The following is a 72,089-nucleotide window of genomic DNA, read 5'->3' as shown; positions in this document are numbered from 1 at the left end:
ATATATATTTCTAAGACCAAGAATATCAGTTCTGCAAGAGATTTCAATGATTGCGAAGATTTAGAAGCCCGATCCTTCACAGAACAAGAAATTAAAGCCATGCAGATGAGTCGAATTCCGCCAAACACGAGGAAAAATACCAATTGCATAGGAATATGGTGACATTTCGAGATCAGTACAAAAAGTTGGATTTTAACTTTTTTGATAAGCAAGGTACATTTGCTAATTTCCGCACAGATCAATTCATAAATTCGCGACATCCACTGACAGACAAAAACAAGAACAGCCATTAAATGAAGACGAGTTGGAATTGTAGAGTTCTCGAGTTTGTAGTGTAGAAAATGCCAATGGATTAATTTATACTAGTAATATATTTGGATTACGTGCTGCGGATGAGCATAAACCGCGACAAAATGTGAAAGTTTGACTAGAAATGTAAAGAAATGTGAGACAAAATGTAAGAATATGACTGAGAATGACGCACATTCGAAAAGTGCTGAGACAGTTGAAAATGATGACTCTTTTACCATAACATGTTCAAAACGGGTTGTAGATGTTCAAATAAATATGTAAATCATGATTTTGTTATTTTTGTCCCTTTTCAACTGATACACGGCCACTTTTCAACTGATACACGGCCACTTTTCAAAAGTGGCCGTGAAAAGTGGCCGTGTATCGGTGTATTCCCTCCCATTTTCTTCAAAGAGTCGAGAAAAAGTATGGGTATAAACTTAAAATACCGCGAATCATGGATAACGGATAATCAATACCGAACTCTTCTAGTCATTAATTATTGAGAAATGACTTGACCGTAATTTAAGAAAACCTTGCCTTCTATAACAACAAAATGTTTCTAAAAATGAATCATGAGCAAAATGAATTTTAAAAAAAAAACTATTTGTATACCTCTATTATAATTTCACAAGCTGACATATAATACAATGAAGACTCTGTGTCACGTTGAAAGCATATCAAATTCAAGTTTTTTCATCATTTTAACTTGAAAAATGTCTTTATAACACTTGAGAATGGGATGTAACTATTTAGCCCCTTTCTGTCTGCTTTTATGTTTAATCAATACCTTATTATTTAGACTGTATATTGGCACTTACACCATAAAAGCACCGGCTTGTTAAACTGTTTGTTTACCAGAATACCCAAATAACACTAAAATGTGTAGGCTTTCACATTTGTTTACATACTACACTTTTGGCAAGTGTATTTACCCAGCTTAACATCTGCGAGTAATAATTGTTGTTTAAATGGTACCAAAACACGATTTAAATTTGGATATGGATATTTTGAAAAGTAGTGCTAAGACGGAAGGGTGTGATGGGGGGTGGGTGGATTGGGGTTGGGGGCTTCGGAACATTCAAATATTACAGTGGACATATAGTAACCTAGCCGACAATATGAACGCCCTGTTTAACTGCCAGTAGAATGAATTGATACCAGAACCCTAATAATGCGTCAGAAATAAGTTAGTTAACTATAGTCTGTTTGAAGAAGGTCACGTTTGCGAATCAAATTAACTTATATTCGTTTTCAAATTATTTCTTTTTTTAAGTGTTCATTAATCAGGTCTGAGGGTGTGTGTCTTGCATAATTCTCACAAATGCAAACAAATTTTAACTTAATAAATTAATAAACATCTATAAGAAGACACTGAGTGTATCGCGTAATAAAACGTGGATTAATATTGCTATAGATAGTCCGAATAAAGAACGATGTGCGCGAATGCACATAGAAATATCCCTTTCAATTATTTTTATTATAAGAGAAATCTGACAAAATAATATTGATTTTTATACTTACTATCAAAATCAGAAGCCTCAAAGGCTGCTTGAACATTTTCTGAGGCTCCTGTAACATCTGCTAGTTCTTTGATTTCAATAAATCCATCTTTATTTAAGTCATAACTCTCAAAATGAGTTGGCATTCGGATTGGTTCGAAGACAAACTCGTCAGCTGGTACCACATCGGATGGTGTTTCCGACTGACCGTTCATTTTGTTTTTATCGCTATCATTATCTATTGTATCAATCACCGATTTGGGAGATTCGTATTTCTCCGATTGGAAATCGTCCAGAAGTTCTAACCCGTCCCTCGTTTGCACATCATCAATTATATCAAAGCTTTCATCATTTCCTTGATTTAATTTTCGGTCATTGAATATGTCCGAAATGTCGCTATCGGATATGTCCACAGCTCTGATGGATGTTACATCTTCACTACCCTCAGTGCCACCCCGTTGTCCTTTTAATTGGAATCGTGTTTCTGTTTCTTTTACATCTTGTCTATTTTCTCTGCTAATTTCCTTTGAATATCCAAAGTTTATAGTGAAGCCTAACACAAATGTTAAGAGTAAAACCCTCCGCTTCATCTTATGATTACTGTTGTGAATCCATCGGTGCTGTGTACAACTAGTATATAGGAATCACGTAAAGTATACTATTCACAAAGCAACCGCATAATATACGGCTTAGAGAATAGAGAAGTATTCTAATATTTTAGGGCGGTTGACCTCGATCAGCTAGTACATCTATTTATAATAAACAACGATATAATCTTTCGGCTGCAGTTTTTTGAAAGCATAATCCTCTTTTTTGAAACGAAATAACTCGAATTTGAACATATTACATTATTCGCTCTATGAATGAATATCAACACAAAACTATATACGTGCACTCATCACGTATGGTTGAGTTGTGAATGTGAAGTGCAAGGAACCAACTGGGCACACGCCATGAGTTTTTAATGTGATATGGCGATTATTTTCTTGAAACAAATTTGAAATTGGGGTGGGGCAGGATGGTATTCTAAGTGATATTTCAGAGCATTTTTGTGTACTCCCATAATATAACAATAAATAAATAAATGCATAATTTTATGGCCAAAAAATAAATGAAGTAACACAAAGATTGAAGGTAAAATTGTTTCCTTTCCGGACCAGCTAATACTTTTACGTTGAACCGCGGGCCTCATCTTGGGGGGTTCCCAGACGTAAACCAAACAACTTTTCTTAAAATGCAGGTTTTAAAAGATTATTGATATCCTTGTATAACCGTTACATTTTATTTGTAAATATCGCATTCTTGCACAAGGCTTTCTCTGTTTAGTGTTCTGCTTGGAATTGAACAACCTCGGCGCAGTCTAATTGTCTTTTTTGAAGGTTGAAAAGAGTGAATTTTAAAATACATAAACTATGGCGTTTAGCCGTAATCAGGACTAAATCCTTATTATCACTATCAACCATAAATATATATAATTGATCTTAAATAATTTCATATTCAAATTAACCTTATTAGGGACTTACCTTATTATCAAAGAGCTAAAGCACTAACAAGAACTGAAATGAAATTGGGTTTAACGGGATGTTCCCACTTAGCCGGCAGGCTTTGATGTCAAATTTTGCCGCTAATCCAGAGTTAATCCTAGAACAATGGTGTTATAAACTATAGTCCATATCTTTTTTAAGACTAAAACTGTATTGATTTTAACAAATTTAACTTTTATTAAATAACATTAAATAGCTTACACATATAAAAAAATATTGATTTTAACAAATTTAATATTTATTAAATAACATTAAATGATTTACACATATAAAAATGCATTACAATTTTCACATTTAACTTTTATTAAATAGCATTAAAAAATTTAATGAATAAATGCCTTACAACATAACAATCATTTTACAGCCCCACTAAATAGGAAATATTTGTTCCATACCGATTTACACTTAAAGAGCCATTTAATAACTGTGTTTTCAAATGTTCAATTCTTGTATCAAGTTGTCGATATTTCTTAACTCGAGGCCTTTTGGTACCACCAAATAATATCTGTGAAATGGTGATTTCGACATAGGATTGTTCTTGTTTTATCAAGTTAATGAACTTGTAAATATTAGAATGGCATGCTGTCATTTTATTCAACTTAGAATGCCAACCTTCTACGTGGTTCGTAGTACGGGGCCCTGTTGTATCAAAATGGTTCCACACATTACGGCCATTGTTATCAACCCACTGCTCCGTCATATAATCAGCGAACCGTTGGTTAATAAATTTTATTAAGAGGGATTAAGAGCTCATTAACGCTGAACACTAGTGAACAGTTCTTGAGTGACTACTTTTAAACAGACTATAGTTTTAAGATCAATCAAAGGATTAACAGTCTGCCGGCTAAGTGGGATCACACCGGTTTAACGTCCTATTTTGTCCGGACGGTCTACTCGTATTTCGAATTCCAACTGTCAAGGGATCTTTTATGTACAGACCAATGTTTATCCCATCCGAACGACTAGACGCTGCTCTCATGCCCTCCGTCCTTCATCTCTAACAAGAGGAAATAACAACGGAAAATCCCACGCAAATTTCTCGACCCACACCATTAGCGAATCCGAGACCCCCTGGTTAGCGAGCCAGCGTCTTACTCACTTGGCCACCGCGGCGCCTCGTTTAGAAACACTAATTTAAACATGCCACTAAGTAGCTATACCCCGTCATATCGAATACAATTTATATACCAACTGTCGAAAAAATCTAAAGCACCAATGTCCCTTTAACCAAAACAAAATATCCTACATAAGAAAACTTGAGTTAAAGATGCAGTATGTAAGAGCTAAATCTACCTTATGTAGATCTTTCGTTTGGTCTCAAATGTTATATAAATCATTAATTAAACATTTATTCAAATGCCAAGCCCATATTCAACGCTATAGACTGAAATTTTCAACATATCCCATTTTCATTATCTATTGTTTAACGATTATAGCTAGAACTGTCAACTATTTATCTTAATCTTACATAATGCATCTTAAAAGATGTGCAAGCAAATAATATAAAAAAGGGGTATTTTGCTGGTTGATATTATATAAATGTTGTTATTCCAAAAGATGTTCTGTTTATTTTGAATTACATACAAATGCTTTTTTACGGGTATTTTCATCGTTTTTTTTAAATAGCACTTATTTTTTTTATGTAGCCAATTTGAGTTGTTACACCAACGACTTTGTTATTTCAGATGCTAGTTCCGCAAAGATTTTTTTAGAAGCTAAATCTACGAAAGGAGGATATTTATATCAAATCAGACAATTTTTATGTTTATCTGTTTTAGAATGGCTTAATATTTTGGCATAGGTAGGCCTACAACACATTATTGAAATGCTAAAAGCTTTCACCAGAGATAACAGAGGCGTTTAAGCATCCCACGTTTCAACCTGTCAATAACACGCAAAATGCGATTTAGGTTTATCTATTCATATGAGTGAGGCTTTGTCCATTTGTTTTTCTTTTAAAAAACAAACACCATAAACTAGATAATTCGATGTTGAGGGGTTATTTATATTACCTCTGTCCTGATGTGCATGCGACTAAATACTAAACGGGAAATACGTCAGTAGGTTATGGAATCTGTCAAACATCACCTGATGTGCTTGAGCATGTTCACTTTAGGACGATTTTCGATCTACAGGTACACCCTTGACAAAAATGACACTGTTTCCAAACAACATTAATAGAGAACGGTAAACGACCTCTATCGTGTTCATAAGCTTTTCCGGAATGTAATATAGTGCTTAATACCAAATGTGAAAATCAATTTAGAGTTCTTCTTCCTACTGAAAAACAATACAGTCCATTATCTCACAGTCCCAATGCTGCAAACCAAACATGATAAAATCCTGTTCACAGTTTCTGAGGAAAGGGATCTTAACTGCAGTATCGGCGTATTCGTCATCTCATGGTCACAATGCGTCACAGCAAACTGAGACCTGGGACAAGTGATATCATATGAAGATTATATCCTGTCTCGTGTATGAAAGTCGACAATGCTGGCTATGAGGAAGGCACCGATGCTCTAATGAACTTAAGGATGCATAAACATTCTCACAAGGTATAATTTAAAAGATATACTATCTTCGTGAATCTCTCAACACATGGAGAACTGTTCGGGGGTTCTATGGAAGGGGTGTGAATAGCTCTAGCATCGCACAAGACATTTGTTATAGCTAGGTAAAGGTTAGAATAATGGTTTAAACTTTATTTACGTGAGGCTAAGCTGCTTGGTGACCTAAAGATGGATACCCACTAATAGAATCGAGTACCAGTGAAATTGTATTTTCAAACCATCAATATTAGACTAAACGCATGTTCTGGACATCACTGTTCATATGTTTTTCTTGCATGCTCCGGACAACAAAACTGAACTGTTACGCAAAACAAATTCTTCAGTACAGTTCGGGCAAACACAATATGTAAATTCATTTGAAAAAACAATTGTATGCTTAGAAAAGTTTGGTTTGAAATCCGAGCTTGAGGCGTAACCAAGCCATTACAAACGACAATGTGAACGTAAAGATTCTTTGTAAATTTTCTGCTTTACTGCATTTTATGCAATGTTTTCAATTAAATAAAACCATTACTAATATGATGATCATATACAGAGGATGCTCTTTTGGGCATTATTTTTTTAGTATTTTTTTTTAGACTAGACCCATTCAAGCTAAACAAATATATCTTTCACTGAGCTCATTGGAGTTAGGCTAAATTAAAGATAAAGCTTTCTCTGAGAACAGGGTTCACGTCCCTTGTGTGGTTTGTTATGGCTGAATCATCTCTATATTTCATCTAACAGTTACTTTGCTATTGCGGCTCGGATTGGAAAAAAACATTTAATGTCCGAAAGGTTAATTCGAGGGATTAAGCTTTGGGAAAGCAGCCGTATGAACTAAAAATCCAGTGATTGGTTTGTAACAGAACTGAGCAGACCAATAAAAGCTGTTGCCCATAGTTATTATTACGTTGTCATTATGGATGGAAAAACATGGGCTTAATAGATTCGGGTACATAGAAAAGCTTCTGTTAGCATTTTTATTTAACAATACTATTATTAAATCTAGCCTTAATAAACAACGATATTTTATTCACGGGATGCTGGGGTATTACGTTAGATAACGGACAATAAAGCTGTTGGGCTTCATTTGTGACCAGACCGAGAAAAGAGGTCAAAATAGAAAGTAGGAACGATGCCAATTTTTATCTAAATAGAAAGAGAATGAAAACAGTAATAGTATTTACAAAAAAAACTAACTTGTAACTTCTAATCTATCTTATCTTAGTTGATATATTTGTTATTAAACGCGGAATCGGATCGAAAAATTGTTATTCTTAAAGGGATGTTGCCAGATTGCGCTTAAGAGGATATTACAGCTGTGTTTAACAAAGCCATTCGCCATGTGTGCAAAAGGTGGCGTTGTGAATTGCTATTGCTACAGATTTTTATAGCATCAAAATAAATTAACATCTAGCATTCAAATATGAAGTCTAGCGGAATTTGAGTAATGACAGAAAGTTTTTTCGCGATAAACGTATAGGAATTATTTCGAAAAATGTTTTAACGGAGAAAACTGAAATCATGTTAATTATTCCCTGCCTCTGACTAAAGCGCCGACTCTTAAACATACATTATCCAAGAGCTAAATCTGCCAATTCCTAGTTTTTCTTTTGGCCTGAAATGTTATCTAAATTATTAATTAGACATTAATTAACGTATCCAGACCATAATCAACTCTGGATAGCCTGCGTTATATACTGGATTAGAATCCGGTCTGCTCCTTCTGATTAAATCAGACTATGTTATTTTATCGTACCGACTTTAGTAATGATGATCGAGGCTAGGCCGAAAATTCAATTGCTAAATACTCGGTTCAGGGTGGATCAATTTGACTGAAATTTTCAGGAAATTCCCTTTACAGTATCTAGTTTTTAACTATTATAGTGAGACTACCAGCTCTTTATCTAATCTCCCATAATGTATTTTTAATCAATATATACACACACCCAAAAAAAAAAGTTGATTATATCTGAAGAGCTTATCTGAGTAGTTATCTTTAACTTTTCATGTATATATATGTGTGGGTGTGTGTGTGTTGCAAATCATCATATAGTTAACTGAAATATGTCATCGGGCGTGAAGACAAAATCACGACTATCCATCCAGGTAATAATAGTGACAAACTTAAAATAGTAAATTCCGTTGCCGACAACATTTGAAAATCCCATTTCCTAAGAAGTTTAAACCTGTGACGTTGACAATGTCACAATAATAACAGAGGTAAAGAGAGAGAGAAACAGGGTTTAACGTCCACTCGACACAAACCAGGTCATTTCGGGACTAACATATAGTTCAATTTTATTTCAGTAATTCGCTTGCGCGTAGAGGTCTTTAGCAGTGGGAGGAAACCGGGGGATCCGGAGATAACCCACCAGGTTCCTTTTCACGCACAACCGGGGAATCAAAACCACGCCAGTTGACCAAATGACAGGCCTTATGATACAACGCGCACGCGCTAACCCCACCTCCCAACAAAGTAAAAGGTCGACGTGTAATGTAAATATCGAGTCATAATGATGGTTATTCGGGCCAATTTACTGTCCGGTGGTCATAAATATCTGTAACGATGGAATGGACAAAGCTGAGCTTAGACATCTATAGTCAAATATGTGATTTTGAAACCAAAATGCAATATCTTATTTACCATGTTTACGTGTTTAATGTGAGGGGGTGCTTTTCTGGTCGGTTCCACAATAAATGGTATTGCCTTGCTTGTCTAGGTTTCTTATGCATAAGATTTGGGTGAAACGGTTAGCTGGTTACGGTTATACGTAATTGATTTATGTTTAGTTGTCTTTGTGAATCTCTATGTTGAAGAACTTTTCAAAAACAAATATGGTTTAGTATTAGTATAATTCGGCGATTATTTAACTATATATTTCAATGACCACTGAGTATTGCATGTTTACTATTTTACTTGTAAATAATCAAGTTTTAGATCTCTTACTTTGTAACAAATAAGTGGGGAACGAAGTCGAACCGGGCACGAAGCAAAACTGCGACACGGGACCTGAAATACCACCAATGTAATTTCTTGGTCGAGTCGGATGTACGGGTGTGTGTGTAATGTAATAGCTTTATTTAACGTCCGCCTCCTTCGAATTGATATCACAGGGTATAAGTGATTCATGCGAAGTGTTTCTCTTTTCTTTAAAAAAAGTGATGGCAGGTAAACGTTGAAAATCGGTGATGTAGAACATAGATATATGTATTATATTCTCAATATAAATCTCTTTTTGCTTGACCTGCTTCAATAAATATGATACAGTTTGAATTTATCAAGGGTGAAAAAACAAATTTGAACCCCATAGAGAACGGTTGTATTATTATATGTTTTAATTCGCTATAATTTATCATATTTAATATCATTTACGTATAAGATATAATGGTTTTTTTTTCTGAAAATTGTATACTGAAATAATATATAACTGGGCAGGTGGGCTTTTAGGGGCGAATAACCTTTGATTAAAGAGCGCTTGTACTATGGGTAGACGTTTAGCGGATTTTTTCGTATCACGGTTTTGATTGAAAGGTTAATCTGGGGTAGACCAATTACATTTCCGGATTACCGAACAAAAGTCAAAGGATGGATATTGAAATGGGTTCCTTCATTCCCTGATTTTTTCCAGAGCATATCTCATAAGATATCCTTTCGAACTTTGTAAGCACACCAACATGCAGTAATAGTTATTATACCTTTTACTAATTAGCAGTAATAGTTATTATACCTTTTACTAATTAGCAAATTCTCAGTATGTAAAATTCCCTACAAAGGTCACAATTATATAGAATACATTTCGACTAGGCTTCTCTAGTCATTATCAAGCAATGATAAAATATGAAACTATAACAAGACAATATAAACACGTGCACAACAATACTTGGTTAATGCTGACCAACCGCAGATACCCTTCTAATACTATACCGGTATCCCGGCATCGCATTAAAGAAGTAAGATTGTTACATACAAGTACATAATAATGTTCCTTCCGTTCTTCGTATTTATTAAACATCAGTATATGGTGAGGTGGCAGTCAAGCTCATCGATCAAATACGAAGAACAAAAGGAAAAAGTAGCGTACCAAAGGGCTTATTATTAACTTAATACGCAACCCCTTTCCATTAACATAAGAATACGAGGGCAAGGTGTTAGCCATAAGGTAACACTTCCCTGAACAGAACAACACGGATATTTGGTCTAGACACTTTAATATGAATCACGTCAACACAAAGTGAAAGAAGAAACAAAACAGATATAAAGTTTATTAGCTAATAATATTAAGGTCTGCAAGCAGTTAGATGGAATTACAAAGTGTACTTCCGTCGGTACCCAAGCCACGGCGTACTAAATAATTGGTTATGGGATGGAAGAAACTTTGGAAAGTTTAACGAGTAGCTACGTCCTATCCTACCAGGCTCAAAGAACAGGTTGAAACCTTTAACTGCACTTACAGTCGTCAGTGATTGGACCAGTTTCTGGCAAAAGCTTGTGGTAGTCCTATTGTCAATTTGCAGGGATGGGAACTCTGCTGTAAAGACTACTCTGTCCAGCTTTCATTGACCAAGCAATTATACTAATCGTTCTCAAACGCACTTAATCAAGAAATAATAAATCTACCAGTGGAAGATCCAAACATACATTTATACATTTATGAAAATACATCTGATTAGCGTATGATAAATATTGAAACGATTTACCAATATTATAAATAATGGACATTAAATATATGGCGGTATATTAGATTCAAAATCCTAACGTGCTATCGTCTAATTTCTAACTTCCGTTCATGTAATTTTAAACTTCTATTCATGTAATTTCTAACTTCTATCCGTGTAACTTTTAAATTAAGACAATGTATAATCGAACTTCTTTATTTGTTCAGTGTAAAATTTAATTCTATTTCATCTTATTTCTATTATTTAGACGAAAAACGTCTTCTTCATTGATGCTTTACACATTTAGCATGAACATAACGAATTTAGAATTTTTACACTTCTGCCTAGCAACCATCATTATGAAGTCGTTTGGTGGTAATCACTGTGTGCTCATTTGGCGATTGCGCACCTGGTCGGGGCCATTGTGTTGAAATAAACGACTCGCTCTTCGTCTGATTGATGGTTGGCCGGAGTGCTGAAATTTAGAGAGAGAGAGAGAGAGAGAGAGAGGGTTTAATGACCACTCTACACAAACTAGGTCATTTCGGAACTAACATATGGTTCAATTTTATTTCAATAATTCACTTGCGCGTAGGGGTCTAGCAGTGGGGGGCAACCTTGGGACCCGGAGAAAACCCACGAGGTTGGACAAGCGTCTCTACCCATTTCACGTACAACCGGGGAATCGATGTTGAGATCGAACGTGATATGGTTGGCAAATACTATTTCAAATATAAGCTAAACAGCATTTGGTCAGCATTAACCAAGTATTGTTGTGCACATATATTGTCTTGTTATATTTTCATATTTTATCATTGCTTGATAATGACTAGAGAAGCCTAGTCGAAACGTCGATCAGTTATAAGCAGGAATTGCATTCCATAGAATATTGACCTGTATATTCCAGTTCAATTACTAAATGCCACAGAAACAATGTAAAATTCCAATGACTCTCAGAATCCCCACCACAACACATGCCACACTACAGTCATACCTATAATTATACTAACGTACGCCATATTATATCACAATATGACCTGGGCATGTGTCTACAGACTTGGAACCAGCATGTAAATGATAACTGGAAAAACATGTACTAATTTAATTTTATTCTATCGGCACCGAATTAACTTCCAACGGTTTAGAATCAAACTTTAATTTCATTTAGTGCATCGCAGTCAGTATCCAAAATATTTTAAATTCCAAATCAGCAAGAAATTGGAACCTAACTAATGTCTTATACTTTTAAATTGAACTACTTAGATCGAGAGTGTAATCATGTTCTGATATATATGAAATATGATGTAGAGAGACTGTCTATTAACATGATTTATATCACTGTTTGGTTTTGCTACTTATCTGTACAGAGTGCATTATCTTTTCTATGTGCGTAGAACCTGATTTTCAGAGAGAACTGTTTGAGGGTGTAATAGGTTTTGCTGAATAGAAGCGCCCCCCCCCCCCCAAAAAAAAAACAAAAAAAACAAACCCCACAAAACCAAATCTGTATTTAAAAAATAATCTAGCTCGAACAATATGGAACACCAAACAGCTCTTTATTCAGTGGTCTTACTTCTTAATTCATAGTCCTTAATTCTTATTTCTTCATTTGTTGTATTTCGACAATTTGTGTACTGAAATTATCATCTGTATCTTACTAATTTTACAACTCCAACATTAGTCATTTAGATTTGTAAATTGAAGCTTTGTGTAATTTAACATAATGATAAAGTTTCTTTTGGAAAATCAAAAAATTACATTTACATTTCATCAGAAACATACAACGAAAATCAGTAGCTGCGCTATATGGTTCTTTGATAATATACGTTCTTCCTTGTTATTCAATAGAACTCTTTCTATAATTATAATTTAAAAAAATGCACTTACATTTTTGTAAATAATTTCGTAGTGAAGATGAATTATACTTAAATTGTTTCTGATGACAGAGGAGTGGAAGAATGGTGACATAATGGAATCGAGCGCCGTAGACGTGAACAATATTCAGATACGTAAGCCAGGATATTGACTAAAATTTTGAAAATTTCGTCAATGGGAGACCCCTCCCCTCCAGGTTGCCCAGTGTAAAAGCCACTGACCATAAGATTGACAATAAATTGATAACAATCAAATGACATAACTTTATTTATAAACTTGTTACAAATGACTCTGAAAAGCATTATGGTACACGATTCGTGTACCAATGGTAAAATGTTTATTTTATCTTAAATGTTGGATATCAGAAACCCATCTTTTCCCGGTAAGATCACATCATCAATGTTGATTTAAATAGACAAATAATGTGTGCCTTCAATGTCGAAGAATTTGGATGATATTGAGTTAGAGACTTAGCTACTTCAAGACCATGGCTCGCTAACCTGGGGGTTACGTGTTTTTTCCTGGTGTTGGCTGAGAATGTTCATCAGGATATAATTCCTCCTTGTTAGTGATGCAGGATAGAGGGGGCCTGGCAAGAGACGATGTAGACTATCGCTGTAATTCGATATAAGAGTAAGCTGTAGTGCTTATGGCGTATGCTCGTCTTTATTAGACCAGTCGGAGCAGAACAGAAGGACGTTAAACCCCACTTTTTTGCCAGAGGTTATCAAACTGATAGGAAAGCTGATCATTTCAAAAACTTGAAGGGATACTTTTGATTATCTGAAAATACACACATACGATTAATAAAAAAGTGACAATTTTTATTGCAAAGACAATATATATATGAAAATGTAAGCTGTGAGACAACACTGTTGAAAACTAGAGATTTTATTTAATAGTTAAAAATAGTTTTGGCTGGTTTATATAATCACAATTCTAAATAATATCAATCACAAAAAAATGACCTTAATATTTTTCACAAAACAGATTGCATAAAAATTACGAAATAAGAATAACACTTTTTTTCTTGTATTGCAAATTGAATACTAAAATAGCTCCTAAGGCATGTTATGAAAGATTTGCTCAGCAAAATAATTTGATTGAAATAAAGAACACAGAAAATTACAGCTATTCTGTCCATCTTTAACCCACAATCTAATCAACTGCTTATTTCAATCTGTCCTGAATAAAATACAGATCTATATTTCGTTTTGTTTTTATTATACCTTTGATGGCCTCTACTATCTAGTATCTCAAGACAAGTAAAAGGAAATTTTGAATTATAAAAAGACCAAACGAAATAGGATCTTTATTATTAATCAAAATGCTGGACAATTTAGAAGATATTGCTGTTTGACTGTCAGTGGGCGTTTCCAAGTTTAACTCCGTATAAATCTGATTGGTTGAATTAAAAATAAAATTGTGTGAATTAAAATTGGAAAGACGTGTTGTCTGTATATTACAAATTAAGTTGCATTCTCAACCTTTGTCATTCTATTAAATTTCCTTAATTGTGTCCCATAAATGAAGATGTTCATCAATTTATAGTTGATTAGAAAATATAAACAATAGGTTGTATAGAGCAATGAAGCCATTAATATACCAGTTAAACTGATGGAAGAAAAAATAAAAACAATACAATCTACAGCCAACAATAGAATTAATATGTACACATGTATATAATACGACAATGAACCAAGGAGATCATAATCAGAAAGCTGCAAAACCTAAATTATGTACTCTATGTCAAAACACAAAACATTTATTAAATAATGAAATTACTTGTTCTAATGTAGGCAGTAGGTGAAAAATCTGGATTTTTTTTTTTTGCTCACTTTACTCTTAATGAAGTCATCAGTAACATATCTGAGTAGGATTTTGTGAAAAAATTTTTTTTGCGTAGGACCGGTTTTGTTAAAAATTATTAAACAAGTGACTTTGGCCAATTTCCAAATATATAATACAAACAAAAAACTATATATCAATTGTTCAGTTTTGATTCTGATAATTATAATTAAATTAATATGCAACTTTTAAACACTCTACATGAGAAATTTTTTCAACCAAATGAGGTTTGTGAATAAAATAAAACATATAATGAGAATGTGTATAAGATAATTAGTTCTATCAAATGAAATTTAAATTCATTAGCACATGTGTAAATAAAATCATCATAAAACGACAAAACTCTACTAACAATGAACTGGGAGTACCTTTTTGCACCTAACAACAAAATTTATCATTACTGGCCATTTTGTAGTGTTAAACTAAGGGTGATAACTCCATTTAAGAGAATCTGACATTTCATAAGAATAAACACAACCAAAATCAAATTGATTAAAATTAAGCAAGGGTTTTATATCTTTACTAGAATCAGTTAAAAATAACAAATGTTATTAAAGAGAATCTGGATATTACAATAATCTAAAACATAAAATGAGCTTAAAGTATAATTTCCAAAATGTGGTTGACAACCCATGTTAATTTGAAGTATATAATTATATAAATTATGAAGCTATCAGTGACAGCAAAGACTATGTACAAATGGTTATACAATTTGATTTACTTCAAGACCATTACAGAAATAATACATGAATATATAAATAAAAAGACAATTAATAATACTGACTAACTAGTTATGCCTTATTTTAATAAATTTCTCGTATGGTGCAAAAGCTGCCTTTGTGCCATTTTATATGTTAAACAGATTAGTTTAAAATACATGTACAAAAAATTCAATAATAAAGCACTAAAACTTGATGGTAACAAGTGCTAAAGTGTTAAGTAAATGGCCAATCTTGAAATAAAATTGTATTAATTAATGATAAAGCTCTATCAAGACAACCTAAGAGGTAGAACTCATTGATTGTAATCGTATTTGGACTAATGTTTTTTGTAGCATTACAGGCATTAATCTACTTTATTTTAAGACTCTAGTCTTGATCTTTTAATTCTCGTCATTGGGGCTTTTTGTATTTTATAAAAATAAAAGTAAAAGATTACATTTTTTAACACTGTTTTCCGAACTGAGCACTCTGATTATGAAATTATATGAGTAATAAAGATCTCTCAAGTAGCACCTAAGTTAATAGTAATATCATACAATAGCTACAATGTATATTAAGCTTAATAATTATGCATAATGAATAAGTTGTGGGAACTATGACATCAATGTAATAAATAATATCATTAAACATGTACTAAATGGACATTTTGATTATTTTCAAGTTATCACTTACAGTATGAAGAATATATAGATGAAGCTCTTTCTGTATAAAAACTAGCCTGCTAGAAAAATGCAAAAACATTCTAGATTGTAAGAGTTTTGCAATAACAATATTTTTATCAATATGGTCAAATATTTCACATCATGGGTTTTACAATGTTACCTTAACCTTGGTTAAGTTGGCGGTATCCTTTTTCTTTGTATTATAATTTTGGCATTTGATTGCCTATTGGGATCACAATTTCTTCAAAGATTGTTGTAAATAGGTTCTCTTAGGTTAAAAGAGAATGTTATAAATCTGTTTACAAGGTATTTAGCATCAATTATCTATGACAACTCAATCCTTGAAGAGGGTAGCTACATGTAACATTCTAGTAAACCCATATGGATATATTCAGAATCTCATTTAAATGTCTGCAAGGTATTATAAGACTAGTACTACTAGTGCTGCCTAATGGTTAATATACAATAAAAAGAGATTTTGTGACTTTTTTTCCGTGGTTATCCATTACACAATGAGTCTATAAATAGAAAGAAAATGATACAAAATGTCCTAAAAACTTACAAACAATTTACTTTATAAGCAATCTAATAATAACATAATGATTCATAGTAAACTAACTAACATATAATTGATGATAAAAAAATGAGATTATATAATTAAGTCAATCTTTTATTATGAATAGACAATTTAAAATTAAATTGTCACATTGCACTTATTAAAGTAAAATCATCTTATAATGTAAACAATAAATATTTAGACAGTAAACAATCTAAACAAAGGTATTGAAAACTGTTTGCATACAACACATTGACAACTCAATTCCTCTGATACAAACACGAAAAAGAATATATGAAGAGGCTTCCAAAACACAATTACCACCATTCAGATCTTCCCTTATTCAAAATCATTATTTATTCCTTGCAGTTATCTCAGATATATAAAACAGCATTTAAAGTAGCAGGTGAAAATATATTTTAATAAATAAAACCAGTTAATTCTGTTTTGTTTAAACACTCTGTATTCAGTAAAACTGTTATCAAAGTCCTGTGTAAATATTATAAAGCTCTCTTGAAGAAATACAAACTTTAAGATTGAATGCAGGGTTGGTTGAGCCCAAAATTTACACGCCATGCATGTGCCTGGACAACCCTGTCTATATATTTGCCAAAGTTATTGTGATAAGTAATCATCATAATTACCAAGTCACTCATACAACAGAGCAAAATCACTTAAACGAGTTACGTTGTAAAGGTAATTTGGCTTTTTCTGCATATTTTGGATTTGGGCATTTGATTTGCATACTAAAAAGCTGCCTTTATTTGTGGCTTTCTGTGAAATCCATGACAGTCCTTTAAACTTCATTATTTAGCTGTTTGTGTATTTAAACTTAAAGAAAATCATCTGATTTTTACCGAAAATCTGAAATGGACATATAGTGTTTTGTAAGAGAACTCTCCATATGTACAGTACATGGCACCATTTTAATTTTTGGCTAACAATAAACTAATCTTACAGTGTAATGTAGCCACATGTACATGCACATCTCTATGAAGGCACATTGTTTGATTCCCTGTTCTTTGGTACAAATATAATATCAGGGACTAATTAATTAACACACAGTATGAATTCAGCTAAACTATTTGAACTTGAACATAAACTTGAGCTCTGTATCTTCAAACCCAAAGATATTAAAGGATAATGCCTTTTATTAAATGATTTTGAGTAAACATATTTTAAGGACCATGTCTTTTCAATGGTTAAGATTTCAAATCTTTTCTAAAATTTTAGTCAATGATTAGGAAAAACCCATGAAATGTCAATTTTTAAGTTTGGCAGAAACCAAGGGCCACACTTCAGAAATATTACTATGATAAGGTAAAATACAACTGTATTAAAGATGTTTACTTGTGAATAAATGTAAGAAGGTCGCAAACAAACAAATATTTGAAACTGAAAGTTTGAATAGAAGCTTATCCATAAAAACTGAGCATCTTAAAAAAAAAGACTGTAGGACGATCTTGGTCTACCATAACCTTCTGAAAACTGTAACTTCTTGTTGATTATCTTAGAACTAGATATACTGACCACCTCCGTATACAGGCCCTCTTCCCATGCTCCACTGGGGAACCTGAATATACAAGTTTTACTGTGAATAAAGTCTGTCAAGAGTTTAAATTAGTGTGGATATAAATATTATAGAACATGCTCTATAACTTCATGCTTTGGTTAATAATTATTATATCATTTGTATAATCTTACCCAAATATAACATCAAGCAACTATTTGAGTATTTAATTTAAACAAGCCAACAGTGAGGCTAATGTTCCACACTGAAACCATGAAATAAATAGATGACACATATTAATTAATTGCACGTTTATCTTTTTCAAAAGTATCGAGCAATCAAATCGATTATCAGATATACACTAAGTTTCATCACTCACTATCAGATAGAATCACAGTTCAAGAAATTGCTTAGCTTTAAGCAGTGGACACACTAACCGAATGATTCGGCGTCGAAATACGCCTAGTGTGCCCACTTTGCCAAAGCATTCTGTCAAATGTAGAATTCATTAGCCAATCACCACTCATATCGAGAAGTCACATGATTGTTTGAAGACATAGATGGTGCCATGTTTAATCATGTGATGTGAAAGGTGATGCAATCGACTGGTGAATAGGGCGAAGCATTTGGCTAGTGTGTCTGCCCATTTGGCCAAATAAAATTTGACGCCGAACGCACTAAGTTTGAACATTCTACCTCATTTAAAAGCAGAGCTGTTATGTTCCAAAGTCTTGACCAATCAAATTGCTTATCGCTCCTTAGTCTAAGCAGAAAATTTTCATCAACCTTAGTCAAGGTAATAATATGATGAATCGATACTGGGAGTTATTGTGTTTCAAAGTCTCGACCAATCAAATTGCTTATCGCTCTGCTTACTCTCAGCAGAAAATGTTCATCATCGAACTTAGTCATGGTATTAATGTGATGAAACTATACACCAAGTTTCATCACTCTCTCTTAGAGAGAGAGAGAAATGGGGTTAAACCTCCTCGTCCACTCGACACAAACTAGGTCATTTGGGGACCAACATATGGTTTAATTTTATTTCAATCATTCGCTTGCACATAGGGGTCTTTAGCAGTGGGAGGAAACCGGAGGACCCGGAGAAAACCCAAGAGGTTGGACAGACGACCCTACTCCTTGTCACGTACAACCGGGGATTCGAAACCACGCCAGTTGACTCAATGACAGACTTTATGATACAGCGCGCGCTAACCATTCGGACCCCCCCCCCCCCCCCCCGTCTATCTTAGAACTAAGGTTATTGTGTCCAAAAGCATTAACCAATCAAATTGCTTATCTCTGCTTACGCTAAGCAGAAAATGCTTATCTTCGAAATCCATCAAGGCATCGACCAAATAAACACCAACACCAAGTTTGAACTATAAGAAGGAGGGTTATTGTTTCCCAAAAAGTGTGACAGGCGGACAGACAGGCGAATCCATTTTAATATTCCCCTGCTTTCTTCGAAAGGCGGGGGACAAAAAGTGGACCGACTAGAAAATGACAACCATTGCAAAATCAACGGAAATTTACTCATTTATAAAATAATCCCCAATTGGCGCTAAAATAAAAATACGGAATTCTTGATCCTGTATGTTCAAAATATCAACACGCTCACCATTCTTGTCAAGAATGGTTTCTTAATGCAAATATGATTAACTGAGCATTTACCATGAACAGAATTAATGAAATGCATCCATGAGATTAAAACAAATTTCACAAAATGTGACAAAAAAAAAAAGAACTTCACAGAATAAATGTATAAGCACATAAATCCAGTGTAAAATGAAAAGATGTACGAATAGCACACACTAAATTGATGCCAGTCAATTAATAATCACTCTGTTAAAAACATTGAAACAAGTAACAAAAGAACAGTTAAAATCTACTGTACATAAAAAAAAATTATTTTTAATAGATGTGACAAACTTTCTAACTACATTTTCAAAATCAATAATTTTTAATACGATTGAAAACCCCTAGACAAAATTAACTTTGTTAGGTCCAGGGTATAAGGCATCATATGCTGGGGGATAAAACTGGCCTACTGGTACCTGTCCTTGCGGTCCCAGAGTTCCTTGGTGAGATGCTGGGTAGTTCCTCTGTGACATAGCATCACTGTTGATAGCATACTGTTGAAATCCACCTGGTATTCTCATATTTGGTGCCGATACCTCAGATGGTGTATGTGATGGCAAAACATGCATGGGATGATATTCGGGTACTGGGTGATTGCCAGGTAGTGGAGTAACTGTGTCATTTCTTGGAACAGCTGTATATGCCACACCTGCAATACATAGACAGTACAAGTTTTATAAATGCTATGCCTGTAAAAAGATAGGTTGCCAGGCAACGAAGGAGCTAAACCGTCCAGGCAGTCAACAAGAGTTGTGACATATTTTTACTTTCTTCAGTTCTGAAACTTTTATAATACACTAAAATCTGAATTAGAGTAACAACTCATTAAGTAATTATCTGAAAATCATTAGAAATTGTTTGGTTTTTATAAAGTTCTGTCCCATGCTAACATTTAGTATACGAACATTTAACATCATGGATTTAGCTGTTCAAGTTATCAAAATTCATTCAAAATCAATATACTTGTTCGTCTCAAGACCTTAAACTCTGTATCAATCTGAAGTCAATCGGATGATAACATAAGCCTCTAGAGCGTCTACAAGATATTTTGAAGTAATCAAGGGCCATAACTCAGACAGTAATTATCGGAAATCGTTGAAAATCAATAGGCTTCTTCGCCTCATGACCTTAAGCACCGTGTATGAATTTAAAATCAACCGAATATTAGTTTTGGCCTCTAGAGTCCACAAATTTTTTTGAAGTGATCAAGGTCCATAACTCTGGCAGTACATGTAATTACCGGAAATCGCTGAAAATCAATAGTCTTTTTTTGTCTCATGACCTTAAACACTGTGTATAAATTTAAAGTCAATCAGATATTAACTTTAGCCTCTAGAGCGTCCACACGATTTTTCAAAGTGATCAAGGACCATAACTCTGGCAGTAATTATCAGAAATCGCTGAAAATCAATAGACTTTTTCGTCTCATGACCTTAAGCACAGTGTATAATTTTAAAATCAACCGGATATTAACTTTAGCCTCTACCGCAAATTATCTCTCTCTCTCATGGTCATTTTTGTTGAATTATTGGTCTAGAATCAGGAAGAGGGATAAAAATTGACATTTTCTGCCAGGTTCTGGTGAATATTTATGGTTTAGTGTTCAAGTAGTCACTTCGTCTGTGATGAAGAGCACTCAGCCCAACAAGATTATGGGGAATAAATTGGAATTGGGCAAAGATACAAGTTAGACTCGAGTCAATGAAAGAATACATGGAGGTCTGATTCTTATGTTTCAAAAGCTTCAGCTTCCTTTATAGAAATATTTCTTTTGACATTCAAAAGTACATAACGTTTGGAATATATTTGTTGCTAAAAGATTTACACCTTGTGCAAAATATGAATTATACAAATATTAACATAGGTGCCATTATGAATAACATGTTCTTCTAATCGTTAAGACAATGTTTGGACGAGTGCTCTAGTTTGAGTGTGCTTACTATGCAACATGTGATGATAGCACTTACTGATAATCAAATGGGCAAATTGTGGTTTAAAGTTTATAACAATTAACTTACTTTATTAATTTATTGTGGGCTTATTATTATGCATTTCCCCCCCCCCCCCGGCCATTAGAAATATTGTTTCAGATATAAATAAGTATTGTGGGACAAACAGATGATTTAATCAATGATGAAGAGTGAAACAATTCTTGTCTCTTGATTATTTCATAATGAAAAACATTTTACAGATAAAACTTGTAAAATCACTGTAAAATTGACTAATGAACAAAAAACTTTTATAAATGAAAACATATTGCACAAACAGAAAGACCAAAGTTGTCATTTTATATACATAATTTTTATCAGTTAAAACTGTTGGTAATCAGGCTGTAGTCATAAGGTGTTATGTCACTAAGGTGCTCAAACCGTAACTATTGAACGATATAAACCACTATGAGCCAGGTTTGTGTATTTAATAGTCAAGCTTCTACTCAAGTAGTAACATATTGTACAGCTAGTTTCACACCTGCTAATTAATGACTAAGTATAATTCTAACCACCTTCTATATTAAAGATTAGTTTTAAATAATGATCCCTTGTATGATTAGTAAATGCCCTAGGTTCATTAGTATCAGGTTAACAGTGAATGTCAGTTACATTTGTGTACCAATGAAAAGTAATAAAATTTTTTCAAACTTACACAACTTACCAGTACCAGGGGGAGCTGAAGGTATTGTGGCATTATCACCGCCATTTTGGTTCGTACTCGAATTACGGGCACGTGCCTGATTCTTCTGATACATTACACACACTGTAATCATAACAACCAGAAACATGGCACCAACGACCGCACCACACACAATAGATATTATAGTAGATGATTCTTGTCTTTCTTCCAGATCTTTCCATCGCTCTTCCTGCCATCCTGACCGAGCTAAAATACATAGAAAAACAAATATTAGAGTACACAACAAAATAGATAAATAGTAAAATGATAGACAGTAATGTACACTGGAAGCAAGAAATTAATGGCCTTTTCGATTTGGGTCAAAAATAAATATCAGATTGTGATTAGTTTTGTAGTGTGACAATCTTTCATCATTGAAAATGTTACATACAGATAAAGCTAGTGTTAGGATATAAGTACAATGAATTGTGTGTTCTATTGTCCACACAAACGCCAAATATTAAAACGACAACCTCCACTTTTGAAGGAACAACTATTTAGTGATTTACATGTACATTGTATATCTCAAATGTCAAGATTGTGCACGGACTTAAAGGGACAATAACACTCTTGCTGGCTTGACAGCTCCAGAAAATAAATAATAGCCTTATTTTAAGTACTAGATGTTTAAGTGTCCTACCTGTTGTGTAAATTATCTATTAAATCCTATTTTACTTGTCCAGAGGGTTCGAAATTTTTTTAAATCCAAGTAACAATTGGAAAGGTTTACGTTCGACTTTTCAAATCATTTAGTTGAATTTTTCCAATTTTTTGAATTAGGTGTGTTAAGATGAAATTTGTATCACCAATTAATTAAAATATTGTAAAATAGTACAATTTGTTGACCAGAATAAAGATTGGGACATACAAATGTATTATTCAGTTACAACAAGAGTGGTATTGAGACTTTAATATTGAAATTAATTAATCATTATTCTGGAATATTATAAAAATTGTTTTAGTAATTCACTTTTTACATGAGCAACTATAATTCCAAATAGCATTTCAGATGGCAATATCTTGTCAATAAATTAATTTATATCAATCTCAAACTTTCACAAATCACATGACACATCTACTAATTTGGAAGATCAATTTTACACTTACATTCGGGGAATTTATTGGTTGCTTTTAATGCAAACTGTACATCTGAAGCCTTCTGTGATCCTCTTGTGATTGTTATAACTAGTGTGTCACCCTTCGAACAAACTTCTTTTTCTGGTGGACTATCATCACATAGGAAATACATAGCATCATTAGTCTGTTTACTAGCTATACCCATTAATGACAGTGCTGAATCACATTTATCAGAGATTTTAAGAGAGTCAAAACGCACACATATCTTGCTAAACTCACTGGTCTTCGATGATTTAGCTAATGATAGAGTCACAGTGCAAATTCTTTCTAAATTTCCTGATGATTTGGTGGACGGTTGAGCTTCTATAACAACAGGCTGTACAAATTCTAAATCTAAAGATTTACCACAATTTGTTTCCATGTAATCTGTAAGAGATACAGACATGTACATTAAATTTTTATACAAATATATCACTTTTTCAAAAGCGAAGAGTGTGGAAATTCTGCTACTCTGTATTGTATTGTTATTATACTGTAACTAATACTATAAATATATTGTCAGCCAGTACTGCAGAACATGAAGCTTAATGTCCATTGGCTGCTTTGCTTTAAATGAACATGTGTCAACATCTAAATGCAATTAAAAGGGTACTGACCATCTAAGAAATTCAGCTTTACAAAATACATACATGTAGACAAATTTTTATTAATGTCCTGTTGCGCCATTTAGCACTATAGGGATTCCATGCCAACGGTGACCCCATATTCTTCTCTGGAGAGCATGCGCAATAAATACTATCCGTGTAGACTGGAATAACCAGACGATTTAGACTTCTGGCGTATTTCGCAGAACATAATTGTTTTGAAATTAGAGTAAAAACGGAAACGATTGAATGTAAATCAGTTTTCTTACATTCATATTACATTATTATACGTTGCGATCCATTTGTGTCAATTTGTAGGTCCCAAATATTAACGATTTAGCTCCTTTAAAGTAACAAGTCTAGCTGAAGTATTCTGTACTTTTTGTAATTTATCTATAAGCTTTAAAGGTAAACCAACTAAAGGTGAATCAAAGTTATCTAATCGAGAAGTGACCAGAGAATTAACAAGTGACTTCGTGACCGCTACACTACAGTTACAAATTTACATATTTTACCTATATTTCTGATATTAAATAAAATAGCACAATTTACAGATATTATTTTTTATTATTTACTTGAGCTCCCATAAGCATAAAACAACCAAAGAGTGCGCCAATATTACGAGCAGCATAAGATGGAAATAAAGTACAATTACCAATTACAACATAGGGGGTTATCATGTGCAAATTTACTTAATTGATGCCTTGAGCAATAACAAATATTCGGATTTATCATCATTCAATTTTAGTAAGTTCTTTGACATCGACATCCATTTTCTAATTTCACTAATACAGTTCTCAAGTTGCAATTTTGAAAGATGGACAATTAAGTGTAAATGTAATATATAATTGAGTATCATCGGCATACAAATCGAAGCTGGGACCATATTTTCTGACAATATCACCTAATGCTGACGTACAAAGGGTAAATAAAATTGGACCAAGAACGGAACCTTGAAGAACCCCAGATGACAAAACAGATTCAGACAATGATTTACAATTAACTAAAATACAGTTTTCTACCCACAAGACAGCTTTCTAAAAGATTTAAATGCAGAGTCACAAATAACGAATTTAAAATGAAGTCTACATAAAAGAATAGAATGATCCACTGTGTCGAAAGCCGCAGTAAATCCAACTGAATCCAAACCGGGACATTATCCAGTGTCGGTATTTAAGGTTTTTAATATTTGATACATAAATTTTGACATAGTCTGAGACAAGGTAAATAGCTACGGTTCTTTAGATTTTTGACGAATCTTCCCAGATATTATGTGCCAAATTTTGAAAATTAAAATTTTGACAAAAAACTTTTTTATTACCGGTAATGAAAATTTTTTTATGGCGTTTTACCCAGAATTAAAGGGTCATGTGATTTGTGGAAAAATATGAACAATTTTTGTCTCAATAATTTTCCTTGGGGCTATTGGCTATTAAGTTTATGGGTTTTAGGTTAATTATTTATTGCTCGATTTGTACGAAACAAAGTTCATATGGTCAATGGTGCAAATTCTCAACTTTTTTATTACCGATAAAGTTTACTGTCGATACTGGAAAAGACATAATTTTGACAAAAACTACAATTTTGGTGGTTAGGAATGTCTTTTCGCAAGCAAATATTAATTATTACAAATCTGATAGCGAAAAATGCCAATGGTGCAACATTACTTTAATTTAAATCACAACTTACAAAGTGAGCATTTACAAGATTAAAACTGTAAGACCCTATGAAATATGTTTTATTTGACTGATATTGAATAATGAACCATGGGCATGGTACCAAAAATCAAGTTTGATGAATGGCGTTGAAAACTATCCAAGACCAATGTTAAATAATGTGTGTGTCACTGTGTGATCATTTAATATTAACAATGGAATTCTTCATCTACTTACATGTCATAACATCTTTACATAAAGACATATTACATAACATAAATATAATAACACCGCTCAATACTGTTGATATAGTCTTCATCTTGATTTTTATATCAACTTGATATCTTCTTCCACCCCTTTTACATCTACAATAGATAGATCAAGGAATAAACCAAAATATTAAAACAAATAGCAAGTTTTTCAAAAACACGAGGTCAGTAACGAACAAAAGAGTGTGTTCAAAGCCAAGGACATAATTCAATGCATAGCACATCTGATTATACTTTCAGACGTTTGTTCAATTTTTTTTTTTAAATTTTACTTTGTTCGCTCGACTATGCTCGGAGTCTGAGTCAAATTGAAAATGTTGGAACCGTGTAAATCGGTATTTGCAACAAAATGGATAAAAACAGATACAATGCGAGCTTAAAATGCAAGAATGAGAAATCAAGCATTTGCAAAAGCTTTCAATGTATTAAAACACTACGTAATATCTGCATTTTAATACTAAAACCTCTACAAACCAAGCTGCCGTTGTTCTTCTCTGTTTTGTTAATTGGTCTGCACTTCCATTTTGAAACCTTTCCGCCACCTATAAAACAGGGGCAGGTAAATCGTGATGGATTTTAGTCATGTTCGTCTGGTCTCAGAATTTTCATTATTTTTATTCAGAAGAATGCTGGATAACCGAGTATTCGGCAGATGTTCCCGCAAACGGAATTCTGCATACTGTAGATCATGAAAATAATCTGAAATGTTTACCTAGCACCACTTCAAGCATGAAAACCGAAACCCATTTAGAACGGCCCATTAAAGCACTGACTTCAAGAAATGAAGATATCTATACTAAAGACAGATGTACTAAACAAATGTATAGTAGGCCTATATATTACCGTTTGACAAAATGAGAGAAAAAAAAGGCGCACTTTGAAGTTTTATTGTGTGCATAACGAAAAACTCGTATGCAAGATTCATTACGTAAAAGCCTGGGCTTAATTTTTACGCCACCCCGAGAAGAACATAAAACTTATTTTAAAAGAAAGAAATGACGACTGTCCCAGACTTTACTGGACAATAAAAGCATCATATCGATAATCATTCGAGACAGAGATTTCGAAAATAATTAGACCAGTTAAAAGAGAAGACAAGACAAAGCTAGACCCTTAGGAATAATATGGACTGATAAAAAAAAATGTCTCCAAAGTAGCCCACCACTGATTATCAAAAAAGGTACCCTGATTGTTGGGAATGGAATTTGGGAGGTGGGATGGGGGGGGGGGGGGACCTATGAAATAGGCTACCGTGCTAGCGCAATAAGGAAGATATATCACATGTTTACGTACTGAGTGACAATCATTGCTTTTAATAAGAACATTACATAACATTTTCATTATTTATTTTATTAACACAAAGTTCACAATGAAAGTGTGACAACAGGCAACTATAAATCTTTGACATAATATAAAGATCACAGATATACAAATAAACAATATGCATTTAATTCTTCTTTAGTTTGTATCCACACTTAAATTCCGATCACACAATCTTAACCTACACAGTCACTGATTTTAACATTCTTGTTTGAACATTTCCCTGGCCGCAAATTCTCAACCGGCATACAGTACCTCCTGATAAAAACAGTCTGGGTGCGTGAGTCCCAGCTGCAAAATAATTTGCACTACGTATAATATATATTGATAGAAGTAGTGTTATTATGAATATTGATAGACACATATTCATGGTTAATTATACAAATCAGGTAACGGTGTCACATTCCTTTGTGTGCCTTATACACAACTTGGACAGTTTTAAATAGCATATATTTATTCCCCTATGGAAGCAATTAGTGACTTGGAACCGCGGTGATTCAGTGAGTAATACCCTGACTTGCTAACCAGGATGTCTCTAGATTCCCCTTGTCAACGGTTGGGGACGGATGACCTGGCAAGGATACTGTCTAGTTGTTCGGATGGCACGAAAACCCGAGGTCCCGTATACACGTAAAAGAACCCCTGACAGTTAGAATTCGGCTGTCCGGGCTTAATTTCTCTCATATAGCACACTGCTTGGTGTATGTCCGTCTTCATTAGCCCAGTTGATACAGAAAAGTAGAATGTTAAACACCCCTTTATTGAATTTCATTTATATTAGAAATTTAATTGTAACTAGCGTAAAAGTCTCAATAACTCTTAATAAAATACTATACAAACAAGATAATTACTTCTCTTTCTGAGACCTTTCAATCACACAGATGTACCGCCATAATGAGCCTATTGTTATATACATTTATCAAATCGAATTTTGTTACGTTGGAATTAACCGAGGATACCAACAAGAGTAAATTAATACACACAGGAAATACTAACTACATGTATATGTTACGCATACGTAATCAAAGATATGCCGAGTGAGTGGCGTTCAATATTTAATTTTAAAACCTCAAAATAAGCGAGGTCTGCTATACCACGTGGGAGAAAGCCGCTGCAACACTATCTATACTGATCGTCATGTGCATTTTTTCGGACAATATCTGACTCTAAACCTCGCTAAAATGCCTATTTAATATTTAATTAAATATCTCTCAAATGATGATCAGATACTTTAAAACTCGTTATGTCGAATTGAAGCGAAATGCGATTATAGAACCACGCAACAATCAAGGTCTGACGAGGGCTATTCTTTCACACAAATGGCATGCAGAAGGAATTATAAGCGATAGCCGTCTAATTTCTTTATAAATGATTTACAGCTAGAACTGCCCATTAAAATATCACGATTTCTAACCCGATTAAAAGACATCCCTTGCTTTGAACGTTAACATTACAAAACACATTATATTACATTTTGCTCAGTGTCCACCTTCTCAGGGGGTGTTGCACCTTCATAGGCTGAAAAAAAAAGATTTGAATTATAGCGATTTCCGATATTGAGAAAACGAAAAATGTCAAGGAAATGCTAAACAAGTCAGACCTTTGACACAAAACTGACAGTTCAAAATAAGTACTCCATATATTTGAATGTAGAGGCTATTGTTATTATGTAATTAAGCAACCACAAGTATTAAAACATCTTTATGAAGAATGGACTGGCTGATGGTAACATAAAGTTAGAATTTGTGTGAAAGATGGCTATGTGAAATCAACAGAAACCCGTGTAAAATTGAAATGCCCAAAATGTGAGTTACAATTCTCGATTTGAATAATATTTTGACCAAATTAGAGTTTTTTGTTTTTAGTAAAAGTGCATTTTATAGTGTAAGGTCTTGAGTTCTGCTGGAACTTTAAATAAATGAATGAAGTGTTATTTTGTGACAAAGAAGATTAAATGTTCGTGACAGATGACAGAGACCCCAAAACCAATCCACCGAACTAAGGACCCACAGCTTGTTTCAATTTACACGACTTTTCTTTCATATATATATACTCTTCAAAAAAAGAATGAGGAATATTCAGAAACAATACAAAACTGCGGAAATGCACTGTTGTTTTTATTAGAGGGAACCAGTGTATGTTAATAACAGGCCAATTGCCTACACATGAACATAAACAGTTCATATGGGCGGCTTATCTGACGGCCCCATTTCACTCGCAAAAAGATACACTGTCAAAAGTGAAAATGGACGTTTTTGATTTTTGTCTTAATAATGAGTAATTGCTCCACCAATCCTCAGACATTCAGCAATTCGTCGTGGCATGCTCCTAATCAACCATCCAATCACGATTTGGGGCAATCTGACCCACTCCTCTTGCAGTGCCACGGCCAATTCTTGCAGTGTTATCGGTTGACGTTGAAATCGACGAACACGTCTCCCGATCATGTCTCAGACATGCTCTATAGGGGAAAGGTCAGGACTCATGGCTGGCCAAGGCATATGGACAATATGGTGACGCTGGAGGTTGTCATTCACGACACGAGATGTGTAGCGGAATTAAAACGTAATGTTTTTACCAAGCTCTAAGAAAGGCATCATCTAAATCGACGTCAACTCATTTCTCGCCAATTTTACCTCCCGCCCCCACCCCGCCCCTCAAAACATGTACACCTGCTATCCCCACCCCCACCGCCGCACAAATCAAAAAAGTTGTCCAGAGGCATCATATACACTTCCATAGAGATGGGCAATCTAGAAATTTATTTTTTATTAAATAATATGACCATCATTTATGTCAACATAATGACCCCCCCCCCCCTCCCCGCACAACCACCATCACCTCCACGGTCACCCACGCCGGCGCCTACCCCCACGCAATGGGAATGTTATAAACATATTTAGAGATGTTTCATCAAGCTCAAAGAAAATCATCATTTAAAACAAAACAACGTTCCGGGAAGAATATGTAAATTAATGTCATGTTATGCATTATATACTTTTAACCCTTGGTTGTACATTACGTTATATTATTTATAATCGATTGTCATGGAAATCTATTGTTCTAAGAATGTATATGGATATGTATGATATTTCCAACATTTTGTATAGATTATAAATATCCGAAGACGCCTACAGAGAGCACACAGCTAGCTTATAAGACTTAATGTATGTCAGAATGAAGTAAAGTGGAGAAATTTTTATCTGGACGTATTTATGCATTTATCTACCGTAAACAAAGAAGTACTACTTGTACTTTTCTACTACATATATTATAGTACACGTCTATTCTTAAGAAACGTACAATTTATTGGTTGGTTACAACGAAAAATATATCACTTTTACTTTAATACTTACTGTTTGGAATAGTTAGAACGGCACTCCTGCTAGGGATGTACAGAATACTATGTATGTCCCATTGACGTATGGATCTGATAGGATTGCGATGAAGAAAAGAAACCAATGCCATAGAAAGTGCAACAACAGTATTCACTACAGATACGATGACGATTAATCCACGTACAATAGATAATCCGACCAGCTCACTCTTAACCTGTTCTTCTCTTTCCCAATCTGTAAAATGACGAATATTTTTGTAAAGGACACGCTGGTATGTTCCCTTTGCAATTATATGCATGAATGAAATGGGGCAAAACGTCCCATTTTCTGCTGCAACCGGGTTAATAAGGACGGACTTACGTCATGTAGTGTGCACGACACGGTGGCACGAAACTTTTTTTTTGTCCCATACACTATTCCTTGCCAGATACTCCGCCCCACACAAGTGACAAGGGGAAACATCGGGCAATCCTGAGAAACGTACTCTGCCAACACTTGAGTAGAACCCAGGATTTCCAGGTAAGCGAGCCAGCGCCATTGTCTTGTTACTCACTGAGTCACCACGGTTCAGCATTCTTCAAAAAGTTATTTTCCGCGATGAGAATACAGAAAAAAGTATATTTTTAAAATAAAAAAGTACAAAATTAAACATGTTTTTTATAAAGAAAAAATTGATGTAACGTTATTATTGGACTTATTTGATATTCGCAAACAAACGTTGTTTTGGCGTTTGGCAATGGGGCCCCACAAATATTTTTGTCTATAACCTAGTCTTTTAATCTTGATATTTCCATATGGTTATGAGAATACTCTGCACGAGACATAAAAATATATGGTCAAGTGCAAGATCCTTGTATACGCCCAATGTCCAATGCATTTCCTGAGTTATACTATATTATTTTGTTTATTTTTCCAATAATATTCATATTGTTTACTTATTAAATAATATATTAAACCCTTTAGTGTATCCAGATGTTAAATATTTTAAATATTTATCATTCGATATCCCCATAAATAATCCAATGCCTTAAATATTAATAATGTTAACACCTTGTCATGAACACTATACATAAAGCATCTTGTTAATACAAATATTGCTTGAGGATGAATTATATCTGTAAATATTTGTTTACTGACAAAATATATTAAAGCATTTAACAAATTAAACATACACACAGTTAAAGATAATATATTTCTTAAAACTATATGGAATTGTAGCGTCTTCGTGCTAATATATATTTAGGTGTTCAGCATGGCTGTTTGGTACATAAAGATGGTTCATGAACCGCTCATCTCATTAATACTTACACGGCTGTCTTTTACTCTGCACTGTAATAGCAAAGTCGGCATTCGTAGCTGATTTACGGGTGAGCTGTATGGTAAGCTGTTTATCGAAAGAACAGAATTCCATCTTCTCATTTATCTGTGTCATACAGTTGAATGTCTACAATAAACATAGCAGAAATACCGATATTAATGGAGTTGAAAATGGTTTGTTAAAAGGCTTGCATCAAGCGGAAAGATAACTTATTTGTGGTCAGGCTTGTGCAGTCGGATAAAAATAGCTTAAAATAAAATTGCCTTTTCTTGACCTATTAAGAAGTCAGAATTTAAATAGAATTTGCCATTCGTTGTCCAAAAAGTCTGAACTTAAACTGAAATTGAAATTTATCGGCCTATTAAAATCTGTTATTCATGATTAACGTCCATCAATATTATGACTGAATAGCCGAGGATCGTATTCCAAAAGTAATGTTGATATATATGTAAAAACTAATCAATAATAACACTAATCAGCCTTCGAGAGTTTGGATGACTAAAAAGTTAACATTTTAACAGTATTATGTCTATGTTATAAGCATACGTCACAATTTAAAAAAAATCTTCCGTGTTGTTGTTATCAATTGCAACGCCCGTTTAATCATTAAAAGTTATATGTAGTCAAATTAAAGAGAGTGTCTATGGAAAACTTGTAGACTATGTCTGATATCATTGAAAATAATAAAATACAGCGAGAAGCTCTGCTACTTCCCTTTATTGAAAACTTTGGTAACACGATAGCGGCTGCATTTTTAACGAATTTATAACAACTTTGGAGCGATGTAATAGGGTAGTGAGAAGACGAATCCTATCGATATTCTGCATTCCATGACCTTCTGTTCCAGAGTAACCCCCGATTTTTCATGTGGAAGTTGTCGTCGCCCCTGTCCGTCCATCTGTCTGTCCGTCCACAATCAGGTTGTGGACACTCAACAGGTCACAATTTTTATCCGATTTTGACGAAACTTGAAATATAGATCTATCTCCCAAAGATCTTGGTTCCTTTCGATTTTGGCATGTATCGGACCATAACTTCATTGATAAATGGCCCCTGATTGTACGATAAATTACGTGTTTAGCTTGTGGAGACTCTAGTGGTCACAATTTTCATCTGATTTTGATGAAACTTAAAATAAATATTTATAACCCAACGATCTTGGTTACTTTCGATATTTGCGCATATCGGATCGTAACTTCCTGAATTGTGGTCCCTCTAGCGGCCACAATTATTATCCGATTTAACACAACGTTTGAATATTTCACCGTTACACTGTAATGAGGCTTGGGTTCGAATTCCGTGAAAATCGGACCAAAACTGCCAGACAAAATGGCCGCCCCTGGTACACAAATAGTGTAAAAATATGGTATATCAAGGTTGTGGACCCTATACGGGTCATAATTTTGATCCAATTTTGATGAAACTTGAAATTCATGTTTATAACTCAAAGATCATGGTTCATTTCGATATTCGCGCATATCAGATTTTAACTTCCTGAATTATGGCCCTTGATTGTACGAAAAATCGCGTTTTTAGATTGTGGTCCCACTAGAGGTCACAATTTTTATCCGATTTAAAAAATACGTTTGAATATATCACCGTTATACCCTAATGACTGCTGAGTGAGAATTTCGTCAAAATCGGAACAAAACTGTCAGACAAAATCGCCGCCCCTAGTATGCAAATAGTGTAAATATATGGTATATCAATGTTGTGGACCCTCTAGAAGTCACAATGTTGATCTGATTTTGATGAGACTTATTTACGTCCCGAGTTATCACCCTTTTTCAAAAACCTAGTGAACACGATAAAGGCTACAGTTTTCAAATTTGGTCAACATCCATGTTTTCCTTTCGGATAAGCTGCTGTCTATGACGATAATTATTGTTTTCGAGACAAATTTGCTGTGAAATCGCTCAGTAATAAACAGTAATCGTATTCCACAGAATTGTATGCTGTGTATCTCCATTTCAATTACTAAATATCATTCAACACAAACCAGTTATACGCTTCATATTACATACCTCATTTTGATTCCAGTATGGTACCATTAAATCAGTAGCGGTTATTTCTGTCTCACAATCATCTTCAGATATAAATTTATCAAATTTGAAACAAACTTGTTCATATTCTCCCACAGCTGTCGTTATTACAGTGATGTCACACATTTCTGGCATCTCTTTATTAACATGTGGTCGACGGTGTGACAGCAAACGAATGCTTTCACCTTGATCGAGGCTATGTTGAACTCCACAAGAAAGTTCGGAATCCATGTACAGGTAGGCTTGAAAAAATACATCAATAGGCATTATCACTTTCACAAATAAATTATATATGGAAGTATTTTTTCCTCACAAAGCAGGTTAATTAGATAGGAGAATTTAAGAAAAGAAGTGGGGTGATTGAAAAGAACATCTCTAGATGTTTGGTGCCATTGGTGATTAACCGATATGGAAAACTGGGTTACGTAACATATTTAAGGAATTTCATTCTTCAATTATGAGTGACTTGATAATTTCAACTTCGGCTAGTAAGTGGTATAATTATAGACATCGTTATCCAGGCACTTAAACAGCATTGTATTGGGAGACTTATAATCAACCCAACATATACACTGAAAGTTTGTATTTCTTTCAAAAAGAAATGGCATTATAGCGAGAAACACATTGGATTGTACACAATAGGGTCGGAGCATAAATTGTAAGAATTTCTAAAGTACCATGTGTTAAAGTTTGATTATTGAAGACAATTTATTCTGACTTGCACAGAATCAGTCATTCTTTAACATTCAGCGTGATCTTTGCAAAGGTGCATCTTTTTGTTTCTCATGCAATGTCCATGGAACTAAAATCTTTACAAATGAATTCTACTTACATACTTTCCTAATATGATGTAAGGGGACTGATTCAGCTTTGATCAGGAAATTAAATTTAGGTCCTGTAGACGGCAAGGCATTTCTTTGGGGATGTCGTGCTTTTACAGTTATTGTCATTACTCTTTCTTCCGTACACCACTCTGATGTTATATCCCGACCACATCGGAATTTCTACAATAAAACACATTCTATTATATCTCACATAATGAAAGGAGGTTTAACATCTCGTCGACGCTTAACTTTGGTCATTTTGAGACAGGCACAAAGATAAATTTACCAGGACAGTGGCGTTTCCGCTTACCCGTCACCGGATTCCAAAAGTGAATTAAACATCTACACTTGCGTCCAGTACCTAACGGGTCGAGTCCTAAGAATTATGAAACAACTTGTTAAAGGAAATATATGGTTTTCAACTGAAAGAAACAAAATGCAATACATTTTGTAGAACACATTTGATATAAACCGTATGATCTTTCTAGAATATAGCGTTTTGCAAGAGTGTGTGATAAGCGTGTGAATATGTCAATGTGCTCGAATCTTAATGAATCTTAACTCGTGTATATCTCAGCTATGGATTGGCACTCAATTTACTTTGAAACCGCCTATGTAACCGTATACCCATAGTCAAATCGCAAAAATGTTTTTTTCCGACCAGCAAAGATGTTCGAAGCGTTAAATTCCCCTCTTTAAGTTAAGGTGATCATTTGAATTGAATCCCAGGACTAATCAAGGTAATTGTTACATATGCAAATGTAGGGAATACGTTTGCATATGAAATATTAATTTAGGGACATCTGGCACAGTTCATACATGAACCTTTCTGCACCCTAAACAAAGAATAAACACCAGCAGTTTTTTTTACCTTGTCTGGTTCATACTGGTTGGTTGAAAAGAATATTTCCACATCACAGGATATGTTCATATGTAATACAGATAGACATAGACCATGCCCTAACAGTCCAGTCATAATAGAAACACGACATTCTTCATGACGTCCATTCATCTGAAAATTGGCATTATCTACAGGCAGTGAGTCGAGGTACAGGTTCTCGTAATGGTCTACATTGAGGAAAGCTGCTGGACATCGTTTTGTTATCCCAACAGACACTGAAAAATACACACACAATAACAATGCAGGTTTACCCTTTAGACCTGTCCATTGTCTCAAGCGATAAATTAGAAGAACCGGGTAATATAGAAACATCACAAATTGTACATGGGTGTATTACTAAAAATCTGTCAAATGTTTTTTATACCCGAGTTTTTGATTTGATGGTCTGCGGGCGGTTGGGTTGGGGTGGCGCCATCAAAACAATTTGACCGCAAATATAAATGTGCCCTTTTAAAATTTCGCTTGTCGTTTATATAATAATATTAAAGCGAATGAAACTAACTAACCTAGACTTTTACATTCAATGAAAGTAAGCAAAATAGAAGTAACATTTCAAATATAAAAACTTACGAGTTTTGTTTACAGCAGAAATTGGACAGATGAGACAGAGAGAAATGACCAAATTCAGTAATAATTCATCCATGGTTTAAAAGATTAATCCCGTAAAACCACACTATATATATAAATACTTTTACGATATTAATTTATCCAACACAAAATTTCTCCACAATTTCTCCAGTTTGGTGGTCTCAAATGATAAAAATGTTGTTTTATCAGGTTAACGTTGTGCGGGTCTCCAGTTGACTAATAGAACTGATCAAAAGCCTGGTTTTGATGTGAAATTTGCCTTGGAATATGGTTAGTGTAATTAGCTACTCTCTTGTTTTCATGTAACCATAATGAAGAATTGATAGATTTATTATCGTTTGGACAAGAGCAAATCAGTGTCACTTTTGATAAGGGAGTCGGAAAATCAATAATCTAATGCATAATAAACATTTGTTTAAATTGGCGGATCACTTCTGATTGACTTTTGGTCTGAAACTCAGAAACTGTGTCTGCTTGTGATCGACAGTCAGAATAAATAGATGAAATTCCTCGATAAACTTTTACAGTAGACGTTAAATTCGGTTGTTGATTATTCCTTCATCTGTCCATCTATGTCACCAGTAGAATAATATCGATATACATGTACCTCCATTTACATAATACAGAATGTTATATATTCAAGATTAAAGGGACATTGGTCCAGCGTGGTGCATCGATTTTCATTTCTTTTCTTTTTTAGGTTCGTGTTTCTTTGTTTTGTTTTTTTGTGTAGTTTTGTATTTTGTTTCAAGGGACAAAGGTCCAGCGTCGTCCATAGATTTTCATTTCTTTTTTTTTGTAGATTTGGGTATTATTGTTTGTTTGTTGCTATTATTTCCTTGTGTAGTTTTGTATTTCGTATAATGTGGGCCCTTCATCTGTCATAATCAGCCATCGATGCAAGTATCGTGGTTTCCTTTACATACGTGACAAGTGTCCCCTCAATAAAAGCGAAATACTGAAATGACCTCTCCACACCCCCATACCCCACTCTCGCGTATAAGTCACAAACTAAAAAAAATGTACTATTTTAGTTAAACTATTGTTATTACATACAGTTTTATAAGTTCTTGAAATGTGTGAAATAATATGAATGTAGTCTAATATAACGTTTCGATCACAAACCCTTCTTCGTGTAAAATAAACCCCAAAATATTTTAAAAAGGTTTCAAATCGATAGAAAGCTTCACTGATTGCAGCTGATGAGATTTCCAGTAAAATTCATTTGAGTTGAATACGGTCTTAGAAGCTGTTTGGGATTTTTGTTTCTGTTCGGTTCTGGATATGACGAAAACAAATTGACCACAAGTACATTTTTTAAAAATTATTTGTCGGAAAACTATCTAATTCTATTATCTCTGGTGATTATATGAAAGCTTTGTGTAATTTGGGAACGTCCAGTTGAACAAAAGATATACATTCAAAGGCTAGGAAGATAATATCTTATCACACATATATAAAACAATTTATCTATGACGTCAGAGTATCCGGGAACAACATAATATCCCCCATGGCTTTATGTTTGCTCAATTTCCAAGAAAAACAACTTTTTGTGGGCGACGTATGACCAACAACTTCCTGGTTTATGACACGTGAAGGATAACCAATCAGAAAACACGTACCATCCATATAAATGTCAACGATTTTTTGGTATGTTTACACCGTAAAAACATACCACACTATTATCGTACTGTTCACAGCTAGTTGCACAGGTGAGTTGACATGTTATCTACCTTATACTTTTATCAGTATACGAAATGATCATTAATTTTATTAACGTTACAATGGACTTATTTTATGGGATTAATTGAACCTCGGTATAGTATCACTGATTTTTCTAACCGCAATTATTTACAGAATTAGTCAGTCATAGTCATGATGTATTAATGAATAAAAGAAAATCGATAATAATGATTTTGCACTATTTCCTTTTATTTTATGATCAGTAGTGGAATACCGCGTTTTATCAGTGAAATAAAAGTGTTATTCCACTGGCCAGCAGTAGTCCATGTTGTTTTTACCTAAAATGATTGTAAAATCATAAAATAAATAGAACATTTGTCGTTTTGTCGTGAATAACATATTTTATTTCATCTCTAAGCAGGAAAACGTTTATATTTTCACTCATGCTACGCATTCGTGAAAATATAAGTTTTCTTGCTTCTCGATGAAATAAAATATGTTATTCACTCTAAAACGACAAATATCCTCTATACATCTGTGGGAAAAAAAAGAAACAGCGAGTCTTTCACAGTAGTAATTCTTACCATAATGACAATATCACATTTCTTATAATAATTTTATTTATTAAGATAATAAATAACATTTCTTGAGCTCTATTTATCTTTTATAACCATCCATTTGTGCTGAAATAAAATATTAGACTATTATTCGAAATACTGTAAAAAAAATATATATATATATATTTTTGCTGTCCAGAATACCTAATTACCCTAATTTTCACTCGTAGTTCCCCGCCCCGTGTTTTTATGGACTCATTGTTACAAAGGTGAAAATAACAGGAAGGTCCTTGGAGTACTTATATCCGGGTCTATGTAAATAATATACCTGTTACAACATGTATTTAGGTATAAGTAAATAACGCGCAGATAATACACGGATATTAGTCATTGACCATACCCGTTCAATATCCTGGATAGAAAATCAATATTTCTACTGTTATCAAAGAAATAATGCCTGAGGCCTATTTATAAACGTTTGATACTGAATATTTAATAGTTCACGATATGCCAGATCTATAAGGGCCACTTTAAGAAAGAACGCTATTATAGAGTTATAAAAAATGAAATGGGGTTTAACGCTTTATTGTGCTGCCCCTACCTGACTAATAAAGACTGGCATACGCCATGCAGTGTGCTATGATTGAACTAATGCTAAGACAGCGGCGCTGTGGCATACTCTTATTTCGAGTTCCAACTGTCAAGAGTTATTTTAACTGCACGCCAATGTGTAAACGGGACCTCGGTTTTCCGTCCCACCCGAACGGCTGACAAGGGGGAACCACGCCGAAAATCCCGATAACGTTTCTCGGTCAACGCAGGGATCGAACACGGGACCTCCGGGTTAGCGAGCTAACGTCCTACTCACCAATCCACTGTGGCTCCCATATAGAGTTATATATTTGACAAGAAAAGTATTAATCCAAAGAATAAAGTAAAATGCCATGGTTATACACCGAACAATGTAAACAACTAAGATTAAAAATCCTGAAAATCAATTTCTGTTTATAAAAGTTGTATTTCTCAGATATCAAGTATAAACGCAGGCAAAAAACTACGCTTTTATACTGCCAATTGGATGGAATCATCTAAATAAGAAACCGTTTTAAAATATATAATTGTAATTAGAAGAACTAATGGCATTAAAAGTGGTCGTTGAGTCATTGTGTAGCAATTTCTCTAGTACAATGTCTACAGAGAGAGAGAGAAATGGGGTTTAACGTCCACTCGACACAAACTAGGTCATTTCGGGACTAACATATGGTTTAATTTTATTTACATAATTCGCTTGCACGTATGGGTCTTTAGCAGTGGGAGGAAACCGGACAATGTCTATAACACACGCCCGCATAGTACAAATATTGTAATTTATGACATACCGTAATACCATCCCTTATACCGGATGAATAGGATACAAGATCCTGGACGATATCTAGAGCGGAACAAACATAAGACGACTTGGTCATTACTAAATATCCGTTATAAGTACGAACAAGTGGTTTGAGGTCACTTGTCATTACTACCTGTATAGCCATACCTATATACTACCTGTATAGCCATACCTATATACTATACAGTATGGTGTACTAATGTATTGTAACTAATATAACAAGACAGACAGACGACTAGGGCTGTTTTCGAGAAATACCTATAGAGAAAAATATACTTTGGAGAGACAATTTTTAGAAAGTGTTTATTGTTGAGAGTTTTGACACGGTATTTGTTACCCGAATGCTTTCATCTTTAAGTACTTTAAAATCTCTGACATTTGTTTTACATTGTGACATTCTGTCAGGATTAAAAGATACATACCTGTCAGGATTTACGTTAAGGTCAAACACGTACAGGTACCATGGACTTCAACTTAAACTGGATGTACCGTTTATTGTCACGGTTTAGCCTTCTTGCACTGTAATGTTTGTTTTAGAATTGATGAAAAAGGCTAGTATAAAATATATTTATCATAGTATTCCGGTGGCAATTATTGTCTTGCTCTTTGCGGAAATATATCGAAAATCCTCTTTCTTATTTAAGTTTATTTTTCAACAACTTTTATTTGCTTTGTGAGCCCATCGCCACCCCTTACCGTTCAATGTATACAAGGGTCATTTTCATTGTATTATTTAAACTGAAGTGAGCAGTATTTCCTTCCTCTCTCCCATTTCGCCTAAAATAGGTGCAAATCCTTCCAGCGATACTTGTTTTTGTTTCATGTCTATTCAATTAATTATTTTAAATGTAATATATTTTCAGATCATCATCGAAATGGCAGCCGTTATTCCAAAAGGACAGAAAGTAGAGATTCCATCAGACAATGCGAAAGGCCCCCTTTCTGCTTATCATTTTAATGATCCTAAAACACACGCAATAGGCGTGATCATTTTACAAGAATGGTGGGGCGTCAATAAGCAAATTCAAGATGAGGCAGCCGACATTGCAAGAAGAGGTGAATTCTCCGCCATTTGTCCCGATCTTTACCGTGGTAGCCTAGCAACGAATAACGAAGAAGCTGGGCATTTGATGGAAAATCTCGATTGGCCAGGTGCCATTAAAGACATTGAAGCTTGTGCTAAATTTTTGCTCAGTAAGGGATGTAAGAAAGTGGGCGTCACCGGTTTCTGCATGGGTGGTGCTTTAAGCATGGCAGCCGCCGCCCTTATCCCAGAGGTCAGCGCCGCTGCTCCCTTTTACGGCATTCCCGATTCTGGTTTAGCCGATCCATCTAAAATTAAAGTCCCTATTCAATGTCATTTTGGTGACAGAGATGAACAAACCGGATTCTCGTGCCCAACTTCACAGGCAAAATTAATCGAGAAGCTAAAAGAAGGAAATGTGGTCTACGAATTCTACTCCTACAAAGATGCTGGTCATGCTTTTACAAACAAAGATGGTCCAAATTACAAAGCGGAGTATTATGAACAAGGACTTACTAGAATGTGTGATTTCTTTAAAAAGCATTTATTGTAAAACCACATGCTTTTAACTCCACCGGACAGGCAATTGAAAGTCATTTAAAGTTATATTATATTATTATTAAGTTTTTCTGAAGTGTTTGATTGTTGATTTCTAGTTCGTATCTATACATTACTGTATTTTAATACATAATCAATCTTTTCTCATTCCGAATTAATGTTTAAAAGGGAAATGTAATGCTAACTAATAAAGGGCTTTAAATTTGAATTCCATTGAGGTTAGGATGTTCATATTGTACTTATTTATTTTATCAGCATTGTAAAGGTGATTAAATACTCAAATACATCAAAAACAGTTATTACTACTAAAGGCTAAAAAATAATAAATATCTGCATGGATGCGTCAAAAATAATAATTTAGAAGCATCAAACACAAATTACTCTTTAAGAAGTCACCCAAGCTTTAATTGATGACAAATCAAATGCATGCTTTTGAAAACGTGTTTTTCCTATATATGTAAATCTCTATTGCGTTTGTTAATGTCTGTATTGTATTATACATGTATAATATTATGTTTTGTATTAAAATAGAAAATCTCAAATCAATAAATTATGGTTTCTCTACAACTGTTACAATTGTGTTCTGGATATAGATGGTGAGGGAGGAAAATCACGTCTCCGAAGTTATGGTGGAAAAAGTAATCCCCGAGGGGAAAATCCAATGTCTTCGCAATGGTTTCCTTTTATACAGAGTGCGAGAATTCAAATTTGAACCATCTAAAAAAGCACCCAATCAATTGAATGCATTTTCTCAGAACTAAATATCTTAGACAAAGAATAAATAGTTTTGCTGCTTCAGTCCTATCGGTTCCGTGTGGCTCAGTGATAAAAGCGCTGGCTCTCTAACATTGAAGTCCCAGGTTCGATCCCATTGTTGGCCGAGAAAGCGGCTTGAGATTTTACGGTGTAGTTTCCCAATGTTAGTGGTGCAGGGCAAAGAACAGCGTCTTATATTCGTTCGGATTGGACGAAACAACCGAGGGCCGTGACACATTGAGATTCATTCCTGTACGGGCAAAATTTCCCTCAACAAACACTGCATGGCGCGAGTCCCCCTGCATTAGCCCTCTGGAACAGAAAAGTATGATATTATACACCAGTTCATTCATTAATTCCTTTCGTTGGCTTGCTAACCTTCGGGTTAAAGTGCGAAGATTTCGATCTTGCGTTCTTGCCTTCGCGTTGATAACTCACAGCGGTAGCGACGAGCGAGATTTCTTGCCACCTTACCTTCGCTCCAAGGCTATATCCGGAAAGCAAGGAGGAGCGTAATTTCACTTCACCACCCGGTCATGCGACGTCCAAGAGAAACCGAAAATTGAAGTCCCCCAAATAAAATAAAAATAAAGTGTTGCAGTGTATGTACTGAAAGCACAAAAGACGTTAGAAAATGTAATACAAATTTCTGGTTATAATAATGAAGCGAAGAACGAAAGCCGGGCCGGTTTGAGCTTGCTTAAAATGTCACGGGGTCCTTGCTTCAACAGTGAAAAGGGGGTATATTCTGGTCATTATTCGTCACTCACACTCACACAAATGCTGTTTGTAGGCCAGTATGGTATAGCGTTTTATTTATTATATTTATATTTTTTCATAAATTTAGAAATTATTATAAAAGGCGTAGCACTAAAGATGATTAAACTTGAATAAGTGTACATATCTTCACTTCAATATGCTAAATTTGTTCTTTGGTAGCAAGGCTTCTATACATGAATAAAGAATTATTATTATTATCAGCAATAACATATACAAGGTAATAAATGTTATATTTATTTATGCAGCCCAGTTAGCACCCCCACCTCTTTAATCCGGGCCTGCATAAAAGAGTAACCGAACATTAAACACAGTTCCATACAAGTTTTAAGACTTTTACTGGATGTATACATTTCAAACAAGTGAAATGGTGCTAATTAGTAAAATATTAAAGTCACTAGCAAATCTTAAAATCGTAAAAATCAGGAATTTTAACAAAATGCATTATTCATATACAATCTATTCTTTGCCCATAATACCGAACTCGGTAATTTCTTCGTGATCCATAGTATTAACTGATGATTATTCAAGGGCAGATATTTTAACTGACACTTTATTTGACAGTTGTTACGTATTTTTAGAACAGGTTTCGAAGTGTTTGGGTTCTGTTATGCAAGATCTTTTTCGAAGTTCCAAAGTAAAAGTTCGGTGCTAAGACCACCTAAAGATGAATTTTAAATCTTCCTATTATAAATTAGAACAACTTGAAAGGTTGATTACTTTCGATCATTTTCAGCATGTTTTCATAATACAAGAATGGCTGAGCATTCACTTTCGGTGCAAATGACCACATTTGACCTTTGACCCCAAATATCTCGGAAACGCCCCAACGGCGGACTGATTACCACTAGGCATCGTATTTTACACATAATTCTAACCTAGAAAGGTTGGGTCTGGTTTTGTACCCATTTGATGGACACCCCCGCATTGAGCCTCCAGACTATGATCATGCTAATCCACAATTCTGTAACCAAGCGAAACATATAACGACACACAAAAACAAAATATAGATAAATCAATGCAGTATCGGGTTGAAAAAATTGTCATTAAAGGTGCGTCAGATATATGTGTCATTATGAAGTTATTCATAATTGCTTACAATCATAAATCACTGAAATTGTTATAGTCTTTTGTTTAAATGTATAGTTGCAGTTACTGTAGGTTCTGTTTATTTTGTTTCATGAAATAATTGAGTGAATATAAGCAGGTTCGTGTTTAGTATAAATAACCCTTAAACATCTGCCTTATTGGTAGGCTACGCGTGACGTTTTTCTCTTTTATTGAACCAGATGTAAGTTTATTTTATTGCATTATTTTAAATTCTTACGGTCCACCAAACTATTTATCATACAGAGCGCTGCATTAAAGGTAATACTCCAGTTGTGTTTAATGCGCGTAATTTACCATGGATACATAAGCTACAAGTCTTTCAATAATTGAACATCCAGACATAATATTCACAGCATTTGTATACTTTTCACTCTTGTTCCTGTCGAAAATTATTTTTGTCAGTATGCCCTAACGTCTGGATAATCAAGATCATTTCACTAACTCTCTAATGGAAGTTTAGTTGAGTAACATAGGATCGGTCATTCACGGAAAAAGCTGTTATAAAATATAAGTGACACAATTAATGTCAAATTGACGCTAATTATTTCATCTGCCAAGAATTTTTGCAGTTTAGGGATTACTATTTTCATTGTATTGTAGAGTCAGAAGTCAATATTGAATTACTAGCAGGATACCTGCTTCGTGCGGGGACAAAATTCGCACGGGGTTTAAATTTGCCAAGGGTCCGAATTCGGACCCCAAAATCCCACGAGGCCCAAATTCGCCTGGAGCCCAGTTTGCCAGGCGCCAAAATTCGCCCTCGGCCCAAATTCGCCCGGCGCACAATTCGCCTGGGCCCAGGTTCGACCGCTTTAAACATTCACGGTTAATTTGATACCACGTGTGGGTGGAGAGCTGCGACACAGCAAGATTAGCCCGGGGGACAAGGCCCAAATCGCTCGCGACCCAGGCCCAATTTTCCCGGATCCCAAATTCAATGGCCGAAAGCATTCACGGGATCATGCTGGTTAATATGATACCACATGTGGGGGTGGTCCGTGGCGGCGAAGCGTGATGTGCGAACATACACACTTCTTTGATTTTATTTATAGATAGCCATTTGTCAATGTCCATTTAATCCAAATACATTTCAGATAGCAAAACACCGTGCGTTATAGGTGATAAAAGAGTAATCATGCACAAACAATCAATCATTTTATTAATATTTGTCATTATTCACGAGTTCTATATGCCAGAAACGTTGCAATGCTTTGGACGTGTCAAAAAGATGTAAAGAAATATGTCAATTTAATTGGATCCGTCATCATTATTTTCCCTATTGGAATATTACAGTTAAAAGGTATATACACATCAGACATATTTGACAAGTTAGGGAGAGGTATTAAATGGACAGAATACGTCCACCCTACTTCCGGATTTCCAAGTTTAGTTTCCGGAGTATATCTCATAAGCCGCTCATGGATCTCTATGAGAGAGAGAGAGAGAGAGAGAGAGAGAGAGAGAGAGATGGGGTTTAACGTCCACTCGACACAAACTATGTCATTTCGGGACTAACACATGGTTCATTATTTCAATAATCCGCTGGTGCGTAGGGGTCTTTAGCAGTGGGAGGAAACCGGAGGACCCGGAAAAAACGCATGAGGTTAGACAGACGACCTTACTCCTTGTCACTTACAACCGGGGAATCGAAACAATGACAGACCTTATGAGCGCACACGTGCTAACCATTCGGCCATCCAACTTCCCCTATGATACTATAGTTATAGTATAGTACAACTTTCTCAGTTGAATAATTTTAGTGTTTCCATCAAACATATTTCACCTAGTTGTTGGCATACAATTGTTATTTGGGGAATATCTCACAGACCTTTCAAAATAACTTTATGAAACTTTGTACTCACATCAACCTGTTATAGTAGTTGCGCCTTTCGTTGCATAACTTATTTTTCTGTCAAGTAACTGTTGTATTAGCATGGGTAAAATAAAAACCTATGTACAAGTGTTGTCAAAAGACCGGTAATCGGCACCACAGATCTTAACTCAGATACACAATTCAAATAGGCGTGGGTCTTCGTTTGTGTGTGTGGATCTGGGTGTAAGTTGTATGGTGTTAGCGGTTAAATTTCTATTGCGAAAGATTGAGCGGTCTTATTTAAAAAAAACTTTGATTGACTTCTGGCTAACGGTGTCGATAGGGGATCACAGAATCAGTTATATCATAAATTAGACTTTATCTACGGACGTAAATCTAAACATCCTTTACCCATGCTATTTAATCGAATTTGCCACACCAGCGCCATCGTAAGAATCGTGATTGAACTATTGGAGCCTGGAATATTCTTCTCAAGAGTAGTCTGAGGACCACTCGATACCACGGCCATAAAATCTTGAAGAAATCTGCGACCTTATTACATATCTCCTTCTGATTTCTTTTAATATAACATAGGTGCCATTATACCATATATCATATCCTATTTACACTCACGGGCGAAGTATGACAAAGATGATGTTGGAACAGAGGTATGGGTAACATCTCTGTATTTTGCTGGAACCTTATCACCGGTATTCAATACATTTCTCGAAAAACACCTTGGAATTCGAGCAACAGTTTTTCTTGGAATCGTCATAGCAGAGTAAGTGTTTTCATCGCAAATATATACAATCCAAAACCTTTGCTGCGAGTACAATGAGCAGTATATCGTTACACTGTCTTTGTTGAGAGTAAAACTTAATGAATGTATAATTCTTGGAATAGTATTGCTTATCACATAACGGGCTGTCTATTTTCGACACACTTTCGGTTTATTGCCATTGGCCGATTACTTTCCCGTGCATTATTATCACACTACAAAAAAGATCAGCACGAATATACCTGGATAGCATTCTGTAACACCAGAAAACAGTTCCACGGAGTTTGACATATTATTGGACTCTGCCATAAACTACGTTGACCTTAGGGAAATCAAGTACAGAAATGATGTCAGAGCCTATAGATTGCTTTGATCCAGGGAGGGACGACGGCAATATACGTCCACATGAAAATGTTGGCGTATAAAAATGTTACAGGTCAAGAAATGACATGGATTTAACATTGATATCAATGGAGAAACAAATTACTATTCTGGGTCATAATAAGGTAATCATTCCCTTTTATATCTCGAATGTAGTTGGGCATTCTATAGTAATTCTCTAACAACCTCCACCATCTTTGCATGGACATTCCTAATAAGGTAATTATTTCCTCCTATTTCACCAATGTAGTTCGATATTTTATAGCAATTCTATACACCCCCTCCACCATCTGTGCCTGGGCATCTGAACACTACAGTTAGCTTTATTGATTCCTTCTGTATTGTTTAATCGATTAATTCAATAATGACATTTTTTTTAAAACTCTAGCCTGGGAATCATGTTTACTTACTTCTCTGTTAATCAGTCGATGACGACGGCTGCTATTACTTTTGGTCTCATGCATGGTATTGGAACAACTCAAGCATTGAGTGCTTTGATTTCAAACGTTGTTGAAGTAAGTTGTCGTAACAAACTTTTAATTCAAAAATGGTATAAGCCCAATCATAGAACTATTTGGTAAATACTTTTTTGGAGTAGAGATCAACTTAAATGTGCTGTTATTTGTCAAAGTATTCTTTAAAACTGTTTGTTCTTGTGTATTTTATACCCCCTGACCTTGGATTATACATTTAAACCGGCTAGCATAATAATTGCAAACATTAATTTTTTTTATATAATTTATATATTGTTGGGATTTGGTAGTGGTTGCTTCTTATTTACTACCACCAGCAGTAACTTTGTAAATCCTTCGAATATTAAAACAAATATCAGTGTTGGTTCTATTCAGTACGTATCCAAGATATTGGGTAGACCTTGGAAACTTGGTCAACAGATTTTGGCAAGTTAGATCGCTGGATACGCCATACCGCCAAAATGGAGTTTTGATTTTCCTTGGGTTAATTCCGTTTTTAGATAAAACGAAACAGTTTTTTCTTGTGGCTATACCTCTCTCTTAAATCACTTAGATCAAATTAACCCTTTTATACACCAAAATTTTAAATCAGCTTTTCAGATTTAGGTGAATGTTTTACTTGTAAATGATCCTAAAATTTTGTTACTTTCTTTTAGAGTTTTTACAGATACAGGAATACTAGAGAGGACGCCTTTTCTCTTCATATTGATTTCTGGAATATCTGTAGCCATACATGTTGTTGGAATGCTTATGATTCAATATCCAGGAGAGGTATGCTAAACATTACTATATTGGCCTGTTTATTGCATATACATGTACTACCGTTGTGCCCATTATCAATAATATGACTGACACGTGATGTTTAGAGTTTGAAGACCCTGTTTAATACGAAACTATTGTCTGTACGCAATTCTAAAAAGAAAATTATCAATAACCACTAACAATATATTAATCAAATAAATTGCATAAATATATAAAAGTGTTGGGATAATGGACCGTTGCATAGTACTCGCAATGCAGGTTAGGTTTAAGGATTTGTGGGAGATAAATCATATTATCTAATGCTTTGGCAATTCAGCAAATCTACTGAAACACGATTAAATATTGCACTTTTAAAGTTTCGCAAGTGTTATAATATATATTACACGTTTCACACCCAGAAAAGTTGATGCCCAGATGTTATACTTTTATTTTTGTAATTAATCTGAAGGCCACAGATGATGATGATACATTAATATCAGAAGAAAAAGACAACTATGGTGCCCTTGAGAAACATTCAAGGTAAACATATCAGTACATTGTCATATTCACGTTAGCACATCACGTTGATTCTTACGTTAACTATAAGGGTAAGTTCGAAGGAAATTCACGGTGATTCTAAAACAAGAGCTCGCTATCGCTACTGTAAGCTTGGTGAAATGAAATGGTAATGTTCTGATCGACTAGGAGAAGTAAGAAGGGCATACCTTATAATACAGTGTGCTAGGAAGGAAATTTTGCCCGGACAGTGACGTTATGGCCCACTCTTATACCGAATTACTGCCAAGGGTTATCTTACGTACACAGGACCATGTCACCCTATGAATACATAACGTTGATTACTTGACATCTGGTTATAATTATGTTGAATCACCGTCTACTAGTTCGTTTAAAATGGACGAGTGTACTGAAAAAAATGAAGTTTATTCAGTCTGTATTTATTATAGGACACCGTCGATGATTAGACATGCGGCTCAAGACATCACTGTTCTGGAAGTTGCTCGTAAACCCGAAGCTTATATTTTGACATTTGTCTCTTTTTCTATAATAAGTACAATTATAGTATTTCTATCTTCATATAAGGTTGGTCTATTATGCTAATATCATCTTTGTTAAACGGTAATTATTTGGGTATAAAGAAGAATTTCATGTGTTTAAATTAAAAGTGGTTTACTTAACATAGCTACCCGGGACAGCTTTGAAATCATTCTAAGACTTACCGCAGACATCATATACCCGGACAAAAAGTATCTATGACAATGCAGTGGTGTGGTGACGTTGGTGATGCCGGGAGCCTAACTGCTTGATTGTATGCCCCCAATTCTCAAGTATAGGCATAGGCAGTACCCAGTAATGTGAGAATGTAAGACATTTGAAATATTTAAAAACAGATCAAATTAAATTCTTATTCAAATTGAGTAGGGTAGCTTGTACAACATACTTACATTTCAAATTTTAAAAACGTTAATTTCAATTCCAGTCTTTGATTGGATGCCCCCACCCACCCACCTTGGAAAGAATGCCCTATGTATGCCACAGCATGTCAGAGATCCTATGTCATTCACAGGAATCAAGAATGTCCTTTTTATGATCGGTTATATAAATCGTGATTGACATAATCAAAGACTGTTAATGAAAATGAAATAACACGGGGTTTAATCTCCTACTGTTCTGCTAATGAAGGCGGGCATGCGCCATACATTGTGCTATGCTGGCAATTGTACCCGGACAGCGGCGTTGCGGCCTATTCATATAAGGAATTCCAACTGTTAGTGGATCTTTTGCGTGCATGCGAACGTGTACAAGTGACCTCAGTTGTTCGTCCCATCCGAACGACTAGACAACTGCACGACTGACAAGGGGAAACCACGCCGGAAAATCTCAATGAACCCGCGACCTACAGACTAGCGAATCAGATTCTTACCCACTTAGCCACCGTGGCTCCAAACTTTTAATATATTTTATTGGTCTTCATTTACTATTTCAGACATTCGCAGATTCTTTTACAAAGAATGATATACTGCTGTCTGAACTTGGAGGGATATCTGCTTTGATAGGTTCAGCTGCAAGGCCTTCTATAGGATGGTTATCTGATATAATATCGCACAAGGTATCGCATTCCGATATAAGATTCTTTATGCAGTAAATATGCTGGATTAAAAGCCCCGTTTAGCATTTAAAATTTCCACCTTCCTTATAAAGCCTTATAATACTATACACACCCACCCATATTTAGATTTCAGCCATACACAGGAAACACTTCCATTGAATACAGTTACTGTTTGTTTATTGTCGAATTTTGGTGAGAAAGAGAAAACTACTTGACAATCCGAGTACAAAATGTAAGGATGTTACAAGATATTTAGATGAGTTAATGTATATTTAGTGCCATAACACAAATATCAAATTTATCGATACTTGACGATAAAAATCATCCTCTCCTTTTAATACAAACGAATAGTCAGTACATTCTTTGTCAGACCCATGAGAGCCACCTAAAACAAATGGGAACCAAACTCTTCTCGATCCACAACAGGATTCGAACCAGGGATAACAGATAACTAAGTAGATCATCGGCATTATGAAATGCTTCTATTGCTTAAAAATATATGACCAGTCTGAAACACAACGTGACAGCTTCGAATAATGATACTTCCTGATTTCACAAATAAATAAGCGATGCGTGGCAGTCCCATTCATCTTTGATAATTAATTATTGTCCTTTTAGTTCTCCATAATGATCGTGTGTGGGTCTACTGGTGTTTTAATGGAAACTATCCACTTTACCAAATATCTAGCAACATGGGTGTATGCTTGTTGGCTTGTGATGATTTCTGTAGCCTTGAGTGGTTCCTTAGGAACATTACGCAGTTGTATTCCTAGAAGTTTTGGTTTTACTAACCAATCTTCAAACCAAGTCTTTCTGTCTTTAGGCTATGTAAGTGACTTTTTAAAAACTATTTATCGAGTAATCATTATAGAACGTACTAGATATTTCATATGAAAATACCATGTTTTATGCAACGACCCCTTTAGTAAAAATCTAAGACGATCACCACAAACTTCTCAACTGTGTAGTGATATCATTGAGTTACTAAACTTGGAAAAGACAAAGGAATCGAAAGCTTTTCCAATTATCCCTCCTACATCGGCCTTTTGGTAAAAATATTATTAGGAAATTGTGTCTGATAGTTGCAGAGACCATTAAACTTTCAAACAAATAATTTAATTAACTAAGAAATGCCCAATGTCCCCCTATTGTCTTTGTGCACAGCATTCTAGTCGAATGAATGTCCAATGATTCTTATGAGTGGCATGGTACCATGTAATAATTGGAGTAATCGCGTTGTTGGATTTTGTGAAAATCTAATCAAAAGTCAATGATTGAAAAACTAAATAAAGAGAAGGTATAGCAGCAGTGCAAGTTGACGAGAATAAAAATATTTTGTTTTCATTTCAGGCTGCAGCAGCTGTGTCCACCGGATTACTCATGCCGTATGCACTAGTGTCATTTGATTGGTTTTACCTGTTTGCATTGACAGGTTGTCTCCCTTTACTTGGTACGTTGCATTAAATCGTTTTGACTGCTTGAATACATACGTACTTACATTCTGAAAATGTGTTAACGGAAAGAGCAATTTAGTACAGCAGTAAATGAGACCCAGACTTATGGAACTCTCTCTCCCTTATATACACCGCATATTATTACGATGACTTAATTCACATAGCTATTGATACAAGATTGCAATGCCATGTATTTTATAAGTGTGTCCTGGATGAAATATATACGGAGAGATTCGTAAGACTTTTAAAGATGCGTCTGGTCTTATCATTACAGGTTGTTTATTAATGGTTTGCTTTGATCTACGTTTACCAGATGGTACCAGGGTTTAGTTATTTCATCGGTGCATGAAATCATATTTGTACATTATAGTGAGGTATGACATGTCATCCCGTAGGATTTGAGTGCTAAAATTGATTTTGTTGTTGTTTTGGGTTGATGGTGGACCAAGGTATCCAAAAATGTCGGGGTTCAAATTTTCCGACCCCTTGACCCCCATTTTTGAAATTGGGAATCCTGTGAACCAGGACATGGCTATATCTGCCATTAATGGTTGGATTTTCATGATCTGAAGTTCATTCTCGTGTTTTTTTATCATGCCGACCCCATGTATGATACACTTAAAGCGATTGGAAGTAGTTTTCATTGACTTCCGGTGGGAAATACCAATTTCCGGTGTCAAATTCGGATCGATTTCAGCCAATAATCTTTAGATTTTCATGATCTGAAGTTCATTCTGTTTTTTTTTATCATGCCGACCCCATCTATGATATACTTGAAGCGAACGGAAGTAGTTTCCATTGACTTCTGGTGGGAAATACTTCTTGTAGATTTTAATGATCTGAAGTTCATTCTCGTGTTTTTCATCATACCGACCCCATTTATGATACACTTAAAGCGATTGGAATTAGTTTTTTTGACTTCTGGTGGGGAATACCAATTTCCGGTGTCAAACTCGGATTGATTTCAGCCGATAATCTTTGGATTTCATGATCTGAAGTTCATTCTGGGGTTTGTTCATCATGCGGAGACCATTCTAGGGTTCCAAGTTTTCGACCCTTGACCCCTTTATGGGGGCCTTTTTGAAATCCAGACCCCTCTGTCCAGGTCCATGGCTATCTCTGCCAGCAATGTTGGATTTTCATAATCTGAAGTTCATTTTGGGGTTTTGTCACCATGCCGATTCCATCTTTGATACACTTAAAGCAAATCGGAGTAGTTTTCATTGAATTCCGGTGGGGAATACCAATATATTGGGTGACTGGGATGTTCTTTCCTGCGATTCAAGACACTGTGACATTTGTAACAAGTAAAAAAAGTTTAATATCAAAAACAAAAAGAACCTTAACAGTAACAAGCCACAAGTCGCCAGAAAAGAAACACAAAGTTCCTATCTTGGAAATAAATACATCAGTTATTCACCATCCTCGTCCTCCCGCACATCCCTAATCATATTGGTACGGTCCCTATCAAAACACGTGCAGAAAGATGTATAAGGCAGACCATTTTTGCGGCAACTGCATCGCCCTGTGCAGCCATTTTTACAACCACATTTTGTGAGTTCAGTTACAGCACGATGGGCAGGCTGATCAAGATTCGGCAAAGGAACATAAATGCCTTTGTCCAACTGCCAGCCGCTTTCATTAAATGGCAGGAAGGTTCAGGGATCTGGTTAGGTACGACTTGTCGCGTATCGCGGTGTACTTTGTTCCTGTGATATGGGGCGACAATGGAGCACGAGTCAGTGGAAGCATCTCTCTCTATGTCCCAAGTTTTCTGGTAGGTTTAATGGAACAGATGAAGAGTAGACTTGGCAGGCAAATCTCTCCAAACAGGGTCATCACCATAAAGTTTCATGTATTCACCATCCCTTGTTTTATTTGTGATGCCCACAAGTTTACCCCTCCAGTCAGCACCAGAAAAGCTGCGAAGTCCAATCAGACCTTAAGACTTATAGCATCTATGTTTTGCGGAGTTCTCAGTTACAAAACTGACATGACTGAAAATAACGAGACGACCCCGGAAGACAAGGTTCATGAGAACTGTGAGGGCATCGGCGTCACGTGACCAAACACGTCACGTACCAATATGACCAGGGGTATGCAAGGGGACTATGATGATGCATCGATCCGAGTTTGACACCGGAAATTGGTATTTCCAACCGGAAGTCAATAAAAACTACTTCCATTCGCTTGAAGTGTGTCATAGACCGGGTCGGCATGATGAAAAAAAACACCCAGAATGAACTTCAGACCATGAAAATCCAAAGCACGCCTCTGGTGAAGTCGCGTCAGGTTAAAAAAAAGCCCACGGCATATTGTTTGCATTTTCGTTGAACACATACCCATGGCTGTTCGGAAGTGAAAAAATGAAAATCTTCTAAAGACTAAATTCGAAAATATGCCAAATAAAAGAAAAAATACCTAATGTTTACTTCTTCTGCGATACTCTGACATTTATTTTCGAAATTACTTGACAATTGAAGCAATATAGTAAAATGCATATATACCATTTATCACAGACGAGACATTATGTGAAAATTGGATACTCACGCCAAGTTCTGACGTCACTGGGACGTCGATTATTGACGGAGATAGCCATGTTCTCGTTCAGAGGGGTCCCGATTTCAAAAATGCCCCTCCCAGAGGGCTCAAGGGTTTCAGAAAATTTGAACCCCAACATTTTTGGATAGCTTGGTCCCTAATCAACACGAGAATTGACTTCAGATCATGAAAATCCAACCATTATTGGCGGAGATGGCCATGTTCTCGTTCAGAGGGGTCCCGATTTCAAAAATGCCCCTCCCAGAGGGCTCAAGGGGTCGGAAAATTTGAACCCCAACATTTTTGGATAGCTTGGTCCCTAATCAACCCAAAACAACCAAAAAATCAATTTTAGCATACAAATCCTACGGAAGCTGTTTTGTCATGTCATACCACACTATTATATCTATGCACATTATATTTGCAATCAGATAAATCGGCAATAAATTATTTTTTAAAAAAAATTATTATGTGTAAATTATTCATGAAGTCAGTGGCATAGAAATCATATTATTGCTAAGGGAGGGCCACGGATATCTGGTAGTTTTCATTGTTGTTGCTGTTTATTACAGATTTAACGTCCAATACAATAAATATGATATTATGGACAGGATGATTTAATTAAATTATTTATACATAAAGGGTTGAAAATTTGTAGAAACACAAAATAAAAAAAGTCCTTGTATATAAAACCAGCGGCTGCTCGGTAGGATACGCCCACATTTTGCAAGAGATGGATAGAGAACAAGCTAAAAACAAACGTGATTTTTTGTACAATCAGGGGCAATAATCCAGAAAGTTATGACCTGAAATGTGCAAATATCAAAAGGGACAGAGATCTTTGGGATATAAAGATATATTTTAAGTTTCATCAAAATCGGATAAAAAAATGTGACTCTAGAGGGTCCACAACCATCGTATTACACACTTCTAAACAATTTTTTTACAGAGAGTGGCTATTTTGTTGGGCAGTTTCATTTCGATTTTCCCGAAATACAAATTAAACCTTCATTATGGTAGATTGTAGCACAAATTAGAAATTTCCTCGATTCTGATTGGTCGAAAAGTGTGGTCGAATGGACAATAAACCCCCTCTAAATTTTCAAGGCGAATTACTGCGTATAAATATAACAGTGTACTTTTTTTCATTTTTGTGCCAATGATCTTCCTCAACTCAAATCTTTATTGGCAAATATCTTCAAGGAATTCTGCACACATGACTATCACACCAGTTTCAAACATCATCTTTTATGAAATCACATTTCTGAAATACATAAAACAGTAGAAAATCAGTCATAAATTAATTAAAACCGTTTTCAGGTATCCAAATATATTCGTAACTAGGCAGTGACAGTGTCAGTAGCCTATGTTTTCTTTTTTGGTAGGCTAGCTTCACTCACCAATTTTTATTAATCAGGTGGATTTTTTAAAAAAAGAATCATGCTTTCAAAATCTGACTAGCATGATCTACCTAATAATAAGTCGTTAGTCACAAGGAATCGCTTGAAAATACAATGAGGGAGTCGAATACAGCAGCTGAAATATAGGCCTAATCATTATCATTTATGCCAAAATTGTCATTTGTTGACAACACGTCAGAACAGCTACATAGCAACCACTGGCATCTTAGACTAGACATCATTGTCATGGTTTATACGGTATTTTAGAGGGTGTAAGTATGAACCGCAATTGTGTAAAGAGGAACTAGCTACAACATTGTGATAACAGTCTGCAAAATAAAATAATAAATGCTGGAAACTTACATGAAACTCATGAAGCGAAGTCATTTTTGTTGCCAAGAGTTACTCGACCAGTGGATTATTTACATATTAAAAACTATTCGTACAATAAGTTCCATATGGTTAAAGTTTTCATGTGTAGCCAAGGGCGTGGATTTGTCATAACTTGGGGGGGGGGGGGGATGAACCCTGGAACCTTTCATTACCAAACCAAAATAATAATTACGAACAGTTTACCAGTGTTATTTCGATGAAAGCTGTAACTAGGGATAATGTGATGACGATATGGTATTGACACCTACAATTAAGGAGGAAGATATCGTGAAGATGAATTACTGTGGCTAGACCCAAGGCAGTGGTTAGATAGTCTTCAGAACGGGACATTCATGTGGATATAAACCTGAAAATCTGTCCTGGCGATCAAAATCATGGGGGGGGGGGCAGAGCCACAGAGACCTATTCGTCCCCCCTTTCGATTCTAAGGGCCCCCCCTCTAAATCCACGCCCATGTGTGTAGCATTTACTTAAGTGAACAACAGTCCGTCTTTATTAGCCCAGTCGGAGCAGAACAGTGGTGTTAAACTCCGTTGCATATATCGTGAACAATGACAATTTGCATTTCTTGATGATTATCTGCTCTTTGTAAAGAATTAATTGATTCTTATTCAAACTAATTTCCATTCGGAAATGTACTACGACATTTTAACCCGACACCACATTATAACCCGACAATACGACATTTTTAACCGACAACAAATGTCGTGATGTCGCGTAGAAATATCATATTGTCGGGTTGATAGAAGCGAGAGAGAGAGAGAAATGGGGTTTAACGTCCACTCGACACAAACTAGGTCATTTCGGGACTAACATATGGTTTAATTTTATTTACATATGTCGCTTGCGCGTAGGGGTCTTTAGCAGTGGGAGGAAATCGGAGGACCCGGAGAAAACCCACGAGGTTGGACAGGCGACCCTACTCCTTGCCACGTACAACCGGGGATTCGAAACCACGCCAGTCGACTCAATGACAGACTTTATGATACAGCGCGCGCACGCTAACCATTCAGCCATCCAACCCCCTTGATAGAAGCGACCATTCTCATCTCAATATTAGGATTATGTACACTGATCCTGGTGTTGGTCAAGAAAGTTCCCCGGGATTTTGCAGCGTGGTTTCTTCCTTTCGGTTGTGCACGGTCTAGGGAAAATGTCCCCCATAGCACATCTTCAATAGTCCGATTGGCGCAGAAACTTAGGAAAAATTAAATGAAATGAAATTAGTTTAACACCCGACTGGGCTAATGAAGACAGGCATATCCCATACAGTGCACTAAAAGAGGTGAGCCCTTACGTAAATACGATAGAAGTGGACACATAAAAGCATCGATATGAACAAGATGAGCATGAAAATCGCGGGGTTCAAACATGGCCAAGTTCAGCGACAGGTATAACACGAATAGGCGATATAGGAAGGTTAGCAGATGTGGAAGTTCTGTCTCGCAATATCCAGTCAATGTGTCAGACTTTAACCAATAAAATTGAAGATGTAGAATTACATATCGAAGAGAAGATTTCTGAAAGAATAGCCAGATCAATAGACGAGAAAGTAAGTAATTGTGTAAGAAGAGAAATGTATTCTTTGAGGGGTGATATTCAAGGTGAAATTGACTCCGTCAAAGTGCAAATCAGTCAGACAGAGAACTCTGTGAGTAGTAATCCAGTAGACAAGAGTTTGAACATAGTGATTAGGTATTTAGAGGAAAGTGAGCGAGAAAAAAGTGACAACAGGGTAACTATGGAAAAGTGACGAGACTGTTAGAGGATGGGTCAAGGATCCGGGATTTTAATTTAACAAAAGCCAGTCGTAAACAAACTCGGGGTAAAAATCCAGGTCCAATCGTAACTAACCTTGAGAATATTGAACAAAAAGTTAATATAATGGCGGCTAAAAGCAGGTTAATTCAAGTGGAGCAATACTTTAATGTTTATATTCTACATGATGTGCCTTATGAGCAGAGGCTAAATGAGTCGAACATGATGACTTATTAAGGCTATCGGTAAAAGTGATTCATTAACTATGAATCGAGGTCGACTTGTTTACCGCGGGAATAGGGAAACTCGCGAAAGAGATTCGCGGGTAAGAATACAGGCACCCAACTTTGTAAATGACATAATGACATTGATGACAGTAGGGGTGTGGAAAATGTCTATGGGAGGAATAATAGATATGTTACCCCTAATCACACGCAATATAGATCACAAAGAGGAAGTAACCGTAGTGTGTACTAGGTATAATGCGGGTTTTGGAATGTCAGTGTGGAATACAGACATTTTATCAGATAATTTTGTTTGCGGCCAGTGTGCGTGAATCACAATAATGTTGACGTTTTAGGGGTGAGCGAAACACATCTAATTGGTAAAAATACGATTGACATACTCGGATATCAATGGTACGGTCAAAACAGAAAATCTTTGCGCAGGCGGGCCAAAGTTGGTTCTGGCGGGATTGGATTCCCAAATAAAAACGATATATAGTAGACAATTTCGCGGTTACGGTTAAAAATAGTGATTTTGAAGGTATTTTATGGTTACGTCTTTCCAATAAAACTGCAAAGTTGATGTTAACGACTTTTGTTATACCTTAACGTCCCAAATCTATACCTCCCAGACAGTGAGTAAGTTTTACATCTGTGGAGACTATAACGCGAGATGTGGCGACCATGACGATTTCATAAAAGTGGTGTTGACATTTTACCTGAACGAGATGTCATAGATTTCAAGGAGAACAGATATGGTGATGTCGTAACTGAAATTTTAATAAATGTGAATTGCTGTATATTGAACAGACGGAATTATAATAAAAACGATTTGACATTTATATATAGCAAGGGTCGGTTAGTGGTAGACTATGCTTTAGTTCCGTACGCTTGCTTTACCGTATTAAATGTTACAGAGTTAATGACAGAGTCACAATCTGTTGACAAAATCGGTTCGGGATCAAAAATTCCAGATCATTCGGTCTTGACTTGGCTGTTTGAACTAGACTACGCAAAGAGCTTTAGCATATGTATAACATCATTTGATCCTCTGTTAGGGTAGCCCTTCCTGTGCAATATTCGCCGACCACGCGGATTAACCAATTCTGGAATCAGAGTCTGCAATGCTAAATGAACAGAACGCTGTGGTGCGGGCACATCGCAAAGGACATAATCCTGTAACCGACAGTAATAAAACCTTCTCTTTGAAGACGCAAGATTGTTTCTATTATAGCACAAACATTTTGCCTATGCTCCGTCTCCGTAAGCCAAGATTTCTTAACATTCGCTTTAAAGTTGACATCCTAATGAATGTACCGTGGCATAAACCCAATAAACCAAGAATTTCACACATACTTTACGATAATCCATGGTAATATCTAATTAGTTCCTTTAAGGTTGCATTTTCCCTAGATAAACGATGACCTGAAATGTTACCAATAAAATATCAATGAAACCAGTAACAAGAGAGTGGTTATTTAAACAGTTGAATTCTTGTTTGGGGTCGAAAATCACCGTTTTCTATAGCTGGATTTTATTTTTACCCAGGAACATGTTACGTTAGGTGTCGATGATGACTATTCTGTATAGGTATAGGGAAGCATAACTGGTAAATTCTCCGACACGTGCTTTAAAATTCCAGCGGAAAAATGGCGAAAGAGAAAGTGAAATTCAAACTAAATACATACAGTTTTCATTCTCTTCACATAATGCTGTCTTTCTTTCGTCGAATAAAGCTACAGCTTGTTATGCAAGTGCCATCTACCAACTGAACAGCTACCCTCTTGTTTAGGACATGCCGACAAAAATCGTAATAATGTAAATATATAAATCAATCTTTATACTTTGGCGACTTAAGAAATCCAGAGATCTCATCGTTTAGTGATCAGTATGTTATTGTCATTTAAAGAACTTGTTGACATCAGTGCAAAAAATATTTTGCAATGTTCGGAAAATATCGCCATGCGCTATATCGGCATACACTACGGTGAAATGGAATATGTTGACAAAGCTTAAGAATATCAATATCTTATCGCGAAAGTGCGATCGTACAACGAAATGACGACATGCAACATGGCGCGTCGATTCAATTAAATCGGCAAAAATTGTCTTTTCCGGGGTAAAATCATCGCAACGATTTCAATATGTTGACAAATAACCTAAAAATTATTGCGGTATCTATTGTGCCATTGAGCCCTATACGCCTTCATACATTATTACCTTATTAATATCGCGATATCTTTCGGGATGTTGACCCCTATATGCTTCCATACGTGTTGCCGGGTAAAATGTCGTATTGTCGGTTTAAAAAGGCGTGATGTCGGGTTAAATTGTCGTGATACCGTTATGTCGGGTTGTCACTTTTTGAACGTCGAAATCTCGATACCAATCAGCCACCATAGTTGACTGGTCGCCCGCATGCGAAAGAACTACCACCTCCACTACCAAAAGTGTGGAATTTATCTTTGTTTTTTTTATATATATTTATCTTGTCAAAAGCACATGTCAGGGGATGAAAATGCGATTAAAAACAGTTTATCACTGGTCTATTGTTATATTTTTTTTTTACCTGATCTGTTCTGGTCAGATAATTAACTGTTAGCGCTATGGGACGTAATGGTATCAAAAATGGCTGATGAATTTCTACGTGGAAAATTCATTGTGACCTGCTACAAGGGGATGTCGCTGAATAGGAGTGGCTGCTCGTGAAGATTCAATACTGTATCTAATATCGTAAGATTTATATTTATACTTGTTCATAATTTGTTTCTTATAATGAAATGGGGGTCTTACATCCTCCTTTTCTGCACCAAGCGGTCTAAAGAAGACCGGTATTTTTAATAGCGCACTTCGTAAGGCGCCGTAAGCTCACTAATCATGAGGTGCGATGTTCGATCCCGGTGTTGAGTGAGAAAGTAACACGAGATTTGGCATCACGCCTCCACTTACCAGTGGTACAGGACTGGGGGTTTGTTAAAGAACAGCATCAAATAACAAAATTGGGTTGGATGAAGCGTAAGTTAAAACGTTTCTGTCGGATCACAATCTCCTTCAGAGCACACTACATGTCGTATGACCGTCTTCATTATGCCGGTTGGTGCAAATATGTAGAAGTTAAAACCACATTTCATTTCATTTCCACACCTCAATTGATGAGTTCACGAGCTGTAATATTTTGACAACAGACGGCGACGAAAGGAACATCGAAGGAATAACGTGATAAAGATTTTCACACCCCTGTTTATATGCTAGTTTTTTTTTTCTTTTAAAAAAATAGGTGCTATTATACCATATTATATCTTACCTGCACTCTCTTGGGAAATATGACAGCAATGAAGTCGGCACAGAATTTGTATTAAATACCTAGCATTGGTGTAATGTTAACTTATTTCACTGTTCAGTATTCGATGATGATGGTTGCTGTAACATTTGGTCTTATTAATGGCGCGGCAGCAGCCCAAACCATCAGTGCCCTGATTTCAAACGTTGTGAACGTAAGTTGCTATGTATGTAAATAAATTGGTTATTTGTAGAAATACTCCAGGAATAGCCAAGTCATAAGTTATGAATGTTAATTCCTATTTGCTCTCCCCTCTCTCTCTCTCCCTCTCTCTTTCTCTCTCTCTCTCTCATATTTCTGGAATGTGAATGTTCAATCGATGACTGTTACGCAAGGTTCACATTTTTCTCTACACCTATTTATTATGTACATCAATGAATCGGGCATATTTATAAAATCGGGCAAACTGACATTGTAACAATGCACTGTATACACTATTGAATAAAACTCGCTGATCCTTGGCCATCGATCCCATTCATTATATTTTCATGGTTGCAGTAGCGCTAGTATGTCAGGAATATAACACTTTGTGTGCATACTTTCATTCATTTTATAAATTTAAGATACTAATAAATGTGTAAGGCTTTTGCACCTTTATATTTCTCAAGAATATTTAAAATTATTTATGTGGAAGGAACCCTAATATATTTATCAAGAATACATAAAATTATTTATAGGGATTAATTGAAAGTACATGTAACTGTTTTTTTATGCTCAGTATTCAAAACCCGATATTGAATTCAAACTAGCAGGCATTTCATATCAAAGATAATTATAGCATTTCTTTCAAACATTTCTGTGCTATTGAAAAGTTTGGTTGAACATTTATGAACAAATGGCACAGGTTGTAAGTGTTATTTTACTGATATGTAAATTTGATGTTAATTGAATAAAAAAAGAAATTCTATTCACGAACTCGTAAATTAATGTAATGGCGTTCGTCTTTCTCATTGACGTAATCGCTGCAATTGGAATATGCTATTTTACGGTTCTGTATTTAACATGATCATATCATATTTCCCTAAAAACGGCGAAAATCAGAACTTAAAATAATCGACAATTCTGTTGTAATGTACGTCATATGTGAACTTATTTTTGTCTTTAATAATCAAATAAAATACTGAAGAACATCGCAGTAGCCAGCTACGGAAAACGTGGCCGCGGTAAAACTATAATATTGATACTTTATATTTGGAAAAAAAAGCTTCCGAAAACTCTCCACGTTATTTAATTCGGGATTTCCGTAAATACGACATGGAATGAACACAGCATGGATATCTTATAATTGACGTTCGTCGTTAGTGGGTGTTAACGTCTGCTCCGCCGAGAGTGATATTGCAGACAAAATAAATGACTGACTGTCTGACTAGGTGGGATTTAGTCCGTTTGTTTAACAAACAAATAATAATATTTGTTGTTGTTTATTACAGATTTATCGTCGAATATAATAAATATGATATTATGGACAGGTTGATTTAATTAAATTATTTACACTTGTAAATTATTAAAAACACAAAATAAAAAAAATTCCTCGGATATCAAAAGTTCCTTAAACACACTTAGCAATTCACTGTCGTGAGAAGAGAGGGAGGGTCATCATCTCCCTTTGTCATAATATAGTTAGAACAGAAGGTAAGCTGACTGATGTTTGGCGTCATCAGAGCGGATAGGAAAAAAAAACCGAGAGGAAAAACAATCCGCTGGCTTTATGCAGAAAAGCGAAGTGCTCGCAGTAAAAGCCACATAGCTGGACCGTTAGATTATTTGCATATTAAAAGTGTTCATCCAATAAGTACCATGTGGTTAAAATTAATTAAAAGTTCAAGACTTCAAAGTTTAATATAATAATGTATCTGATAACTAATTATATAGTTTGTTTGTTTATGTTGATCTTGGTGAACATCAGCTCACAACCAATCACTTACGAACATTGTTAGAGGCAATTATAAAGATAATTAACTAAATTAAAACATATTAATTAGGTTAAATTAGTGTACTTTGATAAACGATCGACCTATTAACGGAAATCTGCAAACTTTAAGCCTGAAATTATATCGCTGCAATAAATAAATAAAAGCAAAGGGAATTAATGAGATCAGAATTTACTTTATTGATATTTACCAATGGAATACGCCGTCTTCATTAGCCCAGTTCGGAGCAAAACAGTAGGACGTTAAACCCCATTTCATTTCATTTCATTTCCAATGGAATACAACATTAAAATTCAATGAAATAGACACCAGATTTATTTATACATAGTAAAATACATGTATATTAAAATTAAATATCCCCAATCTTATTGCTGAGTGAAGCCTTTCAGCCCAAGTTTGCAGCTTGAAGGTCCATTCTCAGTCAACGCTATTGTTAATGATTCATAATATCTACACATATATTTAATAGTTCCGGCTAATAATACAATGAGTTAAATTATCATATTGTTTAAATAGAAAGAGGCGTTAAAATTCGAAAACATTGTAGATTAACAAAATTTGGATGCAGAAAGGCCTTGGATACTGTAACACAAACGATGCTTTGAAAACAAAGTCATTGATTTTGGTTTTCTCTACATATAAATGCAATCTATAGTATATCAAATTAAGGGCCATTGAATTTAAACAATGCATTGAAATCTGAAGTGAACAAGGTGACCACTGAGATAATCCGAAATCTGTTTATAACTATGTACATAACATTACTATTAGGCCGATTATTTCCAATTAATCCCATTAGAATCAATCTGACGAGATAAGTAAATTTTGTGTCCAGACAGAGCCTATAATCGCCAAGATCAAATCCAATCACAATATACTCTTTAACATGGTAGAAATTAAACTCACCTAAACCAGTCTAATATAAAGATATAGAAGTGATTATTGAATAGATGAGTTGATAGGATTACAATATATGTTATAATACAGTAGAATTATAGAATGGTATATATAGAAGATATGTAAAATATGTCAGTATACCATTTACTCTTCTACAAGACATATCTACTACTTTTAATAATCAACATGTCGTCTGTTTCTAGAAATAATCTAGCCAAGCGTTTACTTAAGAACTGGTTTACCAAGAACCCACTTGACTCGTTCAACACAGGTAGTTACGACATTGACGACAGTTTAACTGGGCTGAGTTGGTTACAGAATCTAGATGTTAGTATAATAAAGAAGCCAACAGATCTACCGATCGTCAGTGAAAATATACCAGAAGTTACTGAAGTGAAAAATAACACCCAAGTTGAGAGAGTTATTGTTCAACCACCCGTGATAAAGTCAAGCTTTCCAATTGAAAACAAAAATTATAAAAACAACAGTTGCATTAAACCGCCATATTCATACGCCACCCTCATCTCGATGGCAATTAACGAAACGAAGGAGAAGAAAATCAACATATCTTCTATTTATAAATGGATTACTGATAATTTTTCGTATTACAAAATGGCCGATTCTCATTGGAAGAATTCCATTCGACACAACCTATCTTTAAACAAACGTTTTGAAAAAGTTTCTCGTCTGCCTAATGAGTCAAGTAAAGGTGGTTATTGGAAAATAAATCCAGAATTTGATGACTTCACACGGGTTAATCTTCCAAAGAAACGGACCAATGTGATGAGTGGTAACACCCTTGTACCGTCTAAAAGGATTAAGATGGAGGAAGATACCCTGGCAGTAATAAATTTAGGCGACAATAGTGTCGAAGGTAATGGCAGCCAAATTTATTATGATATGGACGAAGGAGAAGAAGAAAGTATTTGTAAGAAGGACTTTAACTGGTCGTCAGTTCTCCAACAGGATATTGAAATTAACGGAGTACATATTAAAACTGAAAATATTTTAGATGACGAAGATTACGGTAAAATATCGGAATTTTCAGTTAATACACTAACTTCCGGTGATGTCACGAGTTATCCAATGTCTTCGTCTGTGCCGAATTGTGACGTCACCCCCGACGATTTAACGTGTTTTGATGATCTGCTCGTGTTTAACATCAACGACCAACCAAAAGATCAACAACTTATAGACGACTGTGCATTAGATTTGACAACAGATACAAACGGTGATCATGACTGGTGGCAAAAAGCGTTTGAATGTGGTGATGAAGCTAACAAAATACAGGACATGAAAATTGAATCGGACTGTAATGAAATAAATATTGCACCATTATTTAATAATGATGACGATGCAGACATCTGTAACTTATTCCATGTTGATCATATATTTTGACTTCTTAAATACCTATTTATTTGTGAATAACCAGTGCTAAGAATAATAGTAAATCGCTACTAAGCGTATTCAATGTCCATAAATGCAAAAAAAGGACAAATTAGTGTAATAATACGTGGACTTCGTGCTAATGGTTTTGTAGAATATTTTTATTGCATGATGAGGACATTATTGATATTTTATATTTTATTTATCTACTTTTTAATTAGTGTTATATTTATGAATTAAATATAATTTTGGTATAGTATCTCAAAGTGTTTTTAAATTCTTGAATGTGTCCTTAAGCTTGTTCAAATTTGCAGCCGGATTCGCATTTTAATCGTGTCGCCAGTCTCCATCAATGTCAGAAAATATTACATAATAGATGACCAAGAAATATCAGCCCTTACTTTAATATACCTATTATAGAGATGAACCGAGAAGGAGTTTGCGAGTATGATAAACTCGGACACCCCATAAGAAGTTTTAATGTTCGAAGTTTGTTGACCTTTATTGAGTTTGGGGGCCTTTTTATTGTTGGATAATTTACGTAGTTTTAGGTGGATTGGTAAGACTGCCACACGCTAAATTTGTGCATAAGCTAGAAACATCAGTATAGACTCTAGAAAGCAACATTTACAGTCAGTGTTTCAAAAGCTTTCCCGCTCTGGGAGTGTCTGTGTGTGCGTGTGTGTGGGTGTGGGTGTCGAGTCGGGGGTGGGAGGGGGTCACTCCAAAAGTGAGTGTCCCTCACTAGAAGGGACTCGAAGATCTCCCCCTTACACCGATAACATATAGCTTTTCAAACAATAAAACCGGTCGCATTATTTCTATTACGCCTTTCTTGTAAATCAATATTTTTTTTAAAAGTTAGAGTAAAGCCTGTATCATTACAGGCCCTGAATTATACATCGCAGTGGACGTTTATGGCTGACTCACGTATGCAATTCACTTGATTTGATATTTGTTGTTTATTTCTCGCCATAATTATGTTGTTTGTTTTGTATTGTCCACAGGTGTAGTACTATGGACTTCTTTATTTGTTGTGTTTTCTTGTGATCGTAAATAATACTACAGCAATAATAGTTTCACAGTTTTATTGGTAAACTGGAATAACTTTTGCAGGTTCCTCGTTCTCAAATATATAATGGCTTCTTGGAATGATCTGGTGAGAGTCTAGTTAAAACTCACTTCAACCCTTCAATTTATACCTGTCTGATTTCGGCAGGTCCTTGGTACTTTTCCATTGAAAATACGTAACAAACTTGTTTATTTCCCACCACTAACAGAGACAGGGGCGGATTGGGGCCGGGGACCGGCCCGGGCTCCCGTGTCGGAGCGGCCCCTTTTACTGCCCACGGAGAAAATTTTGAAAAATGAACCCCAAATATGCGATTTGGTGGCATATCTGATAATAATGGGAGGCCATTTCCCGCAATTTGAGGCCATTCCCGACATCCCAATTCTGTAATTTCATCTCTGAAAATAACGAGTTAATAAAAATGGCAAGGAATGTTTAACAACAGCCCCAGGAAATCGTCTCGCACTCATATTCAGCCAGCAGACCAGCTATCATCAAATTTTGCTGAGGCCTTAAAATTGAATTTTTTTTTTTGGAGTTACGAACCAACGGCAAACGTTTCTGGCGTATCCCCAGAAACAGGGTGCAGATGACTTAATAGTTAGTAAATTTGCGGGCGACAGTGTCGAGTGAATTCCACCCGGCCCAGAAAGTCTATTATACCAGCCCATTCTAGACTCCAGTGATGGCGTGGCGGCCCGTTAAAGCCACCGGCCACATACAACATTATCATCATCGCTCCATGGCCGGTCCAATACCCACCCCCTTCCCCATATAATGTTCAGCAGAAAAAAAGGTTTTTTTAGACGAATTAGACAAAATTATCGTTTTCATTTTTGTCCGATAGCCCAATCCGCCCCTGAACAGAGATAGCTATTACCTTATTTGGTCTAACAACCATAGGTCAATAAACAGCCAGAATTTGGTGACTATTTTGACAATGATTATAATTTGACCAAAATATCACTGTTTTTTACGAATAACTATATCCACGTTCATTAAGTACGCGTGATTTGACTTTATAGACAAAATTGAAGAGACAATTTTATAAAGACCCAAAATTGTCTCAAGGGCCAAAGTGCTACACAGGTTTGTCTTGTCGGTTTGTCTTGCGTGTAGTGCGGTTCTCCTGCGCTTACTATTGGAGAGGTTACTGATCGTCAAAAGTTAAAGCCATCAGTTGGCGATTACCTAATTGAATATTCTTCAAATCAACACTTTGACCACTTGGCAGATAATCCCTTAAATAATCTATGTTATTATTTGCCAAAGCTTTTGGCAAGTATTTATACATACCATAGTTGATAAATCTCGACCTCGTGCCACGGTGCTAGTCGGGGTACTTTGGTGATCTGGAATATATCGGCCTATAAGAGACGTTTCAGTCGTTTACTGGATGATGCGACATGCTACTGCCTATCGAATTTAAACGACTTTTGTCGTACACGTAAAATCGTACATACAGTAAATTAAATAGACGGATAGTATTAGTCACATCCGATGTTTAGGATGTTAACAGATGGATAAAAGGGACCAAAGATAGATCGACAGGTGTGCTGTGCTGTATGTCCGCATTATCTAAACGCCAAGATTGCTTGATTCTGTTCTGTGTTGAGTTAAAATATGATTCAAAGTGAGTTCATTCGGTTAGATAACTCGGTTTGGGACTTGGGTGGTGAAAAACTGTAAATTCCTGGAAGAGGCTATCGTTCCCAGTAAATAACTACAGCTACATGAAAAACTTCAAAGCTACACTGTCAATAAGTAATAACAAAAACTTCATGTCTCAATGTATAGATTGTTGATGAACATAAAGCGTATATTTTCCAAGGAAATGGTGAAAGACGCATTATCCGTCACGGGTTGGGCAAGTCCGGGTGATGGAAATAAGGTGGAGCCAAGATGGAACTCGAACCCACGGGTTATAAATATTATAAGTAAGTGGCTAGAAATGAATACTTGGATGGGACTATCTGTAATTGGCAGACAAAATTGGAGATCGTATAGTAACACCATGTGCACACAATGAAACGATCAATGTATTAAGTGACAACGTCTTATCCCCGTTACTTGATGATCTCTGTACAACTGGACGCGCAATGTGCCAACATTATTTATAATGTTCTTTTAAATATCGTAAACGATACAGGTGGATCATTTAATAAAACAGTTGGTCTGTATACTTATATTATGCAATAATAAAACATATATAATACAATTAATTTATTCTATATACAATTCATCTAATTTTTATAAATACAATTGAACTACATTAGCACTTTTTACCTATAAAATAATTACATGTAACGATTCGTGTTCTATTACTATACTATAATATTGATTCAAGTCCTGATGAATTTTTCAAATACACTATAATCATTTTGTCTCTCGTCTTCTGTAATATTATTACTATAATAATACTGAAGTGAATCCATATCACCCTGTTCTTCTAATACAACCAAATTATTTTCGTCACTAGAAGTTGGTTTAAATGAATCGAATAATGAAAACTCCATTAATACACTGCTCAATTCTGATGAAGTAAGCACAAATTGAGAAATGGTTGGTTCAATATCTGAAACTTCACACGTAGATGATGAAATTGATGAGACATTACGCGAACATAACTGTTGCGGAACTGAATTAAAGACTTCACTTGGTTCAAATGTATGTATGGCCGGGAATTTGCCATCATACAATTCACTTGAGCTTGAACTTTGAGATGGATTTCTGTTATATTCTGACGATGTAAAGATGTTATTTTTGGCATGATCAAATGTCATTTCATTCTTGTATTCCGTACACCCTGAGATAGTGATCGGTGTTTGAAAGTTTAAGGCTCTTTGTTTATAAGCATCAATATTTCCTACACGCATGTCGACCTGCCTCCGGTTTTCCAGTGACGGTGAGATAACTTCCGATTGAGAACATGACAGATTAACAAATTTTGGATTAAAAATTTCTTGTCTGATCTTCTCTCTGTAGTTTTCTTTATTTTGACGTTTTTCTTTACATCTTCGGTTCTGAAACCATGTCTGAAAAGTATATAAATCAAGACTTTAGCCTACGACATAGTTCTTAGATAGATTAATGTTGATATGGGAACATATATAATATTCCTTACTGTCGGGACTTATTTGGAAGATATCAACTTTGGTCTTCTTAGTCTATCATGTTATACTTAATTACAGTGATATACTTTTACTTACAGCTAATTTCTCTACATCTAGTTTTAATATAGAACACAACTGTTCAAACACACAACTATCAGGATAATTATTTTCTCTAAAAACTGACTCTAGAATATTTAACTGCAATCATAAGAAGGATATATTAATTATACATATTATATGTGTAAAATAATGTATGTGGTAAGTATAAAATACGGAAAGCGTAAAATAATTATGTATTAAGTGTAAGAAGGCGTAAAATAATTGTGTATTATTTGTAGAAAGCTTAATATAAAATAATACATTTTATTAAAAGTTCGAGTCTTGATACAACGTTAATCTTTTTGTTTTACTTTACTTACTTGAATTTTGGAATATTTGGTTCTTTCTCGTCTTCTGACACCTTTAAATGGCTGTTTATCAGTTAGAATAAAACTTGTTTTAGTTTTCATTTTGATTAAGAATAGAATATAGTAGAAACAGTGTAGATATGACCAATACAAATATTAGAATGGTGATGAAATCTACATGTTTAACTTATATAGTAAATATATCGGTATTTTATAAAGATATTGAAACTTGATTTAAGAATAATATAAGCAGATAGGCCTAACATTATTACAATCAATGATTAAAGTACAGTTTGGTATATTGCTGATTAGCCCTTTAACCGTGGGTGTTTAGCTTGTTAATATCTACTCACGTCCTTGTACATTAATGTAATCGATAATTAAAGCACAAGTTGATTGCTGATTGATTAACTCTACAAATGTAGCTGTTAAACTGTATAACACTCACATCCTTGTATAAACACAATTTAACCGCATGTATACGAAATATATTTTTATATAAGTACAATGATTTGTTTTGGTTTTTAAATATAAGTTTAATATTATTATCTTGTATGCATCGTATTTCCCAATGTGCTTTCATACAAAATTAATAATAATATCTTTTTGAGATTCTGTATCTCGTTCACTGTTTCATTAGACTAAATGTTGGTAGAAAATACATCTTCTTGATTATTTAACGTGATTGGATTGTCTGAATCATCAAAACAATTACAACATACTCTAAACACTACATTAACTCAGCTCACATAAACGTAATTTAAAGTACAAATACAATGGTTTTTGATATTTTTTCTATAGCACAATAGTATATATAGAAAGATCTTGTGTAAAGTATCTTGTTATAGCACTATCTCTTCTTCAAGACACACCTAATACACTGTCTTATCTAATATATACAACGCAATGAAGCCACAAGACCTATCTCGATTTACCAGTAGATGTAATGACAAATCTGGTTCACTGAATTGTCACTTTAAAACCGGAGGAATTAGAAAACGTTATAGAACTCATTTTACTAGTAAACAAGTAGAAAACTAGAAGAAATTTATAGACAAATATCAAATCCTTACAGAGAATTAATTACTCAGTTGTCATCTGTTCTAAATTTAACAGATAAAAATATATCGGTAAGTTAAATAATGACTATTCGTATTAATAATTTTGTTAATTTTGATTCCAATAGCATGAAGATAAAAGTCATAAAAATATCTAAAAACAGGGTGTGATATCAAGTGGTCCTGGAAAATTAAATAAATCATGTCTGGTCTAGTAAATCGTTTTTGTGTTCTAAGACTTTGTTATCTTTGATATTTCAGATTTGGTTTAAGAACAGACGCGCCAAAACAAAACGACAGGAAAAAGCTGCAGTAAAGAACAAGGAGGACGTAACTCTTCCAACAAGGGAGGACACTCATTTCAACATTTTATCAAGTCATAAAGATTACGTTTGCCCATCAAATAAACCCAGTAACAAATTGATGGAAAGAGTAGCATTAACGCAAATATCCAGTGAAAATATTTCAGATTATTCTTCTGATCAGTATTGTGGTTTATCACCATATCAAACGTCGGTATCAGACAGTAAATGGGCCTATAACTATAACGACGAGTTATCCCCCTTTAGTAATAATCCTTGTTACGTTAAAAATACAGACCCGTGTTATTCATGTCCAGAAAACAATCAGTGCATCAATGGCGACATTCATTATCAAACATTTTATAACACAGATTACAATAATAGTGAATATTTTAATACTGAAGTAGAAAATAATATTTTTCAAAATACTATGTCGAAATCAGACGAAGCAAATACAGTAAACAGATGTTTGTCAACCCATTTCTATAATGGACATCTTGCTTCATTTCCTTCACAATAGTTCAAGTTCTGCCTCTTATACATTATCTACTTATTGTTCTTATTGTTGCTTATATTATTGTAAATATATATATGTTTGATGTAAATAGAGCTGTTTGCTATTCATAAATGATGGGG

At 35.0% G+C, this 72,089-nt stretch overlaps 3 protein-coding genes across 7 annotated transcripts; 1 reads left to right on the top strand and 2 right to left on the bottom strand.

The window, feature by feature from the left end:
- Positions 1–13,232: 13,232 nt before the first annotated feature.
- Positions 13,233–26,219, bottom strand: LOC126827485 (uncharacterized). Of its 3 annotated transcripts, XM_050556874.2 has the most exons (6): positions 26,152–26,219; positions 25,646–25,773; positions 23,140–23,535; positions 22,006–22,239; positions 19,779–20,011; positions 13,233–17,784 (listed from the first exon to the last, which is right to left on the bottom strand). In XM_050556874.2, exons 2-6 carry the CDS (start codon positions 25,725–25,727, stop codon positions 17,728–17,730), a joined length of 1,002 nt encoding a protein of 333 aa, XP_050412831.2. In that variant the 5' UTR covers positions 25,728–25,773; positions 26,152–26,219; the 3' UTR covers positions 13,233–17,727. The 3 variants fall into 3 exon arrangements, with proteins under 3 accessions (XP_050412831.2, XP_050412829.2, XP_050412830.2); XM_050556872.2 differs by lacking the exon at positions 13,233–17,784 and having other exon boundaries at positions 19,511–20,011; XM_050556873.2 differs by lacking the exon at positions 13,233–17,784 and having other exon boundaries at positions 19,511–20,011; positions 22,015–22,239.
- Positions 26,220–27,006: 787 nt separating this feature from the next.
- LOC126827484 (uncharacterized) lies at positions 27,007–36,271 on the bottom strand. Its single transcript, XM_050556871.2, has 7 exons — positions 35,991–36,271; positions 35,391–35,635; positions 34,528–34,699; positions 33,678–33,937; positions 31,644–31,779; positions 30,354–30,569; positions 27,007–28,515 (listed from the first exon to the last, which is right to left on the bottom strand). The coding sequence occupies exons 1-7, from the start codon at positions 36,061–36,063 to the stop codon at positions 28,460–28,462; spliced, it is 1,158 nt and encodes a 385-aa protein (XP_050412828.1). The 5' UTR covers positions 36,064–36,271; the 3' UTR covers positions 27,007–28,459.
- A 1,298-nt stretch (positions 36,272–37,569) lies between these two features.
- LOC126827488 (protein usf) lies at positions 37,570–41,787 on the top strand. Of its 3 annotated transcripts, none has more exons than XM_050556880.2 (2): positions 37,570–37,720; positions 40,502–41,787. In XM_050556880.2, exon 2 carries the CDS (start codon positions 40,514–40,516, stop codon positions 41,213–41,215), a length of 702 nt encoding a protein of 233 aa, XP_050412837.2. In that variant the 5' UTR covers positions 37,570–37,720; positions 40,502–40,513; the 3' UTR covers positions 41,216–41,787. The 3 variants fall into 3 exon arrangements, with proteins under 3 accessions (XP_050412837.2, XP_050412835.2, XP_055958538.1); XM_050556878.2 differs by lacking the exon at positions 37,570–37,720 and adding an exon at positions 40,169–40,189; XM_056102563.1 differs by lacking the exon at positions 37,570–37,720 and adding an exon at positions 40,359–40,381.
- The last annotated feature ends 30,302 nt before the right edge of the window (positions 41,788–72,089 follow it).

The sequence above is a fragment of the Patella vulgata genome, chromosome 7 (assembly GCF_932274485.2).
Source record: "Patella vulgata chromosome 7, xgPatVulg1.2, whole genome shotgun sequence".
NCBI lineage: Eukaryota > Metazoa > Mollusca > Gastropoda > Patellidae > Patella > Patella vulgata.
The sequence above is the reverse complement of the archived record's forward strand: the minus strand, read 5'-3'. Positions and strand labels throughout refer to the sequence as shown.

Excerpts from the sequence above, each read along its gene's own strand:
- LOC126827484 (XM_050556871.2), bottom strand. The coding sequence starts at position 36,063 with ATGGATGAATTATTACTGAATTTGGTCATTTCTCTCTGTCTCATCTGT. Across the intron at positions 31,780-33,677 it reads CATACTGGAATCAAAATGAG|ACATTCAACTGTATGACACA; the intron begins GTATGTAATATG and ends TGTTTATTGTAG. Across the intron at positions 30,570-31,643 it reads GCAGAGTAAAAGACAGCCGT|ATTGGGAAAGAGAAGAACAG; the intron begins GTAAGTATTAAT and ends GTCATTTTACAG.
- LOC126827485 (XM_050556872.2), bottom strand. The coding sequence starts at position 25,727 with ATGAAGACTATATCAACAGTATTGAGCGGTGTTATTATATTTATGTTA. Across the intron at positions 23,536-25,645 it reads ATGTAAAGATGTTATGACAT|ATTACATGGAAACAAATTGT; the intron begins GTAAGTAGATGA and ends TATCTCTTACAG. Across the intron at positions 20,012-22,005 it reads CCCTGGTACTGGTAAGTTGT|GTGTGGCATATACAGCTGTT; the intron begins GTAAGTTTGAAA and ends TATGTATTGCAG.